The sequence below is a fragment of the Aquarana catesbeiana genome, linkage group LG02 (genome assembly GCF_042186555.1).
Source record: "Aquarana catesbeiana isolate 2022-GZ linkage group LG02, ASM4218655v1, whole genome shotgun sequence".
Taxonomy (NCBI): domain Eukaryota; kingdom Metazoa; phylum Chordata; class Amphibia; order Anura; family Ranidae; genus Aquarana; species Aquarana catesbeiana.
Window position 1 is genome coordinate 322,386,414 of NC_133325.1, and position 72,089 is coordinate 322,458,502.

Here is a 72,089-nt window from a genome sequence, read left to right on the forward strand (position 1 = left end):
TCTTAACTGTGGGCAACCAACTGACTTCTTGCAGCTTTACACCTGGCTGTCCACTGCGCATGCACGTGCTGCGCTGCACCTAGTAAATGGTTCTGTAGTTTCTTGGGACCTGTGGGGAGAGGAGATGAACTTCTGGTCCGACTACCTAGGCGATTGAAGCATTGATGGGAGTGGGTAATTGACAAAATCAGGTACCCCCCAAAAAAAGACATTTCGACTATGACACAGGAGGGGGGTAGGAGGAAGAAAAGTGAAACTTCCCCTTTTGGGTGTTTCTGTTTAAGTATGAAAAAACGTACCTCAATGTGATTATTAGTCTTTCAATGAGTGGAATACTCCTTTGGGAACCTTATGTTCTGTTGCTCTATCTGACTAGAGAGCAAAACCAGTAATTTGTCAAAACTGTAAAGAAAAAAAATATGACCATTAGCTAAATTCCCCATGGAAAAATCTAGTACAGAGTACAGTGACTACTTGTCAAAGAGCTGTGATGGTAACATGGAGAAAACAAAGCATAACAACATTTTTTTTATATTTGTGTTTTGTCTTTACTCAGCAGTTGCAGGTTTTCACACAGGCAGTGATGGTGGCTGGACGCACATGTTCTCACCTTGTTATTGACATACATAACTGAAGAACTTGTCCTCATATGCACACAGAACCCAGAACTTTCCTCTATCTTCCCTATTGGCGATGATAGGATGGATGCAGTACCTACGTCTCTTCCACTTCTTCCATTAACACTGCTACAGAAGTGATGACAACTGCTGCTGAAACATAATGCATAGACAACATGATTACTAACACCAAACAACCAACAAGGAAGTAAAGAGGAAAAGGAAATCACTGTAGCGGGAAAAGGCATTGTGTCACACCATTTATTTAATAATTGGCCAAAGCCAATGTCGCATCCATCCAATTGCAATAGAAACTAGTGTGAACGGAGCCTAAGGGAGGGTCTTTTTTTTTTTTAATTGCCATTATCCCATTGGGGGGATTTCCCTTCACTTCCTGTCGCATTACCAAAACAGGAAGTGAGAGAAAATCCCACCAAACTTTGTGATACCCTGGTCGTCACCCAAACAAGTGTCTTCATTTGAAGATTTCCCCTCTATAATTGTAACGTGGGCACCACAAAATGTGGGCTTTTCTTTCACTTTTGATGATACTGGTAAACAGGATAAATAGAGAGGGTGAATCTCCCCTAATGGGGGGCACAAACAGCAATAAAAATCTGATAGGTGTTCTAATCTCTCTCCACTATCCAAAACTGTCCTTAGTCATACTTTAAACAAAAAGTCAGCTTTCAGATTTTACAAATACTGTAGCAGTTAATTTAAAAAAATAAAGCAGGTACTTAGTAGTGCCTGGGGTCCAGTGTTCTCTACCAGCTGGTTTTCTTACTGCTGTGGGTCCCTGGCACCACCATCTTTAACATGGGAGCCGGCTGTGGCTGTCTGAGGAACAACCAGATTTCAACTGTGTATTACTTTGTACTGCAGGCTCCTGGGTCATGTTCCAAAAGGCTGCAGGAGGGGAAGGGGTGGGGCATGGGATGCCACCTTCACTTAGGGGAAGGGATTTCAGAAGTGAGAACACCAAAAAACCTGTAACTCAGTTATGGGGGGCAGTGGCATATCACCCATAGGAGCAGGGTGTTCACTGAACATGGCCCCAAAGGGGGGGGGGGCATTGTGACCCACACTGCACCCATGGATGATCCCCTGGTTGACAGCGGGGGGGTGATTGGTATGGCCAGTTACAAGCACTGATCTCCCTGTATAGCAGTTGAAAGCTTGTTTGTCCTCCTCTCTCTCCTGCAGCTGCCAGCCACTTCATTGAAAGCCATACAGGGAGATTTGTACTTGTAACCGTCCCAATAAAGTGTCCCTCTGATCCCCTGTAACTGCCACACCGATCGTCCCCGACTGTCCTTCTGTGTCCTCCTCTGCCCCCCCCCCGCAGCGCTTCTGGCTTCCCTCCTCTCCTAACGGCATCTGGATGCAGTGTCATGATGGTTAGTCAGGATGGTGAGCAGAGGAAGGGATGGGTAAATATGTAATTTACCCGCCCCTTTCTTTTCTGAATTGGACACAGTGAGCGATCGCTACCGATTGTTCTTGTGTCCTTTGATAACACCATAATAAACTGTTTTCGATGCTTCAGTTTATGAATGGGGAGGAGCCTCTGTCTCCTGTTCATTCATCTTCAGTGCAGCTGAGGCTGCAGAGTAAGGGACTGGTCTGTCTTCAGTTCCTTTCTCTGTCCCACAGGGGAGATATCAGGGGTCTGTTAAAAAAAAATGCAATAATTAAAAAATGAAATTGTAAAAAAATAATAAAAAACTACTGACACTGTCCGACCACCCAGTCCCCGCCACCCTAAGATCATTGTGAAAAAAAAAAATTAATAAAAAATCTTACAAATAAAATTGCAAAGAATAAAATAACAAAAATGTAAAAAATTGCTGTCAGTTAGGCGAGGCAGGGAGAAGCCCCTTGGTCACATTAGGTGATGGAGGGGTTGCACTCAGAGCCACACTGTCCATTGCCCTACTGACACTATCCACTGGCCCCCAAAACACATTTTGAAAAAAAGACAAAAAAAAAAAGAAAAAAATGAAAATAGTAAAAACATAATAAAAAAAGTTAAATAAAAAACTGCTGACACTGTCCACTGCCCTACTGACATCATCCTGCACATTCTACCCACCGCCATACACTCTGTACTCTCCTGCACTTACTACCCACTGCCATAAATTCCTCTCCTGTACATACTACCCACCACCTGCACCACCATACTCCTCTCCTGCACATACTACCCACCACCTTACACTCCTCCCTGCACATACTACCCATTTCCATACAATCCGCACTCCTCTCCCTGCACATAATACCCACCGCTGTACACCCCATACTCCTCTCCTACATATACTACCCACTGCTGTACACTCCCATACTCCTCTCCTGCATACAGTGCCTTGCAAAAGTATTCACCCCCTTGGCTTTTTACCTATTTTGTTCCATACAGCCTTTAGTTCAATGTTTTTTTTAATCTGAATTATATGTGATGGATCAGAACACAATAGTCTAAGTTGGTGAAGTCAAATTAGAAAAATATATACATAGAATTATTTTTCAGAAATAAAAAACTGATAATGGACATGCGTGTAAGCATTCACCCCCTTTGTTATGAAGCCCATAAAAAGCTCTGGTGCAACCAATTACCTTCAGAAGTTATATAATTAGTGAAATGATGTCCACTTGTGTGCAATCTAAGTGTCACGTGATCTGTCATTACTTATACACACCTTTTTGAAAGGCCCCAGAGGCTGCAATACCTAAACAAGAGGCACCACTAACCAAACACTGCCATGAAGACCAAGGAACGCTCCAAACAAGTAAGGGACAATGTTGTTGAGAAGTACAAGTCAGGGTTAGGTTATAAAAAAAAATATCCAAATCCTTGATGATCCCCAGGAGTACCATCAAATCTATCATAATCAAATGGAAAGAACATGGCACAACAGCAAACCTGCCAAGAGACGGCCACACAGAAAAACTCACAGACCGGGCAAGGAGGGTATTAATCAGAGAGGCAGCACAGAGACCTAAGGTAACCCTGGAGGAGCTGCAGAGTTCAACAGCAGAGACTGGAGTATCTGTACATAGGACGATAATAAGCCGTACGCTCCATAGAGTTGGGCTTTATGGGAGAGTGGCCAGAAGAAAGCCATTACTTTCAGCTAAAAACAAAAAAAAAATGGCACATTTTGAGTTTGCGAAAAGGCAAATGTATGGAGGAAGGTGCTCTGGTCTGATGAGACTAACATTGAACTTTTTGGCCATCAAAGTAAACGCTATGTATGGCGCAAACCCAACACATCACATCACCCAAAGTACACCATCCCCACATTGAAACATGGTGGTGGCAGCATCATGCTGTGGGGATGTTTTTCAGCAGTCGGGACTGGGAAACTGGTCAGAGTTGAGGGAAAGATGGATGGCGCTAAATACAGGGATATTCTTGAGCAAAACCTGTACCACTCTGTGTGTGATTTGAGGCTAGGATGGAGGTTCACCTTCCAGCAGGACAATGACCCCAAACACATTGCTAAAGCAACACGAGTGGTTTAAGGGGAAACATGACCTCAATCCAATAGAAACTCTGTGGTCAGACTTAAAGATTGCTGTTCACAAGTGCAAACCATCCAACTTGAAGGAGCTGGAGCAGTTTTGCAAGGAGGAAAGGGCAAAAATCCCAGTGGTAAGATGTGGCAAGTTCATAGAGACTTATTCAAAGCGACTTGGAGCTGTGATAACCGTAAAAGGTGCCTCTACAAAGTATTGATTTTAGGGGGGTGAATAGTTATGCACATTGACCTTTTCTGTTATTTTTTCATATTTGTTATTTGCTTCACAGTAAAAAAAAAAACACATCTTCAAAGTTGTGGGCATGTTCTGTAAATTAAATGATGCAAATCCTCAAACAATCCATGTTAAATCCAGGTTGTGAGGCAACAAAACACGAGAAATGCCAAGGGGGTGAATACTTTTGCAAGGTACTGTATACTATCCACTGCCATACTCCTCTCCCTGCACATACTACCCACCGCCGTATGCTCCGTATTGTTCTCCTACATATACTACCCATCTCCATACTCCTCTCCCTGCTTTAAACTCAATATTCCTCTCCTGCATATACTACCCACCGCTGTACACTCCATACTCCTCTCCTGCACAGACTATCCACCACCGTACACTCCATACTCCCTTCCTGCACAGACTACCCACCGCTGTACACTCCATACTCCTCTCCTGCACAGACTACCCACCGCTGTACACTCCATACTCCTCTCCTGCACAGACTACCCACTGCTGTACACTCCATACTCCCTTCCTGCACAGACTACCCACCGCTGTACACTCCATACTCCTCTCCTGCACAGACTACCCACCGCTGTACACTCCATACTCCTCTCCTGCACAGACTACCCGCCGCCGTACACTCCATACTCCCCTCTTGCACAGACTACCCACCGCCGTACACTCCATACTCTTCTCCTGCACAGACTACCCACTGCTGTACACTCCTTACTCCTCTCCTGCACAGACTACCCACTGCCATACACTCCATACTCCTCTCCTGCACAGACTACCCACCGCCGTACACTCCATACTCCTCTCCTGCACAGACTACCCACCGCCGTACACTCCATACTCCTCTCCTGCACAGACTACCCACCGCCGTACACTCCATACTCCTCTCCTGCACAGACTACCCACCGCCGTACACGCCATACTCCTCTCCTGCACAGACTACCTACTGCCGTACACTCCATACTCCTCTCCTGCACAGACTACCCACTGCCGTACACTCCATACTGCTCTCCTGCAGACTACCCACCACCATACACTCCATACTCCTCTCCTGCACAGACTACCCACCGCCGTACACTCCATACTCCTCTCCTGCACAGACTACCCACCGCCGTACACTCCATACTCCTCTCCTGCACAGACTACCCACCGCCGTACACTCCATACTGCTCTCCTGCAGACTACCCACCACCATACACTCCATACTCCTCTCCTGCACAGACTACCCACCACTGTACTCCTATCCTGCACATAATACCCACCTCCATACTCCTCTCCTGCACAAACTACCCATCTCTGTACCCTTTTTCTGCACATACTACCCACCACCATACATTCCACATCCCTCTCCTGCACATACTACCCACCACTGTACATTCCTTAGTTACCATATTCTGCACTATTCAAGTCATCTCAGACTATATTTAACCACACCCCCGCTAAGCCATGCCCAATATTTACCACAATTCAAACCACACCCACTTTTCACTACATTCTTTATTTTATCAGTGCTGAGGGCCCACTAATTTCATGATACACCCCTGGGAAGGGACAGGAAGAAAGACCTCTGCCTGGTTAGCCCCACCATATCAAAATTTTTGAAAAAATCTTATGCAGTTTGTTAGATCTTTGTTAGATCAGGTTAGATCAACCGTTGTTTGCGTTAGATCTCACACAGAAGAAGCGATATTAACAGTTATTTGCTGGGGGGGCTAACCCGTCATCAGCCCCCCCTTATCAAAAAATTGACCAAATAGTTAGCTATTTTGGAAGCAATTTGTTAGATCCGGTTTGATCAAGTGTTTTTAATGTTAGATCTCACATAATTAGAGACTTATTAAGTGTTTAATGAGGGGGGGCTGGCCCCCCCTTATCAAATTTTCGGGCCAAAAATCATTCAGGCTAATAGATATTCGTTAGATCCGGTAAGATCAAGTGGTTTTAACGTTAGATCTCACATCATTTCAGAGATATTCCACATCAAAATAGAGATATTAGGTGGTACATATGGACGGGTTAGCCCCCCCTTATCAAATTTTCGGGCCAAAAATCATTCAGGCTAATAGATATTCGTTAGATCCGGTAAGATCAAGTGGTTTTAACGTTAGATCTCACATCATTTCAGAGATATTCCACATCAAAATAGAGATATTAGGTGGTACATATGGACGGGTTAGCCCCCCCTTATCAAATTTTCGGGCCAAAAATCATTCAGGCTAATAGATATTCGTTAGATCCGGTAAGATCAAGTGGTTTTAACGTTAGATCTCACATCATTTCAGAGATATTCCACATCAAAATAGAGATATTAGGTGGTACATATGGACGGGTTAGCCCCCCCTTATCAAATTTTCGGGCCAAAAATCATTCAGGCTAATAGATATTCGTTAGATCCGGTAAGATCAAGTGGTTTTAACGTTAGATCTCACATCATTTCAGAGATATTCCATATCAAAATAGAGATATTAGGTGGTACATATGGACGGGTTAGCCCCCCCTTATCAAATTTTCGGCCCAAAAATCATTCAGGCTAATAGATATTCGTTAGATCCGATAAGATCAAGTGGTTTTAACGTTAGATCTCACATCATTTCAGAGATATTCCACATCAAAATAGAGATATTAGGTGGTACATATGGACGGGTTAGCCCCCCCTTATCAAATTTTCGGCCCAAAAATCATTCAGGCTAATAGATATTCGTTAGATCCGGTAAGATCAAGTGGTTTTAACGTTAGATCTCACATCATTTCAGAGATATTCCACATCAAAATAGAGATATTAGGTGGTACATATGGACGGGTTAGCCCCCCCTTATCAAATTTTCGGGCCAAAAATCATTCAGGCTAATAGATATTTGTTAGATCCAGTAAGATCAAGTGTTTTTAACGTTAGATCTCACATCATTTCAGAGATATTCCACATCAAAATAGAGATATTAGGTGGTACATATGGACGGGTTAGCCCCCCCTTATCAAAATTTCGGCCCAAAAATCATTCAGGCTAATAGATATTCGTTAGATCCGGTAAGATCAAGTGGTTTTAATGTTAGATCTCACATCATTTCAGAGATATTCCACATCAAAATAGAGATATTAGGTGGTACATATGGACGGGTTAGCCCCCCCTTATCAAATTTTCGGCCCAAAAATCATTCAGGCTAATAGATATTCGTTAGATCCGGTAAGATCAAGTGGTTTTAACGTTAGATCTCACATCATTTCAGAGATATTCCACATCAAAATAGAGATATTAGGTGGTACATATGGACGGGTTAGCCCCCCCTTATCAAATTTTCGGGCCAAAAATCATTCAGGCTAATAGATATTCGTTAGATCCGGTAAGATCAAGTGTTTTTAACGTTAGATCTCACATCATTTCAGAGATATTCCACATCAAAATAGAGATATTAGGTGGTACATATGGACGGGTTATCCCCCCCTTATCAAATTTTCGGCCCAAAAATCATTCAGGCTAATAGATATTCATTAGATCCGGTAAGATCAAGTGGTTTTAACGTTAGATCTCACATCATTTCAGAGATATTCCACATCAAAATAGAGATATTAGGTGGTACATATGGACGGGTTAGCCCCCCCTTATATTCAGCGCAATGAAAATCACACCCAACTTTTGCTGCCGCGCAAAAACTTTTCCTCAGCTGCGGGGGCCCAACTTATGATCCTGCACACAGGCCCACTGCTTTCAGAAAATGCCCCTGACCTGAGCTCATCATTGCACATCCATTCCAGATGCTCGTATGTGACATCACATACATCCCATACATCACTTACATCACATACAAGCATGTGGGCTGGATGCGAGAGGTGAATCAGCAGGATGAGTGTGCCAGGACAAGTAGATGTGTCTCATCTCTGCTTCCTTTTACCACTCTGCATATCACACATATCATAGATGAAAAGAGGGTACAGTGGTGGGAAAAATGAGCAGGAGGGGTTTAGATGTGGGACAGAAGAACAGGAGGGTACAGCCTTGGGGCAGATGTGCAGGGGGGGTTCAGTTTTGGTGTAGATGAGAAGGAGGTTCAGTGGTGGGACAGAAAAGCAGGGGGGGTAGAACAGTGGGGCAAATGTGAAAGGAGGTGTATTGGTGGGACAGATGAGCAGGAGGTTACAGTGGTGGGGCAGGAGAACAGGGGGAACATAGGTGGGGCAGAAGAGCAGGGGGTACAGAGGTGAAACAGATGTGCAGGAGGTACATTAGTAAGGCAGATGAAAAAGCGGGTTACAGTGGTAGGGCAGATGAGAAGGTGATTCAGTAGTAGACAGAAGAGCATGGGAATATGGCGGTGGAGCAAATGTGCAGAGAGGTACAGTGGTGGGGCAGATGAGAAAAATGGTACATTGATGGGGTAGATGAGCAGGGGGGTTACAGTGGTGGGGCAGAAGAGCAAGGGGGTACAGTGGTGGTGCAGATGTGCAGAAGGTGCAGTGGTGGGAGGGATGCAAAGGGGGTTCAGCAGTGGGACAGAAAAGCAGGGGGGTACAGTGATGGGGCAGATGAGCGGGGGGGGTTTAGTGTTGGGCCAGATGAGAAGGGGGTTACAGTGGTGGGAAAATGAGCAGGAGGGGTTCAGTGTTGGGGCAGATGAGAAGGGGGTTTAGCGGTGGGACAGAAGAGCAGGGGGGTACAGCGGTGGGGCAGATGTGAAAGGAGGTGCATTGGTGGACAGATGAGCAGGGGGTTACAGTGGTTGGGCAGAAGAGCAGGGGGAACAGAGGTGGGGCAGATGTACAGGGGGGTACAGTGGCGGGGCAGAGGAGAAAGGAGGTACATTAGTGGTACAGATGAGCAGGGGGTTACAGCGGTGGGGCAGAAGAGCAGGGGGAACAGAGGTGAGACAGATGTGCAGGAGGTACAGTGATGGGGCAGAAGAGAAAGGGGGTTACAGTGGTGGGGCAGATGAGAAAGGGGGTTACAGAGGTGGGGCAGATGAGAAAGGGGGTTACAGAGGTGGGGCAGATGAGAAAGGGGGTTACAGTGGTGGGGCAGATGAGAAAGGGGGTTACAGAGGTGGGGAAGATGAGCAGGGGGAACAGAGGTGGGACAGATGTGCAGGAGGTACAGTGATGGGGCAGAAGAGAAAGGGGGTTACAGAGGTGGGGCAGATGAGAAAGGGGGTTACAGTGGTGGGGCAGATGAGAAAGGGGGTTAGAGAGGTGGGACAGATGAGCAGATAAGTTCAGTGTTAGGACAGATGAGAAGATGGTTCAGCAGTGAGACAGAAGAGCATGGGGGTACGGTGGTGGGGCAGATGTGCAGGGGGTTACAGTGGTGGGGCAGATGTGCAGGGGGTTACAGTGGTGGGGCAGATTTGCAGGTGATACAGTGATCTGAGGTGTGAAGGTGTATGAATTGGGGTTGATCTGAGGCGTGAGAGTGCAGGATGTTAATTTCTCACTACTAAAGTAGTTTACAGCATTTACTTTATAAAAAATCCTTTTCGTGATTGAGAATGTGAAGTTGACTTTTTTTGTTATAAAATCGGTACGCTCAATTTCTTTGAAAACATTTTTCGGCACACTGCTCAAAAGGCTGCTTACCTCCTGGCCTATCAGTTTTTATTAAAGATGGAAAATGGGCTGTGGAGCAAGACCCGCTGTCGCCCAAAACTATTTTCTCATTTTCAATAATCAAAGAAGGTAAGGAAAAAAGGATGGAAAAGGTAAGAGGAGAGAAGGGGGGGGTAAGGCTGGGGGGGGGTGAAATGGCATTGGTTCAGGATAACTATGGTGAACGGGCTCCGGAACTTATCTGTGACATTAAGTCCCAAGAAGGGCAGTACCCTCTGCGGAAACGACAAACTGGTTCCATAGTCCCCAAGTTTTAGAGTATTTTTCCTGTTGGTGTTGTGCAGTGAGTACTAGATCTTCCATCTCATTTGGAATGGAGTTTTTATAGAGTTTGGCTCAGATGGAGGAGACATGTAGCAGGAAAAAGCTGGATCACCAGGAACCTTGTATTCCGTAAATTTTTGTGTGGTTTATCTGTCTCCCAGAAGTGGATCAATTTAGGGCACAACCAAAATATGTGAAGTAGTGTTCCTCCATCCCCCTGGCATCTCCAACATTGGTCAGTAGTTGCAGGGTGAGGTACCACCTTGTTAACAGTTTATAGTTGGTCTCTTTAATTTTCGTACAAACCGATGATTTCAACGAAAATCTGAGGACATGTTGTATCTGAGCAGATGTAAATGTACGCCCCAGCTTACTTTCCCATTTGTTCAAGAACGGTAAGTGTGGTTGTTCAGCCGGACAGTTCAAGAGGGCGTATGTTTTGGATAGAGCCTGTGGAAGGGAACCCTCTTTGGAACAGTATGCTTCAAAGGGCGTCAGGGGACGATTAAATCCCTGTGGATTAGGCAAATTATTGAGAAAGTGTTGTAATTGTAGCGCTGTCCACAAGGAAAGTTTGAAGGGCTCATTAGCACTACTGTGGAAGGCCATTGGCCTCCCGTTAGGAAGTGGGATGCCTGGACCCTACCTGTTTGGCTTAGGGTCCGAAACATTTGGGGTTCCAGACCAGGGAGGAACCACGGTTTTTCTATGATAGGGAGCAATGGGGAATCAGGGAAGAAAGCCGGTTCTGTGTGCTGACCTGGGAGTATATGCGGAGTGTCGTACCCATTATGGGGTGTGACTTCAGCACAGGCAATAGTTGGTCATAGCACCACAGAGCCCCTGGCAGCAGAATGTCAGTCTGGGCCTGTTCCAGTTGTGCCCACAATTTAGAGCAGCGATGCCAAAATTTATTAAGTTTAAGCTACTGCCACAGGGGCCTAACTTCTCATATAAAATAACGAACTGTTATGTATTTATCATAGATTAAATAAAACATCTCATTGATCAAACTGCAACAAGCTTTTATCCCTACTTACATTGCGATTATTACTGATTTCTGCCATGTGCATGCTAGGTTTAATGCAATAATAACTTCATCTAACAATTATCTACTAACTTGGATGTTGTTATTGGCAAAGAATATGAAATCTCTGAAATGATGTGAGATCTAACGTTAAAAACACTTGATCTTACCGGATCTAACGAATATCTATTAGCCTGAATGATTTTTGGGCCGAAAATTTGATAAGGGGGGGCCAGCCCCCCCTCATTAAACACTTAATAAGTCTCTAATTATGTGAGATCTAACGTTAAAACCACTTGATCAAACCGGATCTAACAAATTGCTTCCAAAATAGCTAACTGTTTGGTCAATTTTTTGATAAGGGGGGGCTGATGACGGGTTAGCCCCCCCAGCAAATAACTGTTAATATCGCTTCTTCTGTGTGAGATCCAACGCAAACAACGGTTGATCTAACCTGATCTAACAAAGATCTAACAAACTGCATAAGATTTTTTCAAAAATTTTGATATGGGGGGGCTAACCCGGCAGAGGTGAAGAAAGCCAATGTGACTTTTTGAGTGAGGTTCAGCTTTAAGGTTATAATAGTACATGTATACATATAATACCCTGAACTACCTCCCCTGGGTACACCACCCCCATAGTATATAGCTGGTTGGGAGAACAATGCTATTTAGCAGTTGCCTAGGTGCACGGTGGAATGCCACCACTCAGCCCCTGCCCACCCCTTCACACAGCGCCTCAGCCCGACATCCCACCTCCCCTCAGCCCTTTCAGCGAGCGGTCGCCGGTCACATGACCCAGCGATGTGCGGCCTGTGCCCGGTCACATGACCGTGATGTCATCCGGCGTCTTATAGCAGCACGGGAGTTGTACGTGTGCCTATGCTCCAGCGCTGACTATCTGCCGCCTGGCCGGGGCAGCCCAGCATGCTGTTCGGTCTGGGCACCGCTGTAAGGTAGGCGAGGCAGGGAGAAGCCCTTTGGTCTTACTAGGTGAAGGAGGGGCTGCACTCAGACAATATATCCACACTGTGTGTGGGGGGGGGGCGCTTCCATCTCATGGATAATCCTTTCCCAGACTGAGGAGGAAAGGCTGCAATTAAAGGGGCACTGGAGTAATAGCTTTGGGTGGGCGAAACTGGCCTGGTGATCTGTGCAGCATGTGAGTCTCACCCCTATTGCTGTAATCTCTATTGTGTAACATAAATGAAGAATGCTGGGGGGGAGACCCACTTCTTATTAATCCCATCCCATCCCAGACTATGTAGGAGGTGCTTGGACCGGGGACTAGAGGTACTGGCGCCATTGGCATAGTACCCCTCACCGGTCTGTCCTAGAACAGACTCTTGCTGCCATCCACAGAAAGCCCAAGTCAACTTTGGCAGGGCTCACAGGTTGGACCTCAGTTAGTCTCAGTTGACACATATGTGATGCGGGAACCAGTGCGATTCCAATACGGGGTTCCTGCATCACATGTCACCTGCCGGTGGTTCACACTGCTCGCTGCAGGTGTCAGTGCAAAGGTAATGACACCCCCCAGATCGGATTGCAGTGCGAACTTCCAAATGGTGCAGGAATCGCATCGCATAGGTGTGAACACCCATGTGCAGACCAAAAAAGGGTCCTGCGTCATTTTAGTGAGCATGCAATGCAAATTCAGCCGTACAATCTGTATGTCCGAGTTTGTATCGGTCAGACATTGCATGTGATCTACAGTGCAGTGGGAATCACATGCAAGGTTTAACATCGCACCAGTGTGTACCCAGCCTTAAAGGGTTTGTAAAGGGTTTTTTTTTTAAACAACAAACATGTTATACTTCCCTGCTCTGTGCAAGGGTTTTGAACAGAGTGGCCCTGATCCTCCTCTTCTGGGGTCCCTTAGTGGCACTCCTCGAGTGCCCCCCTACAAAGAGCCGCGATCCATAGATAGGGGCACTTGTGCGGGCGCGCTTCCGAGTCCTGATGCTGCATTCATTGACATAGACAGCAGGACTTGGCCCCGACTACCGCATCAATGGATTTGATTGACAGCAGCGGGAGTCAATGGCTCCTACTGCTATCAATCTATCCTATGAGGACTTGAGACAGAAGCTTTAGCTACTGTGCTCATCCCCGTCACTGGAACAATCGGGTACAGGTAAGTAAAAAGGGAGGCTCTGGGGGGCCGCTGCACTACAAAAGGTTTTTCCACCTTAATCCATTAAGGTGAAAAACCTTGAGGATTTACATCTCCTTTTAATGAAATTTCTGGGAGTAAAATCCGCTCTTATCAATGTTTACTGCTTTCCACAAGGGTACTGTACAGAATAAGAGGCTAGTGCTTTAAAGCAGTGTTAGACCCAAAAGCAAACATTTATTATATTGCAGCTTACTAATTCTTAGATGTTTTCCCTTTTTCGGCTTTCTTTCCTGTATTTTTCCATGGTAATCTGTGCAGTTTTTCAAAGGAATGTTCTCCCACAGATGTTAGTGTAAGGGCTTACCTTTGTTGGAGTTCATAGTGCAGAGATGTATGCTCACCCTTGCAAATACACATAGCCCACGGTAACTAGGTAAAAGGCTACCTGGACTGTAAATCTGAGCACGGGGGCTTGATGGGAAATTTACCAAAGAATTGTCAAGGTGAAGCTGTAGTCAGGGATTCCAGAAGTTAGCGTTAACGGGGTTGTATAGGTTTGTTTTTTTTTGTTTTTGTTTTTGTTTTTGTTTTATAACAAACATGTTATACTTGCCTCCACTGTGCAGTTTGTTTTGCACAGTGGCCCTGAACCTGGTCTTCTGGGGTCCCTTGGCGGCTGTCTCGGCTCCTCCCCGCAATAGCTAACCCCCCCTCTGGGAAGCTCTATCCCAAGGGGGTTAGCTTGCAGGTGCGCTCGCTGTCATACACGTTGCTTCCATAGACACAGAGTGTATGACTCTGTCCCGCCAATGGCTGCGCTGCTATCAATCTATCCTATCTATCCAATCAACGGCCAGACTCCTTGGAGAAGAGGACGCCGGGGGACGTGCACAGCAGGTAAGTAAACGGGGGGCTGGGGGGGCCATCATTACCAGGTGTTTCACCTTAATGCATAGGATGCATTAAGGTGAAAAAACACGAATCTGTACAACCCCTTTAACGATGAACAGAGTCGGGGTCAGTCTTGGAACACTGAAACTCGAAAACAGGAACCTTTGGCAATACAAGAGACAATAAACTGACCCAGCCCTCAGGGGGAGGCAATGTTTTATACCCATTTATTAATTTATTCATCATTCATATACCCAGTTATATTATTTATTCATGTAAAACCTTTATCCCAAAAGGGGAAAAAAAGAACGCTGTAACAGATTATAAAGTATTAGCTAGAGTTTGGCTTCAATTTGTTAGTAAATTTTAATCTGCTATTACAGTGGTGTCAAACTAAATTGGTTGGCCTAAAAGGGTTAGCTGTATCAGGGGTGTGCTATGTACAGAGTGCAGAGTTCAGGGTGAAACCAGGTGCAGAGTTCAGAGGGGCACCCTGTGCAGAGTGTAGGGCTGCACTATGGACAGTGAGCAATCCCAACACCCACACGTGTATTCAGCTCTAGTACCTCCTTATGTAGGTGTCTCTGCCTCACCTTGTAGGGAGACCGTTCTCTCATATTCTGGGGATCTATCCTTGCCATGCCCTGCCGTTACTACATGTAAGGAAAGCTGTCCCTTTTTAAATGCAGAAGGATTATGTGTTTACAAGCGACAACAGGGAGCGGAGAGGGAGAGCCGGAGGTGGCAGAAGAGTTCTAGCCGGCTATAAAACTTGGTGCAAGGGTCACGTAACATGGCTTGATGGGCCGGATTCAGCATGCGGACCTTGGGTTTGACATACACCAAAAGTATTGGGACATCCGCCTTTACACGCACATGAACTTTAATAGCATCCCAATCTTCGTCCGTAGGGTTCAATATTGAGATGGCTCCCAATGACCAACAACTGGGAACATTTCCTTCCTTTGACACCAACAATGGGGCCCTAACATTTTGGCTCTATTGCTGGTGTCAATGACAGGGATTATGTCCTATTACTGGTGTCAGTGGATGGAATAGAACCCCAAAGGCTGGATAAAGGCAAACAAGGGGACACAGTTTAGAGACCACTGGAATATAGTATTTCTGTTTTGGGTTTAGTTTCACTTGAAATCGCAAGTGGGAACTGCTGAAGGCAGAACAGAACCTCCCCTTAAACTTAAAAAGGAGAGCTGCACTCACATTGCAAGGGTTAATTACTTGTTTAGGTCTAAAGGACATAACAAAGAAATCCTCCACTCTTCCACACTGGTAGACAGTCCCTGAGGCATCTTCTCTCCCATACATCCCAGCCATTGCACATATCTGAATATAAAAACTTTAATGCCCTTTCACATGGAGCGGATCTGCTGGACGGACTCTGCCAGCTCAGCAGGTGATCTCTCTGTTGATCCTCGCTGAGCAGGCGGATGACCGGTCCGTCTCCGCTCACTGTGCAGGGACAGACCTGTCAGAGCTCCAATGTCCTCTATGGCGAGATTGGATGTAAACAGACAGCCTGTCCATTTTCATTTGATCCGCTGGACGGATGGCGAGCATATCGCCATCCGTCTGTTTTGAGTGGATCTTGTTGGATCAGATGGCAGGAGGGTGTCCACTGATATCCGCCTGCCCCTAGAAGTCAGTGGGTGGCCCACTCGGATCAGCCTGAAAAAACGGACTGGGCGGATCCGAACCTAACAGTTCTCTGTTAATGAAAACAATTATCAAGTAACCTCTTTATAAATACAACCAAGTTTTGTAAACAAACAAGAATATTGCTCTTTGACAAATAGAAAAGGAAGGTTAGGTGAAAATTGTTGACCCCAGAGTTACCCTTCACAGATAATCAGTCTAGGGCTGCAACTAACGATTATTTTCATAATTGATTAGTTGGCTGATTATTGTTTTGATCGGATAATAACCTTTAAAAAAAAGTGTGGCGTATAATTTAGTTAATATGTAAAGTTTTAAAAAAAGGCAATTTATTCTTAAATATCTCTATGCAGTGAAAATATAAATAACCAACTACAGGCTGTCCCCTAGTTGCAAACATCCGACTTACAAACGACTCCTACTTACAGAGGGAGACAACAGGAAGTGAGAGGAAATCTACCCCTAGGAAGGGAAATTCACTCGTATAAGAGTTATTATGGGGATGCTTTATCACCAATCCTTGTTTCCCTAATAACCCAAACTTTTCAAAATCCAATTGTTATTGGAACAGAAAGTGAGGTGAAATCTTCTGAACAGGGGCACAGACAGCAAAACAAATGTTACAGGTGTGTTAACCCTTCCCTGTGCTATCCAAGAAGCTTAAAAATATTCTGGAACTACACTTAAAAAAAGTACCTGTTCCAAATTACAGATTCAACTTAAGAACAAACCTACAGTCCCTATCTTGTTTGTAACCCGGGGACCGCCTGTATATGGTTAGGGAGCAAAATCTCTAATCCACTCTGAGAAAAACAGACAAGAGATATACCGTATATACTATTAGAGGTTGAATCTAGTTAATATCATCAGACTTGGATCAAATATTTTTTTTTTTTTTTTATTTAAAGAAAAAAAAAATTAAAGACTGTTTTGCCGATTTACAGACAGAACTGTAATATCTTATGTATGACAGACTCCCTTGTCATAGGCAGGTAGCTTGATAAAAGCTACATGCGCCTGCTGTCACTTATGTTGGCCATACAAAAACAATGTCTTCCTTCAAAAAAAAAAATTTATTTCAAGAACGTTTGTTCGGTTTTCGTTATTGGGGACAAATCGACGTTTGTTTTCTACCACAGTGACGGGAAAATTCGAAAGGGCAGAATAGAAAACGTCTTGGTCAAAGGAATTTTCAGACAGTGTATGTGGTTTTCGTTCAGAAATTACTTTCATTTTAAAACAATGTTAAAAGCTAGAGAGATTTTTCAAACGACATTCTTTCATTCAGCGAATGTACAAAGATTTTTTCGTATGAATATTCTCCTCTGAAAATCGATACGCGTATGGACAGCATAAGGCTCAGTTCACACCTATGCGGTTTGCTTTTGACGCTACTATAAGGGGTTCGTATATACTGTGAAACAGTGAGGCTTCATGCACACTGGACGTTAAAATAACGTCATAAAAAAACGCCAGTAGCTTTGCAGTGAGTTCTTCAACGTTTTTCAGCGTTTTTGTAATAGCGGTTTTTAGCGTTTTTCCGCATTCGCGTTTTTTTTTTTATTATTATTATTATTATTATTATTATTATTATTTTTTTTTTTTTTTTTATTTCTTCTCAATGGATAAAAAATGTCAAACGCTGGTGAGCTGCATATTTGAGCGTTTATCGGTGTTTATCAGCTTTTTTTGACATTAGAGCGTTTTTACAGCTGAAAACCCTCCTCTCAGAACCCACTCGTTTTTGGGGTTTTTTTAAAGCCAAAAAACGCCCCAGCCAAAAACTGCTGATAACCGCCTATGTGTGCATGGACACATAGGATAACATGATGGGGAGTTTGAGTGTAGAAAAAAACTTCTGAAGCCAAGAACAGCTGCTGTAAAAACATCCAAAAAACATCCAGTGTGCATGAGGCCTGAAAGTAATAATATATATTATTTATATAACAATAAATACACCCAGAAGTAGGATATATGGGAATTATAACTTGGAGTCAGACATGAAGCTATATAAAAGGTGGAAGGGAGAATTTAAATCTTAAAGAAGTACTAAAAGCTGAGACTTTTTTTTTCATGGATATGATCATTTTAAATATAATGCACAATACTGGTAAAAGTTTACTTTAAATGTAATTGTAATGCCTTCTATTACCTCTAGTTTATCAGCCTCCACCTTCTCTGGGTTCAGATGCTGATATTCCCTGCACAGAGTCTTTGACCACTTGCCAACCGCCTTCCGCATATATATTGCGGCAAGGCGACATCGGCTGCGCAAACCGATGTACCCGTACATTGGTCGGTGCATGTGGTACTGCGGGCGTGCGCGATTGTGAAGAGAGGCAGAACGGGGATCTGCCTATGTAAACAAGGCGGATACCCATTCTGACAGCGGAGGAGAGAGAGATCAGCTGTTCCTAGTGTTCAGGGACAGCGATCTTTCTCTACTCCCAGTCAGTCCGTCCCCCTGACAGTTAGAAACACCTGAAAATATTTTAAAAAACTTTGCTCCAACAAAGTGAAAAAAATGGAAATAAAGATGACTAATAGAGCTGCTCCCCTTAAAGTATAGACATGCTAACTTTAGTAATAATGAACAGAATTAAGGGGGCGCTAGTGATAGTGATGTGAACAATTGATTCAACAATAACATATAATAGACAATCAATTTCATAAACAATAGTAAAGTGCAACTTGCTCAGTATTATTATATTTGAGTGATAAACCAGTCCTTTTGTGAAGTCCATAAATTTATTTAGTGATAGATTTTCAAAGTGACATAAAAATTATGACACCTTCACCGTATGGCAGTATATCTGCACAAGATCTGCACAATTCTGGCCAAAATGATATTTTTTTGCTTAGGATAAAAAGATCACGATTCTTGCAACGTAAAATATTTCACATTATACAAACAAAATTGGGCTAACTTTACCTTTTACTGGTTATTTTTTTTTTTTTTTTTCACTAAAGTAATTTTTTCCAAAAAAATTGCATTTGAAAGACCGCTGTGCAAATACAGTATGACATAAAATATTGCAACAGCCACCATTTTATTCTCTAGGGTCTCTACTAAAAATATATATATATTTATGTTTGGGGGTTCTAAGTAATTTTCTAGCAAAAAAAAAATTATTTTAACTTGAAGCCAACAAATGTCAGAAAAAGTTTAGTGTTTAAGTGGTTAAACTATCCTCACTTACACACGAAGTCTTTTCCTTTGACAAATTGTTAGTTTGTTAAAAAATGTTTATACTTAGTTCCACTGCTAAAGAATGTTGTGATTCTTGGCAGACTGCCCGTTTTTTTTTTTTTTTTTTTTTTTTTTTTTTTTCTTCCTTTCTTTTGACAGCTGTGGCTTCAGAAGAGCAGAGAATTCTTTGTATAGCAAAAATCGTGAAACACTTTTGTCAAGATCGCAACTGGAAAAAAATCGCGATAACGATTCTTGAATACACCCGATGTGCTTAATAAAGATTTCCTACTCACCAGATGAATATGACCTCTTTAATTAAAAAAAAGATCAAACAGCGCTTTAGTAGGTAGAGTCTTTAAACTTGCTTGAATATCAATGGAGATGACAGGAGAAATTAAGAGAAGGAAGGATCCATAGCGTAAAATTGTTTTATTAATTGATAAAAGCAAGTAACAGAATGCCTGCTTACATTGATATGTGCCTTCTCCTGGCACTGAGGATAGCCCACATGTATCACTAAGCAGGAACCATCACCGCCTGGCTCGCGCTCATGGGTTCGCCGTGCGTTCCACTGCCGTGGTTAGGATAAAACCCGAAGTTCGGGACCCGGAAGTAACGCGACCAGAATGCACCTCGACATACGTTTCGTTTAACAACATCATCAGGAAGCGTTATGGTCACTAGGCAAAGGCTGTTAAATACCATGAAAGTAAAATGTGATTGGCGGGGTGGATAGTCTCCACCCATCCCATTCCCTCTCATTCACAAAGCATTTGCCATAAAAAAAAAAAAACAAGCAATAAATTACTACAATTGATGATATTTGGATCCGGAAGGACATATAACATTTATAACACCCCTATACAATAAATTAAATAATAGGCTAACATGGTTTGATAAGAGATAGAAAGTGATGATGATGATGATAATAATACAATAAATATATAATGGATATTCAGCAACAAATGCTGTGGAACTGAACAGAATGTATTATAATCATATTGTATTATTATAACCTCTTTAAAGTGTTACTAACCCCACAACAGTAAAATCTGTCTGTATATGCGGCATAGCATGCTTGTTATACTCACTGTGGAGTTAATCCTCTGCATTGTGTAAAAATGCTGTTTTACTCCTGCATGCACAGATCCTTCCGTCCTGCACTGTCTATCTGGGGAAAGCCAGTTAACTCAGGCAGAGTAGCCAACCTGCACGTGCTCAGTTGTGTCTTTTTTTTTTTTTTTTTTTTTTTTTTTTTTATATGCTGGAGAGAATAATTGCTTGTTCTCAGAGCTAGCCAGGTCACATGATATTGGCATCGCACATGTGAGCGTGTTTATAGGCTGAAGTGGAAATCTCCTCCTACCTGAACTCTCAGCACTGGAGAAACTGCAGTTTATCACTGACTGTGGTATACAGATCAGCCAAAAAGGTATATAGTGGCAATATTTAAATGTAAAAAATTACTTATAAGCTGTGAGCACTCTGGGGGGGGGGGGGCAAATTAACTATTTTCATATTATTGGGTTTAGTAACAGTTTAGGTGGTTAAACGTCCCTCATTTACAGACCAAAGTTCATTTCTTTGATCTAAAGAACAAAAAGTTACAATGTTTATAGTTATCTACCAGCGCGGACAATGTTGTGAAAAACTTGGCAGGCTGCCCGTTTTTTATCTTTTGATAGCTGAGTGAGCAGAGAACTCTCTACACTTGTTACATGAATAATTCTGGAAATTCTGCTTAGAGATTGTGAGGGGGGGTTGAATCAAGATCACAATTTTTTTACCGATTAATCGTGCAACTCTAACAATAAATCATTATACACTTGTTAAAAATAGGTAAATTGCTGTAACAAAAAATTAAATATTTAAAAGATGGAAATACATTTCTATTGCAAATTTATAAAAATACTTAATCAGAGAAAGTCCTTATTTGTCTATTTATTTAAATTTATTTGCGTACAGTATATATAAAAAGCCGAGAATGAAAGAGGGATGTATTTTTTTTTTTTTTTTATAATTTTAAATTATATACCATATTTATATTGTTGAATGATTACAACAATAGGATTATCTTAAAATAAAAAAAAACATTAGATGAATATATTGGCCTCCTTTCTTTGTCTTTCTCTAAGCATGGTAAATATTCAGTATACTGTAAATAACTATTAAAATCGCATATGTTTTTTTTTTTTAATTATTTACTTTGCTTTCAAATCTTTTTTTTTTTTTTTTTTTTTTTTAATTCTTTTTTCCTTTTTATATGCATAATGGGGCTGAATACAGATAACTTTACTATTATAGTATACTGTATTATCAAAATATACTGTATATGGGAATTGAGTCTGAAGGTTGACATTATAGCACTTGCTGTATATAACATGACAGATGTAGGTTTACCAGTTTATTGTAGTAGATCAATGCTCAGAGCCCATCTGGAAATAACGTACCTGATCTATATATCCACATGACTTCTGGGTTACATAATTTAGTAAGCGTATTATACTCAGTAAATTTAGGAATATGTTTATTCAGACGTTTGTGTAATGTTTGTATTGGTTTTCCAACATATTGTAGGTCACAAGTACACTATCATTTATATGGTATATCGTGTACTGCAGTTCATAAAGGAATTCGTCTCCCATATACTGTATTATTATTATTGGCTCTAGATGTAAGAGGTTTAATATGAGTAATGGATAAGCAGCACAAGCATTGTGTCCATGTCATGGCAACCTGACAACTGGGGTTTGTGGAGCCCTGAGTTGTGGAGGGTAGATTTACAAATCTCTGATAGTGTTTTCACTTGCCTTTCAAAAATGTAATTTCTAGTGCAATTGCATCGAACAAAGTTTACTTGTCAACTAAAGTGTTAACCCACAGCACCAACTTCCTGTAAAATAGGGGTCTCAAAGTACCGGCCCGTTGGCCGGAGCGGTTACAATTGGCCCACAGGACTGATGCATACTGATACATTTCCTAATAAGCAACGGCCGCCTGCTTACAATGTGTGGTGGTTTTTTTTTTTTTTTTCTTTTTTCCCTTTCTGGTTTACTCGCAGTAAGTCGGGCTAGCTGACGTCAGTGACATCATGTGATGTCCGCCGCTGTTGCTTCTGAGAGTTGTCCACGGCTGTGCGCTCAAGCTTCCTGCACCCGGTGGGTGGTGTCTGGAGCAGCCAGCCTAAATGCAGCCATTGGCGTTGCTATGGGGGGTGCGGGAAGGGCTGGGGGTGTGGCTGCCTCCTCCACTCCTCCCACAGACTCATTCACTATGGATGATGCCGCAGCTGAAGCAGATAGAGGCGAGGACAGACACAGCAGCCCCGCCCACCCGCCCGATGCTATGTAAGTTACTCTGCACACTGTCACTACATAAAGTTTTAGGATGCCCTGTGCCACCCCAACCTGCCCTATACTGCCCTAACCTGCCCTATACCACCCCAACCTGCCATTATACCACCCTATACTATCATTTACAGGGGCTGGTTTGGGGTGCGCCCCATGACCGTGCGCTGTCTGCATGGTGCTGTGCAGCCTAGACACTATGTTTTACCGCACCAGGTGACACCAATCCTAGTGACGCCACTGACTACAGCCAAACTACAATTCTCAGTGGGATCTTCTTGGACACTGTCATGGCTGAGTCTGACTAACTGGCTCGGCGTGCAAGGAGGAGGACCTGTCCTGCTGAGCCTGAGCTGGCAGCTGCCATCGGCCCATCGCTGAGGTCATGGTGAGAGACCCTGACACCTACAGCAGACCTACACATGATCATCCCATCTAATCCCCCCGTATACACCTCATTTACCCTGCCCCAGTGCCCATCCAGTAACCTCAAAATAGCCCTCAACACTGGGAGCTGCCCATGACCTGTGGATCCTGCTATGAGCTGGCCGCTGACCTGTGGGGGTCGTGCTGGCCGCTGACCTGTGGGGGTCGTGCTGGCCGCTGACCTGTGGGGGTCGTGCTGGCCGCTGACCTGTGGGGGGTCGTGCTGGCCGCTGACCTGTGGGGGGTCGTGCTGGCCGCTGACCTGTGGGGGGTCGTGCTGGCCGCTGACCTGTGGGGGTCGTGCTGGCCGCTGACCTGTGGGGGTCGTGCTGGCCATGGGCTATGGGTCCTGCTGACCTGCGGGTCCTTCTGACCATGGCCTACAGGCCAGCAGGACCCACAGGTTCCCAGCCAGCTCCCAGCAGGAACCACAATCTGTAGGTGCTGCTGGGAGCTGGCTGCTGGACGCTGCAGAGCAAACACTGCCAAGCATCTGGCAGTAAGCAGTTACTGGTAGCAATCAGTAACTACCACTATATATACTAGTTTAATGTTCGTTTTGAAGTTTGAAAGTTTGCATGCGTCCCCCATGGGATATGAAAACTCGTCCTGTGGCCCTCAGGTAATTTGAGTTTGAGACCCCTGCTGTAGAACTTCCTCATTTCCCACACTGAAATTAAAAATAGTATTGCAAAAAAAAAATGTGCCAAATACCTTTTATCACAGTCTATATACCACAGTCATGTGACATCTGCAGATCCCTTCCTGTTGTGGAGGAGCAAGCAGTCTCTGCTTGATAACACAGTGATCACATGGGGAACTAGGGTGGAGGAGAACATGCCAATCTAAGTGCTCTATCTATCCCAGCATTTCTGTTTTCCTGTACACACAGCTGCCGGCTTGTTAATACAGGAGTTGCAATGGCGGAGAGAGAACATAGCTCACACCTCCACCCGTCCCTCTCTTCCTCTACTATTTCCCCCCCCCACACACCAATGCAGCGCCTGTATTCCTGTACACACAGCTGCTGCCTTGTTAAAGAGGAAACTTTACCCATAACAACTTGATGGAAAAAAAAAAAGAATGTTCTTTGGCAAGGAACATACACTCCACATTAATAATTATGCTACCACAATTAGTGTGTGCTGTGAATTGCCTCCAGCATTGTTCCTGATTTTTCTTGTTGGATGCTGCCATTTTTGCTGAAGCCCAGAGCCCCTGAACAGCAGTAAATTGTTATGCTATCAGCTGATTGGTCTCTAGTGGTTCTGATTTTAGGCACAGTGCCAAAAATAGAAAACAACATGTGCAGAGACAGTGTATTTTATTCAGCACGGTCACTTAATGTTTTACATAGCTATACCTGCAAAAGGGGCCAGCATGAAGTGATCTAGCAGGACTTAAAGAGGAGTTCCCATTTAAAAAAAAATTAAAAGTCAGCAGCTACAAATACTGCAGCTTCTGACTTTTAATTGGACACTTACCTGTCCCAGGGTCCAGCGATGCGGGGGATCGAAGCCCCGCTCGTCTCCCCCTCTGTTCGGCAGCGCCGGCATTGCAACTGTGGGCGCCAGGCTGTGGCTTCACAGCCGGGCACCCACTGCGCATGCGCGAGCGGCGCCGCGCACCGTGATTGGCCGCTTGGTCATCTGGGACCTGTAATGGGTCCCATATGATTGACATAAGGGAGGGAGCAGAGCTGAGCCCTTCCTGTGCCGAGGGGAAGTGATGTCACCAGCCCAGGCACTGAAAGAGGCAGACTACGAGGGACCCACTAGCAACAGGCATTTAGAGGTAAGTTAAAAAAAAAAAAAACATTTCCAAATGTGTTTTTTTTTTTTTTTTTTTTTTTTTTTTTTTTATGGTGGAACACCACTTTAATTTTCTGATTTTAAAGATCCACTTTTAATACAGGAATGCTGCTCTGGCTGAAGGGTGCAGTGGCCAGGAGAGGAGGAGAGAGCTGGGAGGAGGTGCAGGCTGTGTTCTCTCTTCCCCTCCTCCATCCTGTTAATGGCTTCCTTTTGAGTAAGGTTACTGAGCACGTGCATTGAGGGTGGCAACACTCAGCTGGGAAATTGACTGCTATAAGGTTGCCACAAACCGTCGGGTAGTGAGGAGAAATGGCAGGATCAACCAGGTATTTACAAATGTAGAAAACCTAAACAATTGCAAGCTTCTGCTAAAAGGTACACTGTCTAATTTTAAAGGTATATACACTTACATTTCTGAGTTTGATGACACTTTAAAGTATTTTCTACACACATATATACGAACACATATATACACACGTGTATATGTATGTATATATAGAGACACACACACACACTGTACATCTAGAAGGGTGAACCTAACTTGCATCCCTCCTGCTCTTTGTTTTATCTCTGATCTATTTTATTTCTATGCTGTCCTAATTAATAATAATTAGGTGACCACACTCTATCATGACATTATATTTTTAACACAAAGTTTTCACATGTTAATCTACTCAATGTGCATCAGTCTAATGCCCCTCACAATCTAATGTCCTTAAGCCTGGACAGACACCTTACGGTAGCATACCATACCTGTGTTAGTGCTTTAATTTTCAATGGCACACCAGTGCACTAAAGGAATGCTCCCACTTTGCAGTGCACTATAATGTGTCACCATACATTGCAGTGTGATGCATCCAGAAAAATATAGCCGGTCCATTTTTCCGGTCTGTTGTGATGCTGTTCACATTAATGGACTGCTTTAACTCAATGCATGAGAAAACGTGGCAACAGACCAGAAAGGTATGATTGGGTCCAAAAATTAGGGGCATTTTAAACAGCAGTGTGTTTCTGCATTGTGCAAGAAAAAAAAAAAAAAATATATATATATATATATATTTTTTTTTTTATTAACATTTGGTAAGCATGTTATTAGAATGTGGAATGTGTCTCTGAAGCAGGTGGAAAAGCTGACCTTTTACTGCAATGACAGACTTCTGGAGAATATCAATGAATGGATGTTCAGAAGCGTTAGGAAATCAACCACAATCAGTCTTCTGACACCATTGTCCAAACAAACTCCTATCCCTGGATCCTTTTTACAGCAACATATATGTTTAATTTTTCAGTGTATATTTACTTTAACATGTTTCATGCTTTTGTCTTGCAGGACGCTGTAGAGAATTTATGGCTGGTGTTTGACATCATGCACCATCGTTGGCTATTACCCCTCGCATGCTTCTGGGTCCTGTTCATGTTGATGGTTGCCAGCAAGTTTATCACACTGACATTGAAAAGCCCAGAGGGTAGGAAATATGTGCATGTCCTGATCACTTTACTTTGTTTGCTTAAAATCCAATGAGAAGTGCTCCTTACAAACATCTGCCCTGAAGAGGGAGATGAGCAAGGATTTCAAACCCTTGGACCTCTGGACTGGCTGCGTGGGCACTAACAGCTCAGCATCCCCGGAGGCAAGTATAGCAGGGGCCAAGAGGGTGGGTACAATGTTACTTCATCTTTTACATTTTTTGTAAAGGTTAACTAACACAAAAAAAAAAACGTATTCATATATAGTGTATAAATATATATGCATTTTGAGGGCAGACACATTTTGCTCATTAAAGCCAAATTCAAACACTCTCTTAAAGTGTTATGAAACCCTAAAACAAAAACTAGTGCTGCAGACCCTAACACTTACCATGTTTAAATATCATCTATTTTTTTTTTAAAGCTTGTGGCTGCTTTCAGTTTCTCAACTGAAAATTCCCCGTTGTAGTTCTCTGGGTGGCTCTGCCCCTTTCAAATTCCTGTGCAGCCACTTTTGCCTGCTTGCCCAGCTGGCACAGTGGATGAGTCCTCTAACATACATAGAAGCATAGAGCAACAGCGGCAATCCACAAATCACCCCCCTCCCTTCCACCACAAGTGATTATTTAGAGCTGGAGCCTGTGCTGTCCCTAGTTCACAGTGCATTTTTCCTGATGTCTTTAGTTACATGACACAGAGGGTCCACGTCCTCCTCTTCTGTACTCCCATGATGGACTGTGCTCTAAACTTATGCAAGCTGAAATCTGGTTTAATGTTATAACTTGTTTTTTTGGGCATATTTTTGCTCTTTTTACCGCCTTAGTTAGTAATACATGTGTGAATGTAATTGAGATGTTGTTTATCTATTCCGACTAAAAATGCCTTTAGACTCTGGTTTAAAAAACAAAAAAAAAAAAAACTTTCTTTTTCATACATCATGGGACACAGAATCAGGCTAATATTCATTACCTGCTCAGTTATTCTTCATCATTAGGTGAATGGACACTGGTAGACCAAAGGTCTTCAGACAGGAAGCGATCCCCTATATTACCCCTCCCATACAGGAAGCAGTTTTTTACCAGTGTCTGCAAGGTGGATTGCACGGTTTGTTTGAGCTCTCTGAGCTCTAGGTCTCTAGTCCCACAAACAGTTCCAAAAATTAATCAAGGGATTGACCAATCGGATCCATTTGACACAGGCTTTTATGCTTGGATAAATGGTACCCGAGCCTCGCAAAGAAGACTCAAGATCCTGTGAGGTTTTGCCTGTAACATGGCCTCCGGGCGCTGGACTCTGCGGAGTGGAAATCCTAGACCCTACAGCGCTAAGGCATTTCTTGCAGGGTGTTGTACAGGTCCAAGGGAGTGGAACCTAAACATGAAAGGGTACCCAGTCCTTGACGGTCCTAGTGACAGGAACCTGCCGTGAAGGGTGAAGATTGGGCCCTTAGCCTCTAAGTGGCCCTGCGCCTGGACAGGTAAGTAAAACCCCTTTATTTTATTATTGTGGGGTGTCCCAGTGATTGTTACAATCAGTCAAGCTAGCTAAAGGCTGGACACCTGTGTGCGGTGACTATACGGGGGAGTTCTGGGCTAGCTGTGGGTGGGAAATGGTGCTCCATTTCGCCTTGGTTCGCCATGACGCACGTGTGTTCGCAGGAGTGCTGTTGGGCTCAGCAGTTTGTTTGGCGGCCATGGTGCACGCGGCTTCGCCCACACATGCGCCGTAGCCTTTATCTGGGCGCACGAAGATTCACTTCGTACATGAATACAGTCACGCCCACTCGCTGGGACTGCGCACATGCGTGCGCACACACGCATAGAACATTCCGGCGCACAAGTTGTGCAGGTCAAGCATGTGATGCTTCAAGAAGGCAGCTGTCGGACACAGAGCAGGCTCTGAACAAACACTTGCAGTGGTTCATTTTTCCTTACCCAGGTCACGTAGGTCACCAGGTGTTGCTTGGCAGGCTAAAGGCGCTTAGCAGGATTGTTGCATAGGGGCTTTGTGAGCCCTATTAAAGGGGTGTTTTAATTACACCCAAGTACTCTTTGCAGGCATTGAATGTCTTCCTAAAAGAGGAGCGGGACTAACACCACAGGGAAGGGCACACCTACGTGATCAGTAGTTCCTGATGAACCTATATATATAAAACACAAAGCGCTGTGATGCTAAATAGCTGATAATTACACATAAAACCAAGTGAGGCTGCTATCAAAAGCGAGTGTTTTCAGAGTCACTTAAAAAGAATAAATAATGATATTTGAAGCGCTTCACAATGTGCATGAAAATGAATATATAAGAATAAATATAAATAGTCAAATAAATCCAGCGGTGAGTAAAAATTCCTATAAAATCCAGCAATCAAAATAGTGTAAAATTATAAAAAAATATAAGAAATTAGTGACACCAAATGTGTAAAAAATTCACATAAAAAATCCACATAAAAATAAATATATAGGGATGTATTCAGAAGGTTCAATTATACAGGTGTAGAATCCTGATTGGTATAGAGCTTTTGATCACTAGCAAAGCTGTTTAAAAACACTTGCTTAATTAAGGTGCTCATTGATAGTACCAATGTGTTTTTTGCTTCTATTCACAACCAATGTGAGAATCATAAACAGGCAGATAAGAGAAAAAAACAATCATTGTGCAATAGTTAGGATACCAAGGTACACAGGCAAACTTCAATCCACTCACGTGTGCCTTATAATGATAAGGCATATGCAGGTTTTACTATAGCAGCCAAGGAAGCTCTGTGCAGATCAGCAGTTTCACACAGTGTACTGCACTGAATCTGCTCCTGTCTAAGGCGGCTGACTGCTATAGTAAAACCTGCATATGCCTTATCATTATAAGGCACACGTGAGTGGATTGAAGTTTGCCTGTGTACCTTGGTATCCTAACTATTGCACAATGATTGTTTTTTTCTCTTATCTGCCTGTTTATGATTCTCACATTGGTTGTGAATAGAAGCAAAAAACACATTGGTACTATCAATGAGCACCTTAATTAAGCAAGTGTTTTTAAACAGCTTTGCTAGTGACCAAAAACTCTATACCAATCAGGATTCTACACCTGTATAATTGAACCTTCTGAATACATCCCTATATATTTATTTTTATGTGAATTTTTTACACATTTGGTGTCACTAATTTCTTATATTTTTTTATAATTTTACACTATTTTGATTGCTGGATTTTATAGGAATTTTTACTCACCGCTGGATTTATTTGACTATTTATATTTATTCTTATATATTCATTTTCATGCACATTGTGAAGCGCTTCAAATATCATTATTTATCCTGATGAACCTAGTCGTATCCTTAGTGTTGTATCCCCTGAAAGACCAGAGGCTCCCGGGCAATCTGAGCCACTGCGCCTAACTGGTATTGTGCCTACGGTCAATGCTGCTGCTTCACCCTTTATCACTAAGGATGAACTGTCCTCAGCCCTAGCCGGGTTAGAGCACAGGGTTGCCCGCACGTTTGCCTCCATCCCGCAGGGTGGCCGGAAGCACGACAGATCCCCTCCCCGGAGTCTCCTCGTCTGGAGCTGGAATGGGTTGAGGATGGGGAAGAGCTTAAAGCTCAGGATTCGGTGGAGTGCCCGGCAGACGTGTCTGCTTCCGAGCAATCCGGACAAGAAGATATCCACTCGATGTCTGCCTCTCAGTCACAGAGGTTTTTGATACTGACCGAAATGGTCATTCTGCCTTTAAGTTGCCTCTTGCAGAGGTGACTGGGCCCCCCTGGTCCTCTTTGGAATCTCTGAGACCTTTTCAGGTCGCACAGACTTTCCCGCTACACCTCCTGTTGGAACAGGTGGTGTATGCTAATTGGGAACATCCTGACAGGACTTTTTTTGCCTCCTAAAAGGTTTTCCCTTTTTATATCCCATGGATGAAAAGTTCATCAAAAAATGGAGCATGCCAGCCGTAGATGCAGCAGTCTCTTCCTTAAACAAGAACTTTACTTGTCCAGTAGATAACGCACAGGGCTTGAAAGACGCCTTTGACAAGAAATTGGAATTTATTATTAAAAGCTTCCTTTTCCTTTGCCAGTTCAGCTATTCAGCCAGCTGTTGCAGCAATTGGTATTTTACCAGTCAGTAAAGGATCAGGGCAAACGGCCTGATAGGCCTGACCAGGAGGATGATCTGCCTGAAAGTAAGACAGATATTACTCATGTTTTGCTGTTGATGCTTTAAAGGATTCAATACAGCAAGTTTCTCGTCTGGCTCTCTTGTCTACATATCCGCAGACTTTTATGGCTTAAGAACTGGTCAGCCATGCTTCCTTGTAAAAAGTTATTGCCTGGTTTCCTGTTTCTTCTGTGAAGAAAAGCACCAAACGTCCATTGTTTAAAAACCCAGTGACTGCTTCCTCAAATGTCTCAACGTCAGGGCAGTTCCGCCGCCAGCAGGGCGCTAGGGCCAGGGGCAAGTCGCAAGGCCAGGGCCAGAAAAGGCCCTGGGTCCAAAATTCTTCTAAAACCAGCACCAAGCCCTCCTTTTGAGAGGACGCCTCCACTCCATTGGGTGGGGGGCAGGCTGCTGCACTTTGCGGACATTTGGAATACAACAATTCAGGACGAGTGGGTCACCTCAATTCTATCTCGCGGTTACAAACTGGAGTTACGAGGGGTGCCTCCACAGAGGTTTCTAAGATCCAGCGTTCTCTCGGATCCTCCAAAAAGAAAGTTATTGCTTCAGGCACTACATCATCTAGTGCATCAAGGAGTGATTGTAGAGGTTCCAGTATCCGAACGGGGCACAGAGTTTTACTCAAACCTGTTTATGGTTCAGAAACCAAATGTGGACACAACGCCCATTTTTGGACCTAAGATCCCTGAACAAGTATCTTTTTTGATACAGTCCTTTCAGATGGAGTCTGTCCACTCAGTAGTAACCTCACTCCAGAGGGGAGACTTTTTTTTAGCCTCCATTGATATAAATGATGCATACCTACACGTACCTATCTTTCAGCCTCATCAGAGGTTCCTACGTTTTGCAGTAGAGGAACAAAATTTTCAGTTTGTGGCTCTACCCTTCGGGCTTGCTACAGCTCCCCGGGTGTTCACAAAGGTCCTAGCACCGATACTGGGTCGCTTACGGGGCCCAAGGGATCCTGGTGCTCTGGTATCTGGACAACCTCCTGCTTAGAGATCACTCAGTACAGGCTCTAGAACAGAGCATAATATACACAGTGAGGCATTTGAAAAGCTTAGGCTGGATCATAAATACCGAAAAGTCAGCCTGGCCTGGGTAGAGGGACATGTGCCAATAATATCGGCAGTCCATATTCCGGGAGTAGAGAATTGGAAGGCAGATTATCTCAGCCGCCAGCAGATCTGCCCCGGGGAATGGTCCCTACACCCAAAGGTGTTCCAGGAAATTTGCCAACGTTGGGGGATGGCCAGATGTCGACCTACTGGCATCCAAGTTTAACAACAAGCTACAGCATTTGTGTCTCGAACAAGAGATCCTCTGGCAATTGGAGCAGATAGTTCCATGAAGCCATTAGTCCCTAGTTTATGCTTTCCCTCTGATCCCTCTCCTTCCACATTTGTTGCGCAGGATTTGGAGCGAGGGGGTTCCAGTTATTCTGGTGGCACCAGCCTGACCCAGAAGGCCCTGGTTCCTGGAGATTGTGAGACTGACAATAGACGGGCCATGGACGGTTCCATGTTGCCCCGATCTACTATCTCAAGGTCCTATATTCCACCCCCAATTTACAGTCTCTAAATTTGACGGCATGGTTATTGAAGTCAGGGTGTTAAATGACCGTGGCGTGGAAATCTCATTTCGGCAGTGGGTTTTGACCGCTCCGAGCGCATAGCTGTGGCTGCAAAGCTTGTACACTGTAATGACCAGCTGTCGGCCCATGCAAATGTACCATAAGTGTCACTTTTAAACTGTAGAGTTATTTTTTTAACCTGTCACAGTGTGCATTTACTTTTTGCTTACATGTCTAACATTTTGCATTTCATGAATCCCTTTTTTTTTTTTTTTTTTTCTTTATGCTTTCACATGTGATGCCAAGGTTATGGAGCCAGGCAAGGGTCCCAAACTATTTTACCAGAAGTGGAAAAAATAACTGTTACCGAGGCAAAGAAATTACAGATTGAGAGTCAGGTATGTGTGCATAAGATGAGTCCCAGAATTAAATAAATAAATAAAGCAAATACAAAAAGTAGAATCTGAAAGTTTGATAGGTTGGACTTCTTCATAGCCACAACTTATTTCCCATTTCAACAAATACATGTTATGTGAGCATGTTATATCTATCTGAAGTAACTATAAAACTGTTATTGTAAACCAGCTGGAAAATGGGTTTTTGTGTTTTTTTTTTTTTTTTTTTTTTTTTTTTTTTTTTTTTTTATTCCTGTTTAAAAAAAAAAAAAAAAAAAAAAAAAAAAAAAAAAAGGCTAGGTTTGTTTTTCTAATGCTGAGTAAATGTTGGAACTACAGTAACTTGAAATAGTATTCATACCCCTTGAAATTTTCCACATTTTGTTGTGTTACAACCAAAAACTTAAATGTATTTTATTGGGATTGTATGTGATAAACCAAAACAAAGTGGCACATAATTGTGAAGTGGAAGGAAAATGATAAATGGTTTTCAAACTTTTTTACAAATAGTATCTGTGGCCTGCATTTGTATTCAGCCCCCTTTACACTGATACCCCTAACTAAAATCTAAAAATCTAGAGGAACCAATTGCCTTTAGAAGTCACCTAATTGGTAAATAGCGTCCACCTGTGTGTAATTTTTAATCTCAGTATAAATACAGCTGTTCTGTGAAGCTCTCGGGTTTGTTAGAGAACCTTAGTGAACAAACCGCATCATGAAATCCAAGTAACACACCATACAGGTCAGGGATAAAGTTGTGCAGAAGTTTAAAGCCATTCAAAAATGGAAAGAGTATGGCACAACTGCATACCTACCAAGACATGTCCATCCACCTAAACTGACAGGACGGGTAAGGAGAGCATTAATCAGAGAAGCAGCAAAGAGGCCCATGGTAACTCTGGAGAAGCTGCAGAGAACCAAAGCTCAGGTAGGAGAATCTGTCCATAGGACAACTATTAGTTGTGCACTTCAAATCTGGCCTTTATAGAAGAGTGGCAAGAAGAAAGCCATTGTTGAAAGAAAGCCATAAGAATTCCCATTTGCAGTTTGCGAGAAGCCATGTGGGGGACACAGCAAACACATGGAAGTAGGTGCTCTGGTCATATGAGACCAAAATTGAACTTTTTGGCCTAAAAGCAAAGCGCTATCTGTGGCGGAAAACTATCACTGCACATCACCCTGAACTCTCCATCGCCACCGTAAAACATGGTGGTGGCAGCATCATGTTGTGGGGATGCTTTTCTTCAGCAGGGACAAGGAAGCTGGTCAGAGTTGATGGGAAGACTGATGAAACCAAATACGGGGAAATCTTAGAAGAAAACCTGTTTCGAGTCTGCAACAGACTTGGGACTGGGGTGGAGGTTCACCTTTCAGCAGGACAGAGACCCTAAACATACAGCCACAGCTACAATGGAATAGTTTGGATCAAAGCATATTCATGTGTTAGAATGCCCCAGTCAAATTCCAGACCTAAATCCAATTTAGAATCTGTGGCAAGACTTGAAAATGGCTGTTCAGACACTCTCCATCCAATCTGACAGAGCTTGAGGTATTTTGCAAGAAGAGTGGGCAAAAATGTCACTCTACCAGCTGCAAAGCTGGTAGAGACATCCCCCAAAAAGACTTGCAGCTGTAATTGCAGCGCTGAATACAAATGCACACCATACTTTTCACATATTTATTTGTAAAAAATGTTGAAAATCTTATATCATTGTCCTTCCACTTCACAATTATGTGCCACTTTGTGTTGGTCTATCACATAAAATACATTTACATTTTTGGTTGTAACGTGACAAAATGTGGAAAATTTCAAGGGGTATGAATACTTTTCAAGGCACTGTATACATTTTTCCAATGTTTAAGAACTATAAAAGCTTATCTTTACCTTCTTACACCCTCCAAATCTGTGTGTTGGCCAAAAAGACAACCTATCATTCATATTGGAATAGCAGTGGGGGGGAACACTCTGGGTGGGTGATCTGAGCATAATTAAACATGACTGATATAGCCATGTTAAACATGCAGTATAAAAACATACAATGAGACTATGGACCAAACATTCCAAAAAGCCTTTAGTTATTGTATTGAGGTGGGCTGGGGTATAATTCACAGGTTTTTGTTAGTTTTTTGTTGCATTACAGACTTCTGTATGGAAATGCTGGGCTGCCTTGTGCTCAGGGTTTTAATGTCTGAATTCATATGTACTCAGATACGGCACAAGGACAACAAACTGTTTTTCTTATTGCACAGACGGTGGAGAGGTTTAGGAGAACATGTGGATTTATTAGGAGGTCACCAACTGCAGCAGATCTTTAGTTACTTGCCAATATGTTCAGGTCTGAGGCATGACTTTGGCTCTTATTCATGAAACAAGATCAGACATAATCTGATCATATCTTCTGCCAGATGTTTTGCCTTTACAGATGACACAACCGGATGGTAAACATTTACACACAGCAGGATGGGAAATATCTGTGCTGTATTTCCTTAAACTATATATATTTTTTTTTTTTTTTTATGTCTTAATTTTTTATGTTTGACAAGGAGTATAAGCATTGAGTGCAATCGACCTGAGCTCGTGCTGATCTCATTGTTAGAAGAATTATGATGATCCTTTGTATTGATCAATGATAAAGGTGAACGAGCAGAAAAACTACTTGAGTCATGTATAAATTTAAAAATAATGTACATCATAATAAAAGGCATAAGCACAAATGCCCTGATGTAGGGAATGTTGTGTTTTTTTGGTTTTTTTTTTTTTGTGATCCCCCAATAGACACCTGTTTTATAATAAAAAATAAATACAAATTAGACTACACATTTTTTCTATTTCATTCCTGGTAATCCTGGTGATTCTTTTTAAGTTCTGAATTTACTGATCCATGCTGGGTAGCACAGCCATTCAAGAAGTAAAGAAATTAGGCACTGGATAATTCACTATTGAAATGTTATATTGTCAAATCTGTGTCAACACACATAAAAACACATGGATAATCCAGAATAGTGCAAGCCCTCTTTTTCAGTTATAAAATAAAGGAAATACAAAATATGTACTTACATTATCTGTGTATGTATATAAGATGTAGGGGTTACACTTGAGTGCTACACTTTCATTTGGTATTTAACTACCTCAATACTGGGTCAATTTTGACACTTCTCATATATATGTATAAATATAAAAAAAATTTTTATATATAAATAGTGAATAGATACCTAACATGTCATGCGTTAAATTTGTGCATGCTCATGGAATGGGGACAAACTACAGTACTTTAAATTATCCATAGGTAATTTAAAAAAAGCCTTTGCAGGTTATCAGTTTAGATTTACAGAGGAGGTCTGGTTCTAAAATTACTGCTCTCGCTCTGACGATCACTGTGATACCCTCACATGTGTGGTGCGATCACGGTTTACATAAGTGCGCGGGACCAATGTGTGCGTTCACTGCGTGTGACCATGTGGTGATGGGGGAACTTTAAAAAAAATAGCATTTTTTACATTTTATTTTTACAGTGTGGGTTTTTTTTTTTTTATTGTGGATACTTTAACCTCCCTGGTGGTATGATTATTTTAGATTTTAGGTGCTGAAAGCGGTACAATTATTTTGCACAGAAATTTGGCGTTTTATTATATATTTATTACTTATATATTATAGGCCTTTAATAGGCCTTTAATTCTTAGGAATAATTCACTTAAATCTGTCCAAACTAGAGTCTAGACATCCCGGGTATGATAAAGTTTGAAAAATGAAATAAAAAATTATAATAACTAATAATTATACCAAATAATAAAAATTATTCAGTAATGTAATCAAATCAAAAACACTGAAATTTGCTCAGTTGCAGAATTGTCGCTTTCGTTACTTTTAGTGTTTGGTGACGGATTTCCCCACGAATCACTATCACTCAATTCTGCAAGTGATTCTAATTTATTATCGCTGTTTTCTAGCTGGTCTAAGGCTGGGTTCACACTGGTCCGACAAACGCTCCGACATTGGGAGCTCATGTCGCATGACGTGTGAAATCCAATGTTTCCCTATGGGAGCCGTCCTAACTGGTCCGACACAAGTCGTTCCAACTTTAGAAATGCTCCCTGTACTACTTTGGTCCGACTTTGATCCTACTTCAGCCTATTGACTATCATTGAAGTCGGATCGCCGCCCCGCATGATCCGACTTCGGCACGCGACTTGTGGTCAGATGATCTTGAGGGGGAACTCCGCGCCAAATTTTAAATAAAAAACCGGCATGGTTCCCCCCCCCCCCAAGGGCATACTAGGCCCTTAGGTCTGGTATGGACCTTGAGGGGAACCCCCTACGCCGAAAAAACGGCATGGGGGTCCCCCCCATTCCATACCAGACCCTTATCCGGCCGGTCAGGAATGGGGGTGGGGACGAGCAAGCGCCCCCCCCCCCCTCCTGAACCGTACCAGGCCGCATGCCCTCAACATGGGGGGGTTGGTGCCTTGGGGGAGGGGGGCGCGCTGCGGCCCCCCCCCCCTACCCCAAAGCACCTTGTCCCCATGTTGATGAGGACAAGGGCCTCTTCCCGACAACCCTGGCCGTTGGTTGTCGGGGTCTGCGGGCAGGGGGCTTATCGGAATCCGGGAGCCCCCTTTAATAAGGGGGCCCCCAGATCCCGGCCCCCCACCCTATGTGAATAAGTATGGGGTACATGGTACCCCTACCCATTCACCTAGGGAAAAAGTGTCAATAAAAAAAAAACACTACACAGATTTTTAAAGTAATTTATTAGACAGCTCCGGGGGTCTTCTTCCGGCGTCTCTCCGGTTCTTCTGCCGGGCTCCTTCGCTATCTTCTGCTCTTTTGCCGCTCTTTTGCTATAGCGGAGGAGCCCGGTCTGCTGCCTTCTTCTCTTCGGGGGTCTCTCCGGTTCTTCTCCGGATCTTCTGCCGGGCTCCTCCACTATCTTCTGCTCTTTTGCCGCTATAGCAGAGGAGCCCGGTCTTCGGTCTTCTGCCCTCCTCTTCTCCTCTTCTGATGTTGACACGACGCTCTCTCCGGCTGGAATGCACTCTGGGCGCTCCGCTCTGACTTGTATAGGCGGTGACCCCGCCCCCTTATGCCGTCACAGTCCCTGGGCATGCTGGGACTGTGATGGCATGAGGGGGCGTGGTCATCGGGTGATGACCACGCCCCCTAAAACGTCACAGTCCCAGCATGCCCAGGGACTGTGACGGCATAAGGGGGCGGGGTCACCGCCTATATAAGTCAGAGCAGAGCGCCCAGAGTGCATTCCAGCCGGAGAGAGCGTCGTGTCAACATCAGAAGAAGAGAAGAGGGCAGAAGACTGAAGACCGGGCTCCGCTGTAGTGGCAAAAGAGCAGAAGGTAGTGGAGGAGCCCGGCAAAAGATCCGGAGAGCGCGGAGAAGAACCGGAGAGACCCCCGAAGAGAAGAAGGCAGCAGACCGGGCTCCTCCGCTATAGCAAAAGAGCGGCAAAAGAGCAGAAGATAGCGGAGGAGCCCGGCAGAAGACCCGGAGAGCGCGGAGAAGAACCGGAGAGACGCCGGAAGAAGACCCCCGGAGCTGTCTAATAAATTACTTTAAAAATCTGTGTAGGGTTTTTTTTTTTTTTTTTTTTGACACTTTTTCCCTAGGTGAATGGGTAGGGGTACCATGTACCCCATACTCATTCATATAGGGTGGGGGGCCGGGATCTGGGTGCCCCCTTATTAAAGGGGGCTCCCGGATTCCGATAAGCCCCCTGCCCGCAGACCCCGACAACCAACGGCCAGGGTTGTCGGGAAGAGGCCCTTGTCCTCATCAACATGGGGACAAGGTGCTTTGGGGTGGGGGGGGGCCGCAGCACGCCCCCCTCCCCCAAGGCACCAACCCCCCCATGTTGAGGGCATGCGGCCTGGTACGGTTCAGGAGGGGGGGGGGGGGCGCTCGCTCGTCCCCACCCCCATTCCTGACCGGCCGGGCTGCGTGCTCTGATAAGGGTATGGATTTGGGGGAACCCCCACGCCGTTTTTTCGGCGTAGGGGGTTCCCCTCAAGGTCCATACCAGACCCAAGGGCCTGGTATGCTCTTGGAGGGGGAACCCATGCCGGTTTTTTATTTAAAATTTGGCGCAGAGTTCCCCCTAAAGATTCACACCAAACACCTTGGATCCCCGTTCATTGAAAGTCGGACACATGCCGGCTTCATGTCGCAGGGCAAAGTCGGATCCAAAGTAGGACGGCTGTCGTGTCGCACCAGTGTGAACCCAGCCTAAAGCCACTTTTGATGTAAGGGGACAGTTTTGGTTGCTATGGACAATCTCCAGTTTCCAGGCAGAAAGAACAGTTTTTATAATCTAAAACTGCATGCAGGACACTGGGAAGACCACTAGGGACAAAGGTGATGTGTAATTATTTGATAAAGTATACTGTAATCTTACAGATTACAGTACTGTATCTGTACTGTGTGTTTCACTTTTTGAATTTGCCGCCGAACTCCGTCCCCGTGCGTCGCAACGCTCACAGGGAACAGAGCTCGGCACTGTGAATCGAGCGAGACACGGTGGCTCGCCGATCACAGCGGGGAGACATCGCAGGATTCAGGGGACAAAGTAAGTAACCTCTACATGGATCCTGCGATGCGATCCCGAGTCTGGCTTGGGGATACCGCTTTTGGTATTGAAAATCCACCCCGAGCCAGACTCAGGAATACCGCCAGGAGGGTTAACCACTTACCCACTCAGTCAGCCAACACTGTACCCATATTCATTTTTTGTCCTTTTTTTTTTTTTTTTTTTTTTCACACAAATAGAGCTTTCTTTTGGTGGTATTTAATCATCTCTGGGTTTTTATTCTTTGTGCTATAAATAAAAAAAGAATAATTTGTCTTCATAAATTTTGGCCATAATTTTATATTGCTACATATCTTTGGTAAAAATAACCCAAATTAGTGCATATTATTTGGTCTTTGTGAAAGTTATAGAGTCTACAAGCTATGGTGCCAATCATTGAAAATTGATCACACCTGATCAATTTTCAATGTTTGTTTCTTGAGGCCCTGAAATGTCAGGACAGTACAAATACCCCCCTCCAAATGACCCTTTTTTTGGAAAGTAGACATTCCAAGGTGTTTAGTAAGAGGCATGGTGAGGTGTTGGGTTTTTTTTTTTTTTTTTTTTTTTTTTTTCCCATGTTGTAATTTTTTCCCACAATTCTTTGCAAAATGAATATTTATTTATTTATTTATTTTTTTACATAATTATCATATTAACGGGTTATTTCTCTCACATAACATATGCATACCACAAATTGCACCCCAAAATTTATTCTGCTACACTTCCCAAGTAGTAGTGGAACTGATATGGCACGGATTGCGGCACTGCTGGGCATTGATATGGCACGGATTGGGGCACTGCTGGGCATTATGTCACCACTGCGCATTGATATGGCACGGACTGGGGCACTGCTATGACACAGACTGGGGCACTGATCTAGCCCTGCTGGCACGGGGCACTAGCACTATGAAAAAACTACCTGAAGCAGCGGATAGAACCGGACATGAAGCCGGTCTGTTTACATTGACCGCTCTGTCATTGGACAGAGCGATCGCATGCTAAAGGGCCGCTGTCATTGGCCCTTTACCGTGATTCGTGACCCGCCGCATGGACAGCCCCATGTGCATACCATAGGGGCACATGGGAGAGCGATTCTGGGAGGACGTCATAGTATGCCCTCCCAGAGTTATCGAGCCCTGCTGTACCCATTTGGCTATGGTGAAGTCGTCCACTGGTTAATTGCTGTCAAAAGGAATGTAAACATCCCTATTGACGGCAATAGCAATGACAGGTACTCTTTATAGATAGGCGGACTATTAGACTGCCTATCTTTCCTTTGGGCTCCAATGCAGCCGATCAGACACAGATTGGTCTGATCAGCTGCTTCACTGGCTGCGGCCAGTAAACAAACAGTCGGAACCAGAAGTGATGACATAGTCTACGCTTGCCGGTTCTGACGTCGCACATTTGGAGGAACAGCTTCAGTTCCTCTCACTGTGAGACCGGACATTAAAGCCACCGGTCGCATCACTTCCGGCTTCTCGATCGCTCGGGAGAGCCCGGTAATGGCAGCGGGAGGGGGGCGGGACCCCCACCACCACCTGTAAAAATATTCTAGTGGCTGCCCAGCCGCTCGGTAATACTTTTACATAAAGCAGAATCGTCAGCTGAAAAAAAATGACACCGGGATCATGGTTGTAGCCTCAACCATGATCCCGGTACAACCACATCCCTACCAGGATGTGTGTGTATATACAGTGGCCGGTAAGGAGGTGTTTAAAATTGAGGTACTAGCTGCCTATCTCATTTCTTGAGGCCCTGAAATGCCAGAACAGTATAAATGCCCCCAAAATGACCTTCATTTGGAAAGTAGACAGTCCAAGGTATTATTATTATTATTATTATTATTATTATTATTATTATTTTATTTATATTTTTTAAGAGGTATGGTGAGATTTTTGACGTTGTAATATATTTGCCACAATTTTTTGGAAGATAAATTAAAGTAAATTTTTATTTTGTTTTACAAAGTTGTCAGTTTAACAAGTTCTTTCTAGTACACAGCATTGGCATATTTAGAATTGCATCCTAAAACACATTCTGCTATTCCTCCGAAGTATGCATGAGACTCTTTGGCAGCCTAGTTGCATAATGGGGCCCAAATTTCAAAGAGCACCTTTGAGCTTTAAAGGGGCATACATTAGGCATTTAATTTCCTGACTACCTATCAAGTGTTTGGATGCCCTGTAGTGCCAGGACAGTAGAAACGCCCACAAAATGATCACATCACATTTTGGACGGTGAACATCTCAAGTTATAAATTACACATGTAATTTCCTGACTACTTATCATCATATTTTGGAGCTCCTGAAGCATCAGGACAATAAAACACCAACACTTTGAAAAGTACACACCCAAAAGTATTTTTTAAGATTAATGGTGAGTCTTTTGAAGATTTAATTTCTTGCCACACATTTTCGGAAAATGAAATTTTTTTTAAATTTTATTTTTTACAAAAAGTTGTCAATTAGATATTCCTAGCACGCAGTATGGGTATACTAAGAATTACACAGTAGAACACATTCTTCTACTCCCCACGTGTATGAAGATACCACTTATGTTAGACTTTCACAATCTAACCAGATAGACGGGCCCAAAATTCAAGGAGCACCTTCAGGCTCTCTAGGGGCATAAATTACGCATATTTGGACTAATTATATACATAATATCTCGTGTATCACAAAAATCAACCAATTGTATGTAAAATGGTGTATTGTAATGCTTGATAAAATAGAGAAAATATCAACACTGAAAGTTTTAGATGGTATGTATTTTCCGTTTTTTCTACTGTGACACCACTACTTCCTCTCTACTCAGGAGATTCCTTCTTTTGTGGTATATCCATACCTGTTGTCACTGGAGGCTGATTTTAGACTTTCAACACTGAGTCTAATACCCATCCCTCCCCCACAAGCGTGCTGAGTGTCTGTGTGCAAGCGAGCCCGGGCTGCTATGTTTTTCACTTTTATTGTGACAACATTGTCATGATTTTTTAATATTGGTGGAGGTTTTACTGTTATTGTGGCTACATTATTGGAATTGTGTCTCTTTTCTATTAATAAACTTTGTATCTATGCCACTGTGAGTTCCATAATGAAGGCCCCCCCCCCCCTTTTTTTTTTTTTTTTTTTTTTTTTTTTTTTTTTTTTTTTTTTTTGCCAGTGGCGTGTGAAACACCCAAAAACTCCATCCGGTGCCAAAAAAGTGCACACACATAGAGTGATACAAAACGTGCAACGGGTGTTACACAGTCCTCCCTAGGAAGGACTTTACCCTGATCACCCAGGCTTTAGGCTCCAGACGGGGACTGAGGTACTCACTTGGCCCGTCTGGCCGAAACCAGATGGACCCCTTCCTCTGGAGGGTCTGCCGAAACAGACCCACCCAAGTACTCGGTAGGGCTTCCCCGAAGGGAGACCCCATGAGAGAGGGCGAACTAAGCCAGATGGCCATGCCCACCCCATCATAAGACTTTCAGGGTAGGCCCAAGGACTCAATCCTACTAATCACACTGTGACAAACGTGTAATAACCAAACAAAAAAAAAATAAAGTGACAACTCAGGGGTAAATAAATAGAAAGTGGGGAGAAGGAAGTAGGAGAAGTGAAAGTGGCCATTGTGCAGTACAATGGCCGCCCCTTTGGCCAGGAATAAAAAAATTCCTCTGCTCCTAGCCAAAAGGCCCGGCCCTAGAGGCAGCTGCGAAAAAAGTGTGTTGTGAAGTGTCCATGGTGCCAACAAAACTCAAAAGTGCCCCTCAACACTTGTGAGAATTATGGCACCCCTGGACTGCCACTCCAGGGACACATTCAGCACGGGCTTTTCGCTCAATCCTGACCAACAGCCCAGCCAATGCAGCCCCCACCCCAACCAGGAAGGCCTGGAGATCTGAGAGCTAAGGGGGAGCCCATGTAATGACTCAACCACTACTTCCATCACTCCTGCCTAATTACATTTGGGAAATACTAACCGTTCCCCCCCGGTGGGAAAGGGGTGCCAGTGTTCTCTCACGAAAAACTGACTGGAGCAAGGACTACACCAATCTGGGCCAGAAGGCCAGGGACCCGACCCTTTGGCCAGACCCGGTTGCAGCATCCATCCTCACCAGGAGCACCCATTGATCGGCCCCCAGTATCTGTTGGGCGGCCTGATGTAGTCCCTCCCGAAACCGCCCTTCCAGGTGCAATTGCACCATCGGATTTGCATAGCTCTCCATATTGAAGCCCCCCTTTTTTTTATTTATTTTAGTGCTTGCCTCTGTACAAGTGGTCCGGGAATATAGCTTAGCGTATTGTCAGCTATAGCAGTCTCCATTCCTATAAATCAAGCAAGCCTAGTCTACTGATACATGGCTGCCCCTGGGAACACCATGTTCACTGGCCAGGAAGGAGGCTGATGAAAGTAAGAACAAAACCGTTTCTGTGGTTCCAGGAGTGCAGGTGTCTGCAGAGGATGGCTGGAATTTGGTGTCTCACAGAGACATAGTCCGTGGGATATGCAGATGGATCAGTTCAAGTGGCAGGCACAGACATGGTTAGCAAACATGCAAAGGACTGGTCCAGGCAGCAGGCAGAAACATCAATAAACTGGCCAGGATCAGTACATGCAGCAGGCAGGGACAGCACTGTACTGGTGTGGTCTTGATCAGGGACACTGTTGACTGTTAATATAAATTCCAGTGCTTGAATTTTCCCCAATAAAAATCCTTTGTAATCAAAACTCAAAGTTCTTCAATATATTATCATCTTCCTCCTCCTCCTCATAAAATTATAATCTCTTGCCAAATTGAAATGACCCTAAACACAAGAATGGGTCATATCAGGCTCAAAAAAAGCCTCCAGAAGTTTTGCAATCCTCTTCATAGTTCTTATTTCTCCCTTACACGTGCACAAGCTCCCAATAGTGTGTCAGAAAACATTCTATATAGCATGTCATAAAACACACTTGATATATCCAAATTATAATTATGTTTACATAAAACCTAATCCCAAAATTAGCATTTCATTGCCACACATCACCTCCCTTGTGCATCCTATTCTGCATGCAGAGGTGTGCTTATCAAAATTTCTTGCCCTATTGTCATTGTGCCAAACAAGCTTCCGAACTTCTCACTTTTCAAATAAAATACTTTCCTCAGATCGACACGTATTTGTAGCCCACAGCATGAATAAAAACAAATAACCTCCCTAGTGTGGTATATTCTTCTATAAACCTATAATGTGCTCACATAAAAATCGTGATCTACAATGCCCCAAAGACAGTTCCACTCCACCATGCTCTCTCTCTCTCTCCCTTATGCCAGAATACTCTTACCAAAAATATCTTCATCATGGGGTTATTAATAAACCATTTCCAAAGTACACCATCTTCCACTCTTCCTAACACTCCGTGTTCTCTCTCCCAGGTTGTTTGCAATATTTGAATGAAATAAAGAAAAGGCATAGTGACACTGTGACATTGTTTGGTGTTGATTGGGGACACTGTGATTGGCTGCACTGCTCTGGTGACATTGTATTTATGTGGCGGTGATCAGACACAATGGCTGGATGCAATAACATACAGTGGAATCAGAATAGCTCTTTAGTGTTCACTACAGTGCTGAGCATCATGCAGTCTTTGTTTATAGTGTGATTGGTCACAGTGATCACATGGTACAGGGTCAATTGGGGACGCTGTGGCTGTGTATTTCATTGGCTGTGTACCCCGATCTACAATCCACTGTGTCTGAAGGACACAGCGATCAGCAATCACAGCCTGAACTGCTAAGTGTGATTATAAGTGAGAATATAAATGATAACACAAAAACGTTTCTTTCACTCGTTTTTAGTGTTTGGCTGAAGCTATTTATTATCAATCAACTGTGTTTACTCTTTTTAAATCATAATGACAACAGAAACTACCCAAATGACCCTGATCAAAAGTTTACATACCCCGGTGATTTTGGCCTAATAACATGCACAGAAGTTGACACAAAGGGGTTTGAATGGCTATTAAAGGTAGCCATCCTCACCTGTGATCTGTTTGCTTGTAATTAGTGTGTATATAAAAGGTCAATGAGTTTCTAGACTCCTGACAGACCCTTGCATCTTTTTCTGGATTCTGAGTCATGGGGAAAGCAAAAGAATTGTCAAAGGATCTGTGGGAAAAGGTAGTTGAACTATATAAAACAGGAAAGGGATATAGAATGATATCCAAGGAATTCAGAATGATAATCACCAGTGTTCAAACTCTAATCAAGAAGAGGAAACTGAGGCGTTCTGTTGAAATCAAACCACGGTCAGGTTGACCAACTAAAATTTCAGCCACAACTGCCAGGAAAATTGTTCGGGATACAAAGTAAAACCCACACATAAATTCAGGTGAAATACAGGACTCTCTGAAAACATGTGGTGTGGCTTTTTAAGGATGCACAAGGAGGCACTTGAAAGATGAGCTCCATGGTCAAGCCATAAATGCTACATTTGGAGAGGAGTCAACAAGGCCTATGATGAAACGTACACCATTCCTACTGTGAAACACGGAGGTGGATCGCTGATGTTTTGGGAATGTGTGAGCTACAAAAGCACAGGAAATTTGGTCAAAATTGATGGCAAGATGAATGCAGTATGTGATCCAAAAATACTGGAGGAGCAACATTTGCATTTATCAGCCAGGAAGTTGCACATGGGATGTACTTGGGCATTCCAACATGACAATGATCCAAAACACAGGGCCAAATCGACTTGTCATTGGCTACAGCAGAATAAAGTGAAGGTTCTGGAGTAGCCATCTCAGTCTCCTGACCTCAATATCATTGAGCCACTCTGGGAAGATCTCAAACGTGCAGTTCATGCAAGACAGCCCAAGAATTTACAGGAACTGGAGGCTTTTTTGCCAAGAGGAATGGGCAGCTTTACCATTTGAGAAGATAAAGAGCCTCATCCACAAATACCACAAAAGACTTCAAGCTGTCATTGATGTTAAAGGGGGCAATACACGGTATTAAAGCGGGCAATACACGGTATTAAAGCGGGATTCCGGCCACTATAATTTTTTTTTTTTAAAGTCAGCAGCTACAAACACTGTAGCTGCTGACTTTAAATAAGTACTTACCTGTCCTGGGTGCCCGCGATGTCGGCCGCCCGAGGCCAACCCGTCCCTCGGCTCTTGGGTCCCAGCACTGCCATCCTAGGTAAGGGAAACGGGCAGTGGAGCCTTGCAGCTTCACTGTCAGTTTCCTACTGCACACGCACGAGCGCTCTGTGAATGGCCCTGTGGTGTTCTGGGAACACACATAGTTTAGGTAAGTTTAAAAAAATTTTTTTTTTCAAATGTTTTTTTTTTTTTCAGGGTGGCCCTCATATATATATATATATATATATATATATATATATATATATATAGTGAGCACACCCCTCATATTTTTGTTGTAAATATTTTATTATATCTTTTCATGTGACAACACTAAAGAAATGACACTTTGCTACAATGTAAAGTAATGAGTGTACAGCTTGTATAACAGTGTCAATTTGCTGTCCCATCAAAATAACTTAACACAGCCTTTAATCTTTTGTGTGGCCACCATTGTTTTCCAGAACTGCCTTAACCCTCTTGGGCATGGCATGGTGTTCACCAGATCTACACAGGTTGCCACTGGAGTCCTATTCCACTCCTCCATGACGACATCGCAGAGCTGGTGGATGTTAGAGATCTTGCGCTCCTCCACCTTCCATTTGAGGATGCCCCACAGATGCTCAATAGGGTTTAGGTCGGGAGACATGCTTGGTCAGTCCATCATCTTTACCCTCAGCTTCTTTAGCAAGGCAGTAGTCATCTTGGAAGTGTGTTTGGGGTGGTTATCATGTTTGAATACTGCCCTGCGGCCCAGTCTCTGAAGGGAGGGGATCATGTTCTGCTTCAGTATGTCTCAGTTGCTAACAGTGGAGATAAGCTAGTAAGCTATTGTTCAAGGCACAATAGTTATACTGTAGGTGTAGTTAAACAGCAGCAAGTAAAGTCCTTAAATACTGTATATAGATTGTGCAGTTACATAGAGTTTTGGGAAGTAATAACACATCGATAAATTACTAGTGGTGTTGACAATCCTGTCGTACAATTCAAGTCCATTTATTGACACTAATGGAATTGCATATCAGCTAAATCATCTCCAAGTTTGGTTGAGCAATTTAAGGATTACCAATTCTGTAATACAAAGAACAAAAGATAAAGGTGGTTAAAAGTAGGAAAATAGAAAATTAGTCTTCCCAGCCAAACACTCATTTCCTCCACCTTCTGACTGGTAGGCCTGAGAGGAAGGTTGAATCTAACGTATCCATGGGCTCCAGACTTTCTTGAACGTTGTTGAATTTGTAGTATGCTGTTTTGTTATTAAACATAATCTAAGTAATCTTACATTTTGTGGCAACGAAAAAAGCTTCTAGTTTTGCTGTAAATTCTTGATATTTTGTTATGTGATCCAGCTTAAAATGAACAGACATTGTGATTTATCTTGCAGCCATCTGCAGAGCCTGTGAAAAATGCATCACACCTTGATCTTATCCACAAGGAGCGCCTGGAGCTGTTACAGTCTGTGTGCAGAAATGGATCACTGGGTAACCAGTCTCACACCATCATCTCTAAGTTTGTACTGGACCGAATCTTTGTCTCCGACAAGCACAAAATCTTGTTTTGTCAAACCCCCAAAGTAGGAAATACACAGTGGAAGAAAGTTCTCATTGTTTTAAATGGTAATATTTGTGTTTCTTATTACAGACTAACAGAATTATTCTTTGTTGTATTCAGTGAAGGCATATTGATATAAGTGCATTTGTAAACGATTAAATGCCCTCATCATTATTATTATTATTATTATTATATGCCCAATGGTTGTCAGACATGTTAAGTAGAGAAAGGTGAGTCTTTCTAAAACACCTTACAATTCATGATCATTTGCCAAATCTATTTTTTTTTTCCCCTCAGTGGCAGTTTTAAATGCCACTATTCCTGTACTGTTCATTGATAATCTGACCTCAGACCATAGTCCTTTTATAGCTATGTTGCATCAACTATTGTGCTGTCATTTGATTATCATTCTTTGACAAAATATGATTGCGTCAGTAGGAGTGAATCTCTTTCTGAGTAATGTGAGCATCCTGTTCTATCTTTATAAGAATGTTAATGTGAATTAATGGTTTCTTGTTAAAGGTAGACAGTATAATGCTGTTTAAAATGATACTTCTTTGATGTTACGTTTTTTTTTTCAGGGGCATTTCCTTCAATCGAGGATATTCCAGAAAGTATTGTTCATGACCATGACAAGAATGGTCTGCCCAGGCTCTCTTCATACAGTATATCAGATGTGCATGAGCGGTATGATCCTTTAAGTGTTGTATAGATTTCGAATACACCATATTTATCTGACTAGTGTAAATCATCACAGTGGTTGGCTGTGATCATTCCATTTTCTGTTCATGTCTGGGTGTAGTTTCACAATTAAAGTTCCCATGGCCATTAGAAATACTTGCCTGGTTCAGACATTTTTGGCTAGACAATGATCAAAATATTTGATAGAAATCAAGTTTTTCCAGACTCCGGGGATGATTTTTCTATAGCTAGCACAAGATAAACGGACCACACATGGAACAGAGAGAACCTAGCATTATTATCACTCAAAAAATGTCAGGGCATAACATGGCACTTAATCATTGCAGTAATATGTAGACATGCCCCCTGCTCAGTCAGAGCCAGAGCTCTCCAATCTCAGGATTACCTATGGCCGGTACACATGATCAAAAAATTTTATGAAAAATACAGCTTTCAAAGCAATTGTACGATAATCGTTAGTACACAGCTTTCAAGAGCCGATTACGACAGTTCATCCGTTATTATCTGATGGGACAAGCAGGCAAATCTTTCTTATACAATACCAGATTATATGATTTTTGCTTAAGCAGTACAGTTTTTGTCCGAAAATACAAAACAGCCCTCAAATTTTGCAAGTGGAAAATGATGACTGGCAAGCGTGGGCTGCCTGGGAGCAGGGGGGGGGGTACCACCAGGGGTTGGATGGGAGCTGTTCACCCACCGGAAAGAGAGCGGGAGGAAGAGAGTGGGAAGCCAGATCATACACAGGGGAAGAGACGTGGTGGAAGAGGAGTGCTGCTGGATCACAGAGAGGAGATAGCCCGCTGTAACAGCTTACATTTGAATTGACTCCGCTCGCGGTCACACAGTCCCGCCTCCTGACCCAGTGCCTGTGACAGACAGAACCCTGGTCCAATGCGGGTGTGGACATGTTCTGTCTGTCACAAGCGCTGGGTCAGGAGGCGGGACTGAGGTTGACCGCGGGCGGAGGCAATTCTTATTGTTGTTAATATTTATTTTTGTAACCTAATTCTGCATAAAACATTTTAAGTGTCATTTCATGAGATGATTTATTTAGCGGCGGGTTCGGGGTTGGGTGTGGCAACTGGTGGCGAGTAACCCTTAAAGCCTGGCTGATAGCTCAGGACTTGAAATTTTTACCCCTGCAATACAACACATTACATCACTTCTGAATTTTTGTTTTGTCGTACAAGAATTTTCGTAACTTTACTAACCTTCATTTTCGATTATAAGATTAGCATGCAGAAAAAAAAAGGGCATTATGCCTGGTACACACGATGAGATTGTCAGGCGAATGATCATCCTTCAGATAACATCGGATGAACTGTCGTGATCGGCTCTCGAAAGCTGTGTACTAATGATTAGATTATCATACAATCGCTTTGAAACTGTATTTTTCATATGATTTTCTGTTTACGGGCCATAAAGCTGTGGCTGCGTTAGAAAGAAAATGAATCGTAAGACTTCTCACTCTCTTGTTCTCATGCAGCTGCAATGTGTTTGATGTATTTGGCCAATTAAACTAAAGTTCAGTTGGGCTTTCAATAAAAAAATGGCATGTCATTAAAATAATTAAAAAAACATACATACTTCCAAGCAAACAATGAGACGCTCCCTTGCATCCTTCATCCCATTACTGTTGTAATGAATATGGTTGCTGTGCGCAATACCAGATAATACTTCAGGTATTTTGATAAAAAAGCTAATTGCCTTGCAGACTTGAGGATTTTTTGGGTTCTGGTTTTTGCGTTATTAGTCTGAAGAAAGTATGCATCAACTAAAGTCAGTAGATATTCCTGTTTCATGAGTTAGATTTCTGGTCCTTGCCTCAGGGAGAATTGATTCCAAAGCATCAGCATGAGCCAGTCAGCTAGCAGAAAGAGGTCAGTGATTGCAGTCAGTTTATTGCTTCCCTGACAGCTTTCTTTTAATATGGATTTTTTTTTTTTTTTAGCTGCCAAAATGTTGAACTGGGGTATCATTCGGAAATGTGTGAAGAATGCTCTGGCAATGTAGTGGGTTAGCTGATATATTACTATAATGCCTAATGCTGATGTATAGTATATTCATTTTTTTTTTATTTCTTGCTGATTTCAGACTGAACTCCTATTTCAAATTCTTTATTGTGCGTGATCCATTTGAACGGCTTATTTCTGCCTACAAGGATAAGTTTGTACATAACCCTCGTTTTGAACCATGGTACAAGCACAACATAGCTCCTGTCATCATCCGCAAATACAGGAAAGATCGCTCAGAGACCAAAGGAGGTCTACAGTTTCAAGATTTTGTACGATACTTGGGGGACCCAAACCACAAGTTTCTGGATCTCCAGTTTGGGGATCATATAATACACTGGGTAACATATGTAGAACTTTGTGCACCTTGTGAAATTAATTACAATATGATTGGACATCATGAGACCCTTGAGGAAGATGCTTCATACATCCTGAAAGAAGCAGGTACAGACAGACTAGTATCCTATCCCCCTATACCTCCAGGAATCACCCGTTACAATAAGACAAAGGTGGAACAATATTTCTCTAAAGTATCAAAGAGAGACATCCGACGCCTTTATGAGAGATATGAAGGAGACTTCAAACTTTTTGGATATAAAGAGCCAACTTTCTTATTTTAACTATGTGGTATGGACTACTGTGGGTTGAAGTTCTGCTGCCTGTCATGCCAACAAGAGGACATAGAAACATAGAAGAGTAAAGGCAGAAAAAGACCAAATAGTTGATCTAGTCTGCCCCTTTTTTTATTTATTTATTGTTTGTTTTTAACCTTTTTGTCTGAGACAACTGGGTCACTTGACTTGATGGGTTGTCTGTGATGACCATTTGCACTTGGCCCACTTGCACTGATGTACTGCTCTCTTACTAAGTTTTGTGGGTTAGGAGGTTGTTTCTTGAGGAACAAATCAAATGTGAATTAAGCTTACTGTTTACAGCCTAAAAGTATTAGCAATATACACTGTAGAACATTTTAAAGCCGTGACAAGCCCTTTGCATTGTTACAGAAAACAACTTTTGTTTTACTGGTCATTTTTATGTAATGTGCCATTTAAAAAGAGCCACTAAGCTGAACAATGCAGACTCTCGTTAAAAGAAATATAGGAATGTTAAAAAAAATATATATATAATATATATATATATATATATATATATATATATATATATATATATATATATATATATATATATATATATATATGGCATTACAAGGTTTACAGCGACTAAATTGTGTGAAATTTTGTAATAGTATTTATGCACCATGAACTAAAATGTCTTCTGGTATTGCACACAAAAAGTAAATCCTACATAAATCTTCAAACAACTTTCCCAGGCTAAATAGAACCTTCACCTCTGCTGAAGACCAAGTCATTGTGCTACACCGTTCTTGTTTTTTCTCCATTATTATAGAACTAGAGACAACAATTACCAATTTTATGTGCTGTTCTGCTATACAAAAGAAAACCCAATATTGCACCTTATTTACATCTAATGGTGTGCTGTGTAGGTATGTTATACTAGCAGTCAAACGGAAACAGTAGGAAGAAGATCCTGCTGTTGCTTAAAGTGTATGTGAAGTAATTCAGGATCGCCTAAGCAAATTTTATTACTGTCCTCTAAAATAAGCCATTTTAAAAATGTTTTGAAGTGTACATATTCCTTTTAATAAAGTATTTTCTGGAGCCAATCCATGACCGCAGCATGATTGCCGAGATGGGGCAGGGGCAGTGGTTCTACCCTTTAGGGTGCTTCCAAATTGCCATAGGTGTACTGACATCTAGCACTTAAAGTGGTTGTAAATGCAGAAGGTTTTGTTATCTTTATGCATAACCTTCTGGGTGTAGCAGCCCCCCTTATACTTACCGGAGCCCATCTCTTTCCAGTGATGTCCACAAGTGCCTCGACCATCCGGGACTCTCCTTCCTGATTGGATCAAAATTGTCAAGTAAACTCAGCTAATGAGGAGAGAGAGGGGGCGAGGTCAGACCATGGCTCCACGTCTGATTGGATTCCCACAGCCTCGGCTCGGGTTCCCCCATAGCAAGCTGCTTGCTGTGGAGGCACTTAACAGGAGGGAGAGGCCAGGAGCTCCAGCCAGGGACCCGAGAAGAGGAGGATCTGGGCTGCTCTGTGCAAATCCACTGCACAGGACAAGTAACTATAACATGTTTTGTTATTTGAATAGAAAATAAAAAACAAGACTTTACAATGACTTTAAGCTTGGCCTTGCACAGATTTTTTATTTTATTTTTTTTCGTGCAGCCTGCATGCTGAACAAGAAAAATTTAGCAGATTTCTCCTTCCACGCTATAAAGTGCAGATGGATAAATCCCCAGTGTGACTACTGTATTCTGCGTGATGATGCTGCCAGGATACCCTGAGTGGTTGCATCTCATTGGATGCAAGCAGTATTCTGCCAGCAATTTTCCACCCAGCTCTTTTGATTTTCCAATAGAAGGATGTCAGGTGGGACAGTGCCAAAAAAACAAATTTTGGCCAGTTCATCAGGAATCAGATGAAATTTGCTCAGTGTATGGCCAACTTTAGACTTCTCATTCACTCTCAGCAGGGCTTCATAATGCACATATTAGCCTGTGATATCACAGGCTAACTACAGGAATGCAGGCATGTTGTGTTTTTGCATGGTGTCCTGCTGTTGTCATTGCTGGAGTATGCCTGTCAATGTTACTTTGGCTGTGAACCTGAGGTTAGCATTGGCAGGAAATCACAGGAAGCAGGGCAGAAGAGAGACTGACAGAATCACCAGGTATTTAGACCTTTAAGAATGAATTATGAAAGTATAATGTACTTTAGAGTTGATTTGTGGAAACGTGTGTTGTAAGTTTATATAACACTGAGGTGCTAGTAAGCTTTCAAAAATAAAAAATAAAAATCAATAACTGTAAAGGGACAGTGTATTATTCCATAAATCTATGGCAGGGGTCAGGAGCTTGGCCAGGTGACTGGTAGATCACGGTCAGGGTTTGCTGACCCACCATTCCAGAGCATCAAAGTGTGCAATGCAGAGGGACTATGTGCTTAGCCATAGACTGTGCTTAGCCATATCCTGGGAGTTTGGTGCACTTTCTGAATGCAAGAGTTATAGTGTGCTTTCAGAAAGTGCACCGAACCTGCATAATATAATAGAAGTCTATGGCAAAGCGCAGCTAACCCAGGAAAGTCACAGATGCACTGTGCTGCACCCACGGTGCAGGTAAACTGCAGCACATCGGTGTGAAAGCTGCCTTATAGGGGGCTCAGAACAGGAAGGGTTCATTTACAATTGTAGTTTGGAAGGTGGTAAAACCATATAGTTACGACATATTTTTACCGCCCCGACCTTACACCCACTTTAGTTGCAGTGGCCAGGGGTGTACACATGCCGCGGCAGGAGTTATACGTCCTCTCATGGTTGGTGGGTGTAGCACCAGCCAAGCATGACCCATTCAAGTGAATGAGGCCACTCCGCAAGTGCCCTATGACCTTGTGCAATACAGCAAACAAGGGGTTAAAGCAGGCAGCAGTGCCTTGCTTTCTCACCACCTGCTTTAACCCCTTGGACCCCAAAGCAGCATTCATTGCGGGCAGCTTGCAGAGTGGCCCCATTTACTTAAATGGGTCACGATTGGCAGGCGGTAGCACCCACCAAAAGCAACAGGGTTTAATTCTTGCTGCGGCATGTGTACACCTTTTGGCTGCTGCCTCAGCATCTAAAGAGGGTAGGGATGGGGGACAGTACAACCGCGACTCAACCACAGGGTTTTACCACTCCCCAACTTTACCTGTGAATGAGCTCTAAGGGCGCCGCTGCGGAATGCAACTAAATGCATTTTCACAAGTGCTGCAGGCACTGCTGTTCCTCTGAAAAGCGATCTGACTGTATTTGACAGGTGGTGCACGTGATTGCGACGCGGTAATAATGCAATTAGAGGTGTAAATCAGGTGCGAGGTGGCGACACTGTGCCTGGTGAGCTTTGATTTCTTCCATGTTCAGGTAGATCTCCACCTCTTTAAAGTGATTGTAAAGGCAGAAGGTTTTTTATCTTAATGCATTCTACGCATTAAGATAAAAAACTTTCCGTGTGTAACAGCCCCCCTAATACTTACCTGAGCTCCATCTCTATCCAACGATGTGCACAAGTGTCTCAGATATCTGGGACACTCCCTTCTGATTGGCTGTGACACAGCAGCGGCGCCATTGGCTCCCACTGCTGTCACTCAAAGTCAGTTAGCCAATCAGGAGAGAGAGGGGGCGGGGCCAAACCATGACTATGTGTCTGAATGGACACAGATAGCTGTAACTCGACTCAGGTCCCCCCAGAGCAAAAAGCTTGCTCTGGGGTCACCCGACAGGAGGGCAGGGGCCCGAAGAGGCACCCAAGGATCCAGGCTGCTCTGTGCAAAACCATTTCATAGAGCCAGTTAATATAACATGTTGATTATTTTTAAAGAAGAAAAAAAAGAGACTTTGGTATCACTTTAAGGCTGCCTACCCCTGCCCTATGGTGTGGTAGATGTATTACTTCTACCACACCACCAAACTCCACTTCAGTCCTTAGAGATACTTTGCCAAATTCCGCAGGGGAAAAGATACCTCCATAGGCAGTCCACTACTGCTCTCATTTGTTTCTCTTGTGGACCTGTATCCATTATAAGAAACTCCAGTGATATGGAGCTCATAGGAAGGAAAAAGTGAGTGCTGAGGAGGACCACATGGATAGATACAGTGGATAAAAAAAGTCTACACACCCCTGTTAAATGTCAGGTTTCTGTGATTTTAAAAAAATGAGACCAAGATAACGCATTTCAGAACTTTTTCCACCTTTAATGTGACCTACAAACTGTACAACTCAGTTGAACAACAAACTGAAATCTTTAGGTGGAGGGAAGTAAAAATAAAAAAAACGAAAATATGGTTGCATAAGTGTGCACACCCTTAACCACTTCCTTACCAGGCCAATTCTGACATTTCTCTCCTCCTGTAAAAATCATAATTTTTTTGCTAGAAAATTACATAGAACCCCCAAACATTATATATTTTTTTTAGCAAAAACCCTGGAGAATACAATGGCGGTTGTTACAACTTTTTATCTCACACGGTATTTGCGCAGGAATTTTTCGAACGCGTTTTTTGGGGGAAAAAAACAGTTTTGTGTTTTAAAAAAAAAAAAAAAAGGAGGTCTAGTGACAAAATGATTGCTCTCGCTCCAACGTTCGCGGCGATACCTCACATGTATGGTTTGAACACCGTTTTCATATGCGGGCGGGACTTAAGTATGCGTTCGCTTCTGCGTGCGAGCACACGGGGACAGCGGCGCTTTAAATTTTTTTTTTTTTTTTATTGATAATTATATTTTGTTTTTTTTATTTTGATACTTTTTTGAAAAAAAAAATTTTTGATCACTTTTATTCCTATTACAAGGAATGTAAACATCCCCTGTAATAGGAATATAACATGACAGGTCCTCTTAATAGTGAGATATGGGGTCAATAAGACCCCATATCTCACCACTAGGCTGGGAAGCCTGAAAAAAAAAAAAAAAAAAATGATCACCGCTTCCCAGTCGAAGCAGCGCCGTTTTTTTGAATGGAGAGGCCGGGCATGACGTCATAACATCGCGCCCGGCCTCCGACGATCATAGAGACTCCGGCGACCATCTGGTCCGCTGGAAATCTCTATGATCTACATCCGGCGCCGGCGGATCCGCTCTCCGCCTCACCGATCGTAACGGTGAGTCAGAGCAAGCACCGGAGGGCGGCGGGAGGGGGGGGACGTCCCCTCTCGCCTCCCATAGGAACGATCAAGCGGCGGAACGGTCGCTATGATCGTTCCTATGGTGTAGAGATTCGCCGGCTGAAACCGGCAATATCTGAATGATGTCTGTAACTACAGGCATCATTCAGATATACCCGCCCAAAGCCCAGGCCGTCATATGACGTCCGTGGGCGGGAAGTGGTTAAACTAATACTTTTGTTGAAGCACCTTTTGATTTTATTACAGCACTCAGTCTTTTTGGGTATGCGTCTATCAGCATGGCACATCCTGACTTGGCAATATTTGCCCCTCTCACAGACTTTCAATCGGATTCAGGTCTGGGCTCTGGCTGGGCCATTCCAAAACTTTAATCTTCTTTTGGTGGAGCCATTTCTTTTGTTGGTTTGGATGTATGCTTTGGGTCGTTGTCATGCTGAAAGGTGAAGTTCCTCTTTATGCTCAGGTTTCTAGCAGAAGCCTGAAGGTTTTGTGCCAATATTGACTGGTATTTGGAACTGTTCATAATTCCCTCCCATCTTGACTAAGGCCCCTGTTCCAGCTCAATAAAAACAGCCCTAAAGCATGATGCTGCCTCCACCATGCTTCACTGTGGGTATGGTGTTCTTTTGGTGATGTGTAGTGTTTCTTTTTGTGCCAAACATCTTTTGGAATTATGGCCAAAAAATTCAACCTTGGTTTCATCAGACATATGCACAATACTGGAGATTGTTGTCACATTTACCACACAGCCAGTACTTGCCAGATATTTTTGCAACTCCTTTAATATTGCTGTAGACCTCTTGGCAGCCTCCCTGACCAGTTTCCTTCTTGTCTTTTTCTTCGATTTTGGAGGGACGTCCAGTTCTTGTGCCATATTTTCTACATTTGATGACTGTTTTCACGGTGTTACATGGTATATCTAATGCCTTGGAAGTTGGAAATTATTTTGTACCCTTCTCCTGACTGATACCTTTTAAAAATGAGATCCCTCTAATGCTTTGGAAGATCTTTGGAAGATCTCTGCAGACCATGGCTTTTGCTGTAGGATGCGACTAAGAAAATGTCAGGAAAGACCTACTAGAACAGCTGAACTTTATTTGGGGTTAATCCGAGACACTTTAACCTCCCTGATGGTATTCCCGAGTGTGGCTCGGGGTTAAATTTCAGTCCCATTAGCGGTAACCCCGAGCCACACTCGGGGTTACATTGCAGGATCCTGGTGCGGCCTTACTTACCCTGTCCCCAGGATCCTGCGATGTCCCCTGCTGTGTCTGCGGGCTCTGTCTCCTCAGAAGCCTCTCCATGCCAGGCTCCGTTCCCTGCGAGCGTCGCGGCGCATGGGGGCGGAGCCTGGCGGCAAATTCAAAAAAATTTACAAAAAAATGTACAAACCATAACACATACAGTACTGTAATCTTACAGATTACAGATGCTTTGGCCCATGCCCTGCATGCAGTTTTATATGATATATACTGTTCTTTCTGCCTGGAAACTGGAGATTGTCCATAGCAACCAAAAAGTGTCCCTTTATGTCAAAAGTGGCTTTAGACCAGCTAGAAAGTAAATTAGAACACTTGCAGAATTGAGCGATAGTGAATCGTGGGGAAATTTATTTTATTATTATTATATTATTATTTTTTTTAATTATTTATATTTATTTATTATATTATAATTTATGTTTTTGTGTTTCAAACTTCATCATACCCAGGATATCTACTAGACTCTTGTTTGGACAGATTTAAGTGTGTTATTGCTAAGAATTACAGGCCTACAATATAAAACCCCAAATTTCCATGCAAAATAATTGTACCACTTTCAGCACCTAAAATCCGAAATAATCATACCGGCAGGGAGGTTAAATGATGGCAGGTGTGTACTGACTCCTATTTAACAGCTACAGCTACATCCCTAGTTATAAGAGGGTGTGCACACTTATGCAACCACATTATTTTATTTTTACTTCCGCCCCACCCTAAAAGATTTCAGTTTGTTTTTCAATTGAGTTGTACAGTTTATAGGTAATATTAAAGGTGGAAAAAGTTCTGAAATGATTTATCTTTGTCTCATTTTTTTACACCACAGAAACCTGACATTTTAACAGGGGTGTGTAGACTTTTTATATCCACTGTAGATACTCCCAGAAAGGTTGGTTCCCCAGTATTCTTTGGCAGAAGAATTCTAGAAATTGGAGTGCAGTTTATGAAAGTAGGAAAGATTTTACACTGTTCTTACAGGTATGGCTTACTTTAATAGCTTGCTAAAGTCACAGTGTTGCTTTAAAAGGGAAATGGGGACTCTTCATATTAACTAGACAATGAGTGTAAAGTGTGAGTTTTGGCCTGGGAATTCCCTTGAATAGGACCTGGATGAACACTAAAGGTCCTCCTACATACTGCAGCTTCCATCCTATGTTCAGTGGTGCTTTAAAGCCAACTCTAAAACAAGTGTACTCTATTAGATGTAACTATTTGTAGACAAAAAAAAGTTTGCTGCTTTTGGGATTGTTATGGTCTACATGAAAACAAAGGATTGAATTTAAATCCTTCTTTTTTATAAGACGTGGGGAAATATTGATGAACTGATTTTTGTAAAATTGCTTGATGGTATGTGGGCAAAAAGAGAGGAAAACCTCAAATAAAAAGGATATTCTGCCATGGCTTAATATATTATATTGTTTCTTTTGATGTCTTCAAAATTTGTAAATCAAGTACAGTATAATCATTTCCTAACTCCATGCATTGGCTCAAAATTTTTCTTAAATTTCCTAAAATACATTTACCGTGAGACTAAACAGAATCCTTATTCTCCAAAAATAATCCATACACTTCCACTACTTAATGTGCAGATCGGTGCTCACGTGACCCACCGTCTCTCCTCTCACCTCAGCCTGACAGCTGCAGCGGGTGGGGCCGAGGATCCCCCGCTGACGTCAGTCAGGAGGGGAGGAGAGAGGCGGCCCCCGCCCGCTCCAGCTGTCATGCGAGAGAGGAGAGAGCCAGCAGGTCATGTGAGAGCCGATCTGAGCTCTGTAAACCGGTATAAAGCTGCATTTTTTTATAAAGCACAGTCACAGGAGGACATTACATGAATCAACTAAGAGGATAATGTAAATGTAACCCCAAGTTGAGCAGCAGGAGGGGGTGGGCACGTACACAAAGCTGACAGGAAGGGTAGGGAGGGGGGAGATGACGGAGGAGAGCTACGGAGGCACGTAAACTGACCACGGTGTCAGAGCTCAGCAGCCATGATATACTGTAGTCAGTTTACAAAGGGGAGGGCAGAACCAGGCAGGATCAGCCAGGTATTTCAGGTGATAGAAGGGGCCAAATTACACAGCACAATTACTGTGCTGTACAACATAAAATTTAAATCACTTTAAATGAACAGGATCTTTATTTTTTTATTTTCATGTTAACGAACGCTTTAATGGTACTTTAATGTATTTTTCACTAACCTGTTTATTTGTTTTTGTGCCTCTTTGTAATAACCTACCTTCGCTCCCGAACCTCTCCTTTTCCACATCACTTCCATTTGGTATGAGCAGTTCATTAGTTGCTGTCACTGCTCTAAGCACACTACAAATCCCATAGTTCATAGCCAGTAGCTAAACTTTGAAGTGAGGAAGAAAAGTGCGGTAACATTCCTACATACAGTGGGGCCATGGACAAGGAATGTAGCCACCCTCGAATACAAAGTCAGATCTTAGCAGCAGCAAAAAAACAGATGTGAATAATGTTCAGAACACAGATTGGCCTCAAACTGGCAGGAGGAAAGTACAATACTAACCCTAGAAAATATTATTTTAAGAGTAGCTGATACTTGGAATGGAGATGGTGGTGAATCAGTCAACAAATCAAATAAAAAACAAAAAGGACCGCTTGGTCTTTTTCTGCTGTCTCTTTACTATTTTTCTGGATTCTGGTAATAGTAATTTAGTTCTGCAGTGCCACCCAGTGGACCTTTGTAGTAACTACAGTGCAACAGAAAACTGCATATTTTAGTGAGTTTAAGTGCTGGTTCACACTTGTGCGATGCAATTTTGATGCAAATTTTTTCATTGTGTGTTTGATTACTACCAGCGCGATTGCATTGCGAATTTAATGCGAATTGTATGCGCTTTTAATGTAAATTAGGCACAGATGCGATTTGTGCTCAGGCCAATCGAAAAGGCAAGAAAAAAATGGGTGTTAACTACCTGTGCTCTTCCTTGTTTTCCTTTTGTGGGAGAGTATTGTCGTTGAGAAGAGTGGTTTGTTTGTGAGTAGTCAGTGAGGATTTTGATTTTTGATCATTATGTTTCATCAAATGCCGTTAACGGATCATGGCAGCAGTTGTTACTGCTACTGCTGCAGTCCTGATGGACAAAGCCAGGAGGAAGAGGAGGAGGAGGATGAGGAAGAGACTGATGAGTACAAGAAGATATTGGGTCCATCCAATTATTCAAAATAGGGAAGAGAGACGCCAGTTCAAGATCCTCTACAATGATCTCCTTCAGCATGAGGAGAAGTTCTTCAACTATTCCCAAATGTCAGTAAATAGGTTAGTACCTGTACCCTTCTTCCTTCTCCTCCTCCCTCCTTCTTACTATCTATCACTGACATGCATCCTACTGACCACTAATCCCACTGACCACCAATGTAAGGGCATGCATCCCACTCACCACCAACGCCACTGACCACCAATCCCACTGACCACCAATCCAACTGACCACCAACCCCACTGACCACCAATGCCACTGACCACCAACCCCACTGTCCACCAATGCCTCTGACCACCAATGCCTCTGACCACCAATGCCTCTGACCACCAATCCCACTGACCATCAATCCCACTGACCACCAGTCTTAAAGACCACCATCCTACTTTTGATCGCTTTTCTCCTTTTACTAGAACTCTTTCCTATTACCATTTTATTTGATTTTATGTATGGGCTTTAGCCTGTCAGTTACATTGAATTTCTGGTTTTATTCCTTAGTTTCGATGAATTGCTTCGGCTGCTTGGTACACGTTTGGAGTATCAGAACACCACCTTTCGGAATAGTGTGGAGCCAGCCGAAAGGTTGCTTGTTACATTAAGGTAAATTTTATAGATATACTTTGTGTGTGAAATTTTATGCTATGCGCCATAGTAAGCTATAGTAAGGAATGCAAAGCATGCAGACAGATATGACAACAAAATTGTGTTCCAAAAAAAGTACTTATTTTTTTTATTTTAAAAAACGTAATACGTAAATTTTTTGGATTACATACTTGGCATGAAATATTTTGGAAACAATCCAGCTCCCTCTGACTCTCCTACCTCCTCTGACTCTCTAGCTCTCTAACTTCCCCTGACTCTCTTACTTCCCCTGACTCTCTTACTTCCTCTGACTCTCTTACTTCCTCTGACTCTCTTACTTCCTCTGACTCTCTAACTTCCCCTGACTCTCTAACTCCCTCCGACTCTCTGACCTCCTCTGACTCTATAACTTCCCCTGACTCTCTAACTCCCTCTGACTCTCTAACTCCCTCTGACTCTCTAACTCCCTCTGACTCTCTAACTCCCTCTGACTCTCTTAATTCCTCTGACTCTCTTAATTCCTCTGACTGATCTTCATCTCCACTTTCCCCCTAATCTTTTTTCTCTACATCTCTATTTCCCTGAGCCATTCAAAATATGATAGCATTTTGGAATACACTATTCAAAATTATAAAAAATAATATAACTAAAACATAACGCTAACAAAGAGAGTATCAATTTTAAACATGAAATTGGTAGCGGCATTAGCAGGTAGTCATCTACAAATTCAAAAAACTTGGTGAACAATGTTCATCAGGCTTGGTTAAATCATGCCGTTGTAGTGTTGCTGTTGAAGAGCTTAGTGGTGTTAGCTGCAAGGCTTCACCTTGTGTTGAGGGATATTTCCTCAATAACACAGGTGGGATATCTCGTTATCTGGTAGTACACTTGGGGACCCATATTGTCGATAGGGTGTAGGCATGTTTGAGGCTACTTCAAGCGATCAATTGTGATATGGATAATGACTTGGAATTGTCGGTTTCTGCTGTTCCATTGGTCTTGTTACAGGTGGAAATTGATTTGCCACGGATGGTATTTGCTCGTAGAGCTGTACTGGTCTGTTTTGTGTCGGGACATGGTAAGATGTTGAGTCAAGTGGTCTCATATCCATTTGTCTGCCGATATCCGTGGTTCTACTTGGGGGTGAAATTACTGAGGCAACAGGTGAAGGAATAGGATATGGAATTCGTGATCTGGGGGTCTCATAAATGCTAGAGGGTTCTGCAAAACTAAAGGGATAAGGGTTTGGTTCAGTGTTTGAGGCAGAAGAAATGGGAGTAAATATTTGAGGACTAGGAATGTCGTGCATTGGCACAGAAACATGGCGTGGCACAGTGAATGAATGGTTGCAATGTTGCACTGCAATCCTCATATTAAAGTAATGGTCTGGCAAGACCTCTTTGAGAAGCGGCACCAGACTAATGGCAAACATAGTGTGAGGGCATCAATTTGTTCAGTGATACCTGACACTATGTTTTTAGTAATTTATTGGTCTGGTCCTGGTCTTCAACCTGTTCTGCTGCCCTGCTGCTTTTCTTCCTGCGGGAAGCAGATGCTTGCCTTTGCCTTCTGCTGGACGGTGTCGAAACATCCGTATCCTCATTATCCCGCTCCTGAGCAGAGGACTTGTGTACCTCGATCAGCTCACCCTGGAGCTCCATAGAATCCTCCTGATTTGTGCAAGCAAATGATACTCCTTCATCATTGTCAACACTAGGAGCATGCGCCTCCTCCTTCTCCCAACTTGCTTCCGTGCTGCAATACAAAAAATTTAAATTGGAACTCTGTTATGAAATAAAAAGTATAGCTGATAGGGGGAGAAGTAAAGGTTAGGGTTAGGACTGGTTAATTAGAGATGGTAGAGTGACCGATTCATGTATCATAACTTACTTCCTCAATTCTAGTACTGGCTTCAAAAAAATCCATATTTGGCAAAGGCATAGGGACGCTTTGGGGGGCACCAGACCCACTCCTTGATTCACGCTGCAGTCTCTGGTGTCTCTGAAGTGTGTCCTTGAGGCTCCTCCACCTAGTGCGTATGAGTCCTTCTGTAATATAAAATAAATTAGTTTTTTTTTTTTTTTTTTTTTCAGGTACCTAGCAACTGGAAATTCATTTGCCAGCTTACACTACGAGTTCAAATTGGGAAAATCTACGGTGAGCACAATTGTCCTAAGAGATGTGGTCATGAGAAAACCAAACAAAGAGGAATGGAACACCAAAGCTGAGTTGTTTTGGGAGCGCTGCAACTTCCCTAACTGTGTGGGTGCCATAGACGGGAAGCACATCAGAATTGTGAGGCCAGTCGGTAGTGGGACAAAATTTTTTAATTATAAAAAATATTTTTCTTTCGTTCTTCTGGCAATGGCTGATGCAAACTACTCGTTCACCTACATCGACATTGTTTCCTAAGGGAGCAGTTCTGACTCCAGCATTTTTTCCCACTCAAGTTTTGGAAGAATGATTCGGGAGAACGCACTAGACCTCCCAAACGAACGACCACTCCCTGGAACATCAGAACCCTCTCTCCCTTTAATATTTGTCAGTGATGAGGCTTTCGCTGTTTCAGAAAAAATGCTCAGGCCATATGCTAACCGGTCACTGTCTGTGGAGAAAAGGGTCTTTAATTATCGGCTAACAAGAGCACGAAGAGTTGTGGAGTGTACTTTCGTAATCCTGACAAACAAATGGCGTTTTCTTCACACGCCAATAACTTTAAACATGAAAAACGCCATAATTGCCGTAAAAGCTGCCTGTGTACTCCACAATTTTGTCTGCGAAAGAGATGGATACCTTTTCGAGGACTCTTTAATGGATGAGATGGAAGGCGCAGATTGGACACATACAAGGGGCAATTACAGAGGGGCCAGCATCCGTGAGAAATTTACTGACTTCTTTATGAGGCCTTGCTGGTCAGGTATCATGGCAGCTTGATGCCATTCAATAAAGACCAATAAATTTTTCCCTGTCAATGCTGCATCGTCTACTATCTGTACTTTTTTCTGTATATGTAATAAAGTTTTATTGTTCGACAGGGTGTCCATCTATTTTTTGCACTTTCTGTGTCAATATACAGAGCATGCAATATCATTCCACAACATGGTGGTCAGTGGGATTGGTGTTCAGTGGGATGCATGCCCTTACATTGGTGGTCAGTGGGATGAATAAATAGAAATATACTTACGTTTATGTTTGCGAACCTGAGGTGTGAAGTCACCCCAGTCTGCATACAGACTTTTACAAATTTCATCCCAGCCTGTGCTCTTCTGGGCATTGTTTTAGTATTCTTCAATCCGGCTGTCCCATATATAAGGCCTGTCACGGACAAGTCTGATGAGCTCCTCATTATCAATGGTGTTCCGATGCCTGGGGGCCATCTTGACTGCTTACAGATGGACATGAGACAGGAAACAGGAAGTGAGGGGGCAGAACTGAGTTGAACTGAACTGTTGAAAGGAGGAGCTGGAGAAGAAGAATTCGCACATATCTGAACCAACAATGCGCTTCCAGAACGATTTACATTGATGTCTATGGAGACTAAATTCGCAACGCAACACTGTAAACTCGCACAAGAACCTTTTTTTTATCGCATCGCATTCGGAGAGGAATCGCAACGCATATATGTAAACGACCGTAATTGAAAACAATTACTTTTTGGATGACATGCAAATCTAGTTTTTGTTTAACGCAACGCATTCGTTATAAACTTGCACAAGTGTGAACCGGCACTCAATGATGCCATATTGATGTTTATAGGGTAAACAGCAGTCAGTTAGTAAACTTTAAACTAAAGCCATCTTTGTAAAAATGTGCAAATGTCCTAACCTATGTAATGCCCTGTATAGCCACAATGTAAGATTGTCACAACCTTTCTTCACGCTGCAAAAGCTTATTAAAGCTGAACTCCAGGAAAATCAAGTATTGTGTAAATACAGGGAGCATGTGTATTCCTGCTTGAATCTTGATGTGCTTTGTGCATTTCTTCCACATCTCTACAGTAATCCAGGAGGAATCATCGCCTATGTACAGGAGCTTCCTGTAATAAAGACTGGTCACTGTTGCACTTTCTCTTTGTGCAGGGGGACTGGTCTTGTGTCAGCCCTCTCCTTTTGTTTTCTGCAGGCAGTGGAGCCTGCTGGACCGTTCCCACAGCTCTGCTCTCTGTACAGGCTATATACAGCATGGTAATGATGTCATTTCTACGTTTACAAGGTAATAACTGGGTTTTCATAAGCATGTGATTCACACACAATTGATTTATATATATTTGTAGCTATTAGGGACTATATTTAAACTAAAGCGTTTGTGCCTGGAGTTCAACTTTAACATTTTGACTAAAATGGGGTTGTTAGAACCTAGCACCTAGCAGACACATGCTGTAATAAAACTATATAGCTGAGCAGGGAAGGGCTAGAGCAGGCATTTTAATTGATGTCTATGTCCCTGTTGGAATTGTTCTCACTTCCTGTCCTGGGCACTACCTGACAAAACAGTGTCATCATGGTAGTGGATAAACCTCACAGAGGGTCCGTCCATCTCTGTGCAAACTGTTTGACTGAAATAAAAGATCTTTAAATTGTTTTACCAAAGGGGCTTGCACAGGGAAGATTACTATCCTGATCCAGTGAGCAGTCTTTACAGTGGTCAAGCTGAGAGTCCATACACACTACTTCATTGTACCGCACGTTACCGCAACACAGTAATGCATGAAAGACAGGGCAGTACTATTCATTTTGAAAGACTGCGAGCTTTCCTCCAAAGCATGTGAGTGAGACCTGAAGTTTGGAAAAGTTGGTCTTGACTATTCTGGTGTTTCTGTTTTGCATTCTAAGCATTGTTCCCATACTGACTCCATTTCTGATTATCCTGTTTGCTCAACCAGTCCTGGTTTGGTTGCTTGCTTATTCTACCTAAGACTCAAAGCTTAGTAGCAAAGCACAAATTCAACATACACTTTCCTTCACTCTATGGCCACTCCATTCATTGCTGGGAACTGAAGACATTTTTTGGTTCCTCTGAAAAATCATGTGACATGATATCAAATGAATCACCAGCCCATCATTTCCTACTCATGAGATTTTTTTATTAGTCACCTGACATATGTAATGCTGAGTGTCACTGTCTCCCTGAGGAAGGGGCGTGTGTCTGCCCCGAAATGTTGCATGATGTCCCTTGACTAAATAAAACTGTCAAGACAATATATTATGCTGCTGATTCTTACAATATCTGGATTTGTGCTCAACACTACCAGCCATCATTGATCACTACAGTACTAACTATTCCATGGTTGCAGTGCTGTTGGATCATGCTTCTTTTACTTCACTCATGTGACAGTACTGATAGAATATACCGTATTTATCGGCATATAACACGCACTTTTTTCCCCTTAAAATCAGGGGAAAATCATGGGTGTGTGTTATAGGCCGATCCCCGCCGATTTTGTGTGATCGGAGCGATCGCGGCAATTGCCGCGATCGCCGACGATATACACAGCCGTGTGTAGATTCAAATATGGCGCCGAGACTGCAGGGATTCGTCGGAGCTGAGATACAAATACCCGAGTGTTCTCGGCTTTTTTCGGCGCCGCTCACAGTCACACCCAGTCCCGCCATTGGACCTGTGTTATGTCCATCATAGGTCTGGGCGTGACTGTGAGTGGCGCTGAAAAAAGCAGAGAACACTCGGGTATGTGTATCTCTGCTCCGACGAATCCCTGCCGTCTCGGCGCCATATTTGAATCTACACACGGCTGTGTATGTCGGCGGCGAGTGCACAAAGCTGCACTGACAAGGCTGCACTGGGGCAAAGCTGCACTGGGGCAAACCTGCACTGACAAAGCTGCACTGGGGGCAAACCTGCCCTGACAAAGCTGCACTGGGGCAAGGCTGCACTGGGGCAAAGCTGCACTGACAAGGCTGCACTGGGGCAAAGCTGCACTGACGAGGCTGCACTGACAAGGCTGCACTGGGGCCAAGCTGCACTGACAAGGCTGCACTGGGGCAAAGCTGCACTGACGAGGCTGCACTGACAAGGCTGCACTGGGGCAAAGCTGCACTGACAAGGCTGCACTGGGGCAAAGCTGCACTGACGAGGCTGCACTGACAAGGCTGCACTGGGGCAAAGCTGCACTGACAAGGCTGCAATGGACGCTGAAAAGGCTGCAGATGGATATGATAACGCTGCATTGATGGGCATTTTAATGTAAGTTTTTTTTCCTTAATCTTCCCTCCTAAAAGTTTTTTTTTCCTTAAAATTCCCTCCTAAACTTGGGGTGCGTGTTATACGCTGATTAATACGGTATTTGATATATCTTTGACTTGAAACAAGAATGCACATCTGGAGTTCAGAAGGTCAGAAATAGTGAAGCGCTGCTGTGTATCCAACAAAACAATATCCAAAAAACATATATATAGTCTGCAGTAAATCCTAAACAAATAACAAAACTGTATGCAGCATGCTAAAAATTAAAGGAGAAGTACAGCCAAAGTTAGTTCGTTCATTCTGCACTCCTGTGACCCGTTTTTAGCTGACAGCGGGCTGACATCACAGAACCGGTCCAGGCTCGGGCAAGATCGCGACAATGAAGTCTGGATCCGCCCATATGCCTGGACCGGTGTTCTGTCGGATAGTGCCCGCTATTGAGAAGTGCCCAGGATGTACAGCGCATGCGCCGTATGGAACAGTACAACAGCTGATTTTACAATCAGCTGTTGAGACGGCGCCTGCGCACAATAGCCGACGGAAGAAAGTTTTCTGATTGTGCCTGGCGCTGGCGAGGCGTGTTCATGTCAGTGAGGGGCAGAATCTGTTATCTGCAGTCTGTGAACCATCGCTGGATGGCTTTGCCTAACAGTTCCGTTCAAATAGTGTTTTAAAGCCACAAAAGTTGCCTTAAGTCTGTCTAGTTCATATTTCCCACATCATCTTTCAGGACAATATTTAAGAATGTAGCTCCTCCCACTATTCACAGGAAACACTGCATCTCAAGACTTTAAAAGTAGATTCCTCCCTATAGAATGTCAGTTAAAGAGGAACTACACTGCATCTGTGCACAACCAAACCAAAAACACTATGTAATTAATTTTTAATATCCAAAGCAAATGTACTCATCCATCCATGTTTTCATGCTTTATTTGGCTGAGAAATCACTTTGAAAAACACCCCCCTAGCATTTCTGGCCATGGCCATCTTGAGTAAGGATTGATAACTCATGTAGCATTTACTTACTGGAATCCATCTGCTCTTAGCTCAGGCATGCAGGTAGGAGAATGTGCTTAGCCTAGAAAACCCCTCTTCCTCTCCTGAAGCCTCCTGGGATGTATAACATCATTTGCTTAGGGCTGGAAACTAAGAAGTAACAGAAGAAATGTAAAAAATATTTTTTTTTTTAACCCCTTTCCATCGGCACCTCCCAGTCTTTTAAAAGGTTTCAGATATCGGGAGGTGGGGCAAGGTCTATGATTTCATGTGGCAATTTGGGTGGCACAGTGATCTAGCAGTAAAAAGGGTCGCTGGTTCAAATCCCAACCACAACACTACCTGCCTGGAGTTTGCATGTTCTCCCTGTGCCTGCGTGGGTTTCCTCCGGGTACTCTGGTTTCCTCCTACACTCCAAAGACATGCTGGTAGGTTAATTGGCTTCTGTCCAAAATTGGCCCTAGTATATGACTGTGACCTTGGATTGTGGGCTCCTTGAGGGTAGAGACCGATGTGAGTGTGCAATGTATGTGGGGAGAGCTGCGTAAATTGATGGCGCTATATGGGTACCTTAAATAAATAGGGATAATTGTAGACACGCACCCACACTCACTCAGGTTGAACTGGATGGACTGGTGTCTTTATTCAACCTTACTAACTATGTGACTGCTGTGATTGGCTGTAACGGTGATCACATGTTTAGAATCTCAAGAAGCGATCAGGAGCTTTCTGTTAGCCGCTGGGAACGTGCATAATTTCCTATCTTTTCACTAATGCTAACAGCATAAGGATTACAAATAGTCAGCGATGATTGATAGAGTGAGGTTCTGTTTTAAAGCATTTCCTCAGCTAAAATGTTTGGCAATGGCACTGCACTTGTTTCTGCAGTGGTGGTGTAGTTTCTCTTACCTTGGTTTTTTCCTCTCTGTTCAGAACCCCCAGGCATCCCCTCTCACATGTAGGAGCTGTACTGCATCCTTCTCCCCCTATACTGTGCTCGGGAAAGTCTAGACTACCACGCATCCAGCACCCTTGTGGGATCTTATGCCCCGTACACACGGTCGGACATTGATCGGACATTCCGACAACAAAATCCAAGAATTTTTTCCGACGGATGTTGGCTCAAACTTGTCTTGCATACACACAGTCACACAAAGTTGTCGGAAAATCCGGTCATTCTGAACGCGGTGACGTAAAACACGTACGTTGGGACTATAAACGGGGCAGTAGCCAATAGCTTTCATCTCTTTATTTATTCTGAGCATGCGTGGCACTTTGTGCGTCGGATTTGTGTACAGACGATTGGAATTTCCGACAACTGATTTTGTTGTTGGAAAATTTTATAGCCTGCTCTCAAACTTTGTGTGTCCGAAAATCCGATGGAAAATGTGTGATGGAGCCCACACACGGTCGGAATTTCCGACAACAAGGTCCTATCACACATTTTCCGTCGGAAAATCCGACCATGTGTATGGGGCATTACAGTGCTGTGTTGGATGCAGAAGGCATTCCCTGTGCACATTGTGTTCTCTTTGTCCAGTTGTGGGCGATTTTACTTCCAAGAGGGATAGAATTTCTGGGCAGTCGTTGTGGCCATGCAGCCCAGGCCACTGGAACACAGAGGGAAGGCAGTGGGTGCTTTGAGTTCTGGCCCAGTGCAGTGCTGTTCGGGAACTGTAGGTTTCTCTGTTGTGCCCTCTGCAAGATGGATGGATCAGGAGAAGTAGCAGCAATGGCAAGTAAGCAGAATGCTCCCCCATTGAGTCCAAGGTCCTGACTGGACACTTAATTCCTTTGGTTCAGTTATTATTCTTGTGCCCTTTTCTCTCTGACATTTGGGGGGGGGGGGTTATACATTTTTTCCACACTTTAGGGGTTTGTCTTGTTTTGGTACAACTTTAGTTAAATGGCTTTGTTTGTGTTTATTTTTTAAATTTGCAGACCAAAGCCATAGAGAAATCTAAACCTTTCCCTGTTGTTAAAAAGAAGCACCTCTTGTAATGTTAAATTTGGACGGGCTTGCAAAAAGCTTTTTTGTCAATCCTGCCTGCTTGAGGAGGAGTTCTTGGCTACACATGATCTCTTTGCCTTGGTTAAGAAAGAGTTATCCGCTACCTTCCAAACTTTTCATACTATGTTGTGCTGTATTCAATTTTAGACTGAAAGCATTAGGATGCAAGTTAAACAGGGATAAACCTAAAGTACGTGACCTCAATCACACAAAAAGCTTAGCTAGCAGCTTTTTTTCTAAGTGCCACAAGTACAAGGAAGGTCAGCTATCATTTTCAGTTAGCAAAATGTGCCCGTTCCTTGAATGGCTAACACAGAATGGTGCCCATGTAAATGAAACTTGATTAGTTATGTGGGATAAGTTATAATTTATAATATTTTTAGTTTAGTTGTCTTTACTTGTAGTGGAGAGGAGGGTCTGGAAGACAGCAGTGGCCTAGAGATGGGCAAAAACATTACCAGCATCTTGATGTGGCACCAAATCAAGAATTTGGGCTTGTATGCTTGGCATAGGCCACTGTAACCATTTAGATATGGAACTCCTCTACTGTTTAAATTGCACTTGCTTTCCTCACTCCATTCTATTGGCCAACTTCTGTCATGCACAGTTGAAAAACAATTACCATCTTTGTGACACTGGCAGTACCACTTTAATTTTTTTTTTTTAGAAATTCTTTTTCTTACATTTAAAGTTATTTATATGCAAAAAATAGCCATTTGGGGCATTTCCTTGGCTTAATGTGCAATAAAAAATAAGCATAAACAAGTGCAACACTGGTGGACATCTCATAGCCTTTTTACTGTGTTTACGCTTCCCACCCTTCCATAGGGGGTTATTTACTAAAATTGAAGTATGCAAAATCTGGCACAGCTCTACATAGAAACCAATCTTTTATTGGCAAAGCTCAATTGAACAAACTGAAGTTAGAAGCTGATTGGCTGACCATGCACAGCTACAGTACACCAGATTCTGAGTGCTCCCGTTTTAGTAAATCTCCCCCACAGTGTTCATCTTCTCATACACTTAAATTTAATCTGCTGGAATATGAACAGAAATGCTGCATATTACAATCATCTTCTTCTACACCCATGTATATGATGAGTGCTCTATTGTACAGTTTGTTGTGTGTTGTATCAATCAGTGGGACTCCAGTGGAGGCATATACATTTGTTTATTTAGGGATAGTTAATAGAGTGGACTGATAAAAAACTGAATATTTTTTATATTCTTTTGGCTAATAGTTGATCAAAACTAGGGAACTGTTTTCCCATGTTGAACGATGATTACAAGTGCTTAGAATTTCACTAAAGATAAGTGAATAGTCCAAAATATGTTGTGCTATAGACAGCTTAGCACTTTATAGATGTAAATCTTCCATGAATGACCCTTGGAGGACACAAAAGCATTCTACTCCTTAACCCCTTCCCGCCGACCGAACGCACATATGCGTCCTCGGCTTTCCGGGGTTATACCGGGATGATGCCCGCAGCTGCAGGCATCATCCCGGTACCGTTGTTTTCAGCGGGCGATCGGCTACCCGAATATAACAACCGATGCGGCTAAAAGCCGCTCGGCTGTTATACCGGAGGAGCGGGAGGGGACATCCCCCCCCCCCTCCCGCCGCCTCCCGCCGCTGTTACCGGGCCTCCCGTGCGATCGGGAGGCCCAGTGTCCATTCGGGAATCTCCGGCGGCTGGGGGCGGGCTGGAACGAATCTGTGAGCGGCTTCGTTCCAGCCTTCTAATTGTAAACGCGGAAGCGACGTCATGACGTCACTTCCCGTTT

At 43.1% G+C, this 72,089-nt stretch overlaps 2 protein-coding genes and 1 long non-coding RNA gene across 3 annotated transcripts; 2 read left to right on the top strand and 1 right to left on the bottom strand.

Moving 5' to 3' along the window:
• Positions 1-12,063: 12,063 nt before the first annotated feature.
• Positions 12,064-53,189, top strand: CHST10 (carbohydrate sulfotransferase 10). Its single transcript, XM_073614786.1, has 6 exons — positions 12,064-12,217; positions 26,056-26,191; positions 32,241-32,332; positions 47,402-47,633; positions 48,150-48,255; positions 50,368-53,189. Exons 2-6 carry the CDS (start codon positions 26,092-26,094, stop codon positions 50,903-50,905), a joined length of 1,068 nt encoding a protein of 355 aa, XP_073470887.1. The 5' UTR covers positions 12,064-12,217; positions 26,056-26,091; the 3' UTR covers positions 50,906-53,189.
• A 6,838-nt stretch (positions 53,190-60,027) lies between these two features.
• On the top strand, positions 60,028-63,943 carry LOC141129898 (uncharacterized). The gene is made up of 3 exons (XM_073617936.1): positions 60,028-60,576; positions 61,013-61,114; positions 63,190-63,943. Exons 1-3 carry the CDS (start codon positions 60,359-60,361, stop codon positions 63,506-63,508), a joined length of 639 nt encoding a protein of 212 aa, XP_073474037.1. The 5' UTR covers positions 60,028-60,358; the 3' UTR covers positions 63,509-63,943.
• On the bottom strand, positions 61,345-64,502 carry LOC141129899 (uncharacterized). The gene is made up of 3 exons (XR_012241899.1): positions 64,281-64,502; positions 62,987-63,144; positions 61,345-62,851 (listed from the first exon to the last, which is right to left on the bottom strand). It is a non-coding gene; the product is annotated as an uncharacterized lncRNA (long non-coding RNA).
• Between the last annotated feature and the right edge of the window lie 7,587 nt (positions 64,503-72,089).

Bases quoted from the DNA above. Each gene is read 5' to 3' on its own strand.
- CHST10 (XM_073614786.1), top strand. From the start codon at position 26,092: ATGCACCATCGTTGGCTATTACCCCTCGCATGCTTCTGGGTCCTGTTC. The intron at 26,192-32,240 runs GTAGGAAATATG...TGTGATGCCAAG, and splicing joins GACATTGAAAAGCCCAGAGG to GTTATGGAGCCAGGCAAGGG. The intron at 48,256-50,367 runs GTATGATCCTTT...TGCTGATTTCAG, and splicing joins ATATCAGATGTGCATGAGCG to ACTGAACTCCTATTTCAAAT.
- LOC141129898 (XM_073617936.1), top strand. From the start codon at position 60,359: ATGGCAGCAGTTGTTACTGCTACTGCTGCAGTCCTGATGGACAAAGCC. The intron at 60,577-61,012 runs GTTAGTACCTGT...TTTATTCCTTAG, and splicing joins TCCCAAATGTCAGTAAATAG to TTTCGATGAATTGCTTCGGC. The intron at 61,115-63,189 runs GTAAATTTTATA...TTTTTTTTTCAG, and splicing joins AGGTTGCTTGTTACATTAAG to GTACCTAGCAACTGGAAATT.